The 60948-nt window shown below is 40.9% G+C and overlaps 1 protein-coding gene across 1 annotated transcript; it reads left to right on the top strand.

Annotated features, from left to right (window-relative positions):
* Window positions 1-6601: 6601 nt before the first annotated feature.
* Window positions 6602-42961, top strand: LOC127632769 (sodium-dependent noradrenaline transporter-like). The gene is made up of 15 exons (XM_052111567.1): window positions 6602-6766; window positions 7422-7847; window positions 9690-9821; window positions 10655-10892; window positions 25280-25418; window positions 25572-25706; window positions 28110-28213; window positions 32239-32363; window positions 32562-32674; window positions 32929-33057; window positions 33950-34049; window positions 36912-37012; window positions 37380-37547; window positions 38366-38437; window positions 41765-42961. The coding sequence occupies exons 2-15, from the start codon at window positions 7571-7573 to the stop codon at window positions 41786-41788; spliced, it is 1857 nt and encodes a 618-aa protein (XP_051967527.1). The 5' UTR covers window positions 6602-6766; window positions 7422-7570; the 3' UTR covers window positions 41789-42961.
* The last annotated feature ends 17987 nt before the right edge of the window (window positions 42962-60948 follow it).

The following is a 60948-nucleotide window of genomic DNA, read 5'->3' as shown; positions in this document are numbered from 1 at the left end:
AAAAACAACATATTAAGGATAAGATGAGCTCTGAATAATGACAAAATAACAAATAACTGCAAGTTTATTTATTTATTTTATTTAAAGTTTGGCAAGGCGGATATTGCAGCACAAAAAGAACAGAAACATAACATGTAATATTGCATCAACTAGACCATTCATAAAACATTTTAAATACCAATAAAATAAAAGACCAATTAACTTCTCTAGTGGCAAACACAACCTCCATCCATCCATCCATCCATCTTCAACCGCTTATCCGAAGTCGGGTCGCGGGGTCAGCTGCTCCAGCAGGGGGCCCCAAACTTCCTTATCCCGAGCCACATTAACCAGCTCTGACTGGGTGAACCCGAGGCGTTCCCGGGCCAGTGTGGAGATGTAATCTCTCCACCTAGTCCTGGGCCTTCCCCGAGGCCTCCTCCCAGCTGGACGTGCCTGAAACACCTCCCTAGGGAGGCGGCCAGTGGGCATCCTTACCAGATGCCCAAACCACCTCAACTGACTCCTTTCAACGCAAAGGAGCAGCGGCTCTACTCCGTGCTCCTCACGGATGACTGAGCTACTCACCCTATCTCTAAGGGAGAAGCCCGCCACCCTTCTGAGGAAGCCCATTTCGGCCGCTTGTACTCGCGACCTAGTTCTTTCGGTCATGACCCAACCTTCATGACCATAGGTGAGGGTAGGAACAAAAATTGACCGGTAGATCGAGAGCTTTGCCTTTCGGCTCAGCTCTCTTTTCGTGACAACGGTGCGATAGAGCGAGTGCAATACCGCCCCTGCTGCCCCGACCCTCCGGCCAACCTCCCGCTCCATTGTCCCCTCACTCGTGAACAAGACCCCGAGGTACTTGAACTCCTTCACTTGGGGCAAAACCTCATTCCCTACCTGGAGTACGCACTCCATCGGTTTCCTGCTGAGAACCATGGCCTCAGATTTAGAGGTGCTAATCCTCATCCCAGCTGCTTCACACTCGACTGCCAAGTGATCCTGTGAGAGCTGAAGGTCACGGACCGATGATGACATGAAGACAACATCATCTGCAAAAAGCAGCGATGAGATCCCCAGCCCACCGAACCGCACACCTTCCCCACCCCGACTACGCCTCGATATCCTGTCCATGAATATCACAAACAGGATTGGTGACAAAGCGCAGCCTTGGCGGAGACCAACCCCACATGGAATGAACTTCGACTTTGTGCCGAGGACCCGGACACAGCCCTCGCTTTGGACGTACAGGGATTGGATCGCCCTAAGAAGGGACCCCCCCACCCCGTACTCCCGCAGCACCTCCCACAGTCTCTCCCGGGGGACCCGGTCATACGCCTTCTCCAGATCCACAAAACCCATGTAGACCGGATGGGCATACTCCCAGGCCCCCTCCAGGATCCTTGCGAGAGTAAAGATCTGGTCCGTCGTTCCACAGCCAGGACGAAAACCGCATTGTTCCTCTTCAATCTGAGGTTCGATATCCGGCCGAACCCTCCTCTCCAGCACCTTGGAGTAAACTTTACCAGGGAGGCTAAGAAGTGTGATACCCCTGTAGTTGGCACACACTCTCTGATCCCCCTTTTTGAAGAGGGGAAGCACCACCCCGTTCTGCCACTCCTTAGGCACTGTCCCAGATTTCCACGCAATGTTGAAGAGGCGTGTCATCCATGACACCCCCTCCACATCCAGAGCTTTCAGCATTTCTGGTCGGATCTCATAAATCCCCGGGGCTTTGCCACTGCAGAGTTGTTTGACTACCTCAGTGACCTCCCCCAGGGAAATAGAATCTGATCCCCCATCATCCTCCAGCTCTGCCTCTACCATAGAGGGCGTGTTGGGATTTAGGAGTTCTTCAAAGTGTTCCTTCCACCGCCCAATAACCTCCTCGGTTGAGGTCAACAGCGTCCCATCTTTGCTGTATACAGCTTGAATGGTTCCCGTTTCCCCTCCTAAGGTGGCAGACGGTTTTCCAGAAGCACTTTGGTGCGGAACGAAAGTCCTTCTCCATGGCTTCTCCGAACTTTTCCCACACCCACTGCTTTGCCTCCCTCACGGCCGAGGCCGCAGCCCTTCGGGCCTGTCGGTACCTTGCAACTGCCTCCGGAGACCTCCGGGACAACAAATCCCGGAAGGCCTCTTTCTTCAGTCGGACAGCTTCCCTGACCACCAGTGTCCACCACGGTGTTCGAGGGTTACCACCCCTTGCGGCACCTAAAACCTTGAGGCCGCAGCTCTCCACCGCGGCTTCGGCAATGGAAGCTTTGAACATTGCCCACTCCGGTTCAATGTCCCCAACCTCCACAGGGATGCCTGAAAAGCTCCGTCGGAGGTGTGAGTTGAAGATCTCGCGGACAGGGACCTCCTCCAAACGTTCCCAGTTCACCCGCACTACTCGCTTGGGCTTCCCAGGTCTGTCCAGAGTTTTCCCCACCCCCTGACCCAACTCACCACCAGATGGTGATTGATTGACAGCTCTGCCCCTCTCTTTACCCGAGTGTCCAAAACATATGGCCTCAGATCCGACGACACGATTACAAAATCGATCATCGACCTTCGGCCTAGGGTGCTCTGGTACCACGTACACTTATGAGCATCCTTATGTTCGAACATGGTGTTTGTTATAGATAATCCATGACTAGCACAGAAATCCAATAACAAACATCCACTTGAGTTCAGATCAGGGAGGCCGTTCCTCCCAATCACGCCTTTCCCTGTCATTTCCCACGTGTGCGTTGAAGTCACCCAGCATCACTATGGAGTCCCCTACTGGGGCCCTATTCAGGACTCCATTCAGGGTCTCCAAGAAGGCCGAATACTCTGAACTGCTGTTCGGTGCATATGCACAGACAACAGTCAGAGTTTTCCCCCCCACAACCCGCAGAGTTTTCCCAAACACAACCTGAAATGCATTAAAACATCTCACAGTCATGTCATAAAATACCATATATATATATATATATATATATATATATATATATATATATATATATATATATATCATTTATAAAACATTTTTAGAGAACGAGGAATAACAGAAAGTTAATCTTTTTGTTTTACTCCTGGGCACAACATATTTCCTATGTCGACGAAGTGAATAATTGGATGTTGGGGCCACAGGCAGAAAATTATGTATGGTGGCCTCATCATGCCTGTCACTCAATGAAGGGAGAGAAGAAGTCGTGATACCTATTATTTGGCAACAGCATTTTGAAACCCTCTTTAACTCATCAGAGAGATCTTTAGGCAATATACCCCAAACTGGGCTGGCATACTCAAGAACTGGCCGATTGTGCTCAATTGCGTCAAAGGCTCCAGTAAAATCGACAAAAAATGCATGAATGTCCATTTTGGGTTTGCTGTTAAGTGCTTCATGCCAGTATTGTAGAATCTGAATCAAAGCAGTGACAGTTGATCTGTTCGCCATGAAGCCATGTTGCGATGGTGCAATCTTTGTAACTGTATCCTCCAGAATGGCATCTCTGAGAATTCCTTCATACACTTTCCCAACACAGCTGAAGTTACAAAAACACAATAACAGCAGCGTAATTAAAATTGTCAAACAGTAAAACTATGAACAATACATAGCAATTTACATAATTTATGCATACCGCAAAGAATTACTGGGCGCTGAAGTGCGGCTTGCTCAATAATTCTCACAACTGATAAAAATGCAGAAAATAAGTCATGAAAATATTATTTTGTTGCTGTTTGAGTGTTTGAGGCTTACTTTGTTTAAAGGACAGCAGAAATAGTGCTTTTTCTCATGAATAATCTGCAAAACATGAATAACACTGCAGATATAAAGATGCATCAAACTATTATAGAAGGGAAATATGAGCAATCGATCTGCAAAATATCTTCAAAGATCAACACTTTAAGAGGTATGTTTATTATTATTTCTTAAATGTATTTAATTTTTGTTATATTTATATACAGTATGTACATATTCTGGTCAACTTTGTTTTAATTGATTGATTTTTAAATAAACAATTACAAATAGTTATTTGCGTAATTGACATTTCATTTTAAGAATTTTCATCAGTGTCCTGCTGTATGACACTTCATCTATTCAAGAGTTGACTATTATAAACAACATTTGATGATATTGTATATATATATATATATATTATTATACTTGTTGTTTCAACAACCTCATATTTACTAAGACAATAGTTTATTTGCAGTTATAGAAAAAAGTTAAAAGGTGAATAAGATCTTTAAAAACTTTGAACAAATGCTGACTTGTCACAGCACCTAAAATGCAAACTTTCCCTTGTACTTTCATAAACCTTTTAACATAACATCTGTAAAGTTTTTGGACAAGTTCTTTGTCTGAACTATAAAGTGCTTATTTTAGCGCTTTCTCTAAAAAAATAATCCACTCATCACATTTATAGTGGTTTTATATGTTTTAAAGTTATGGCAGTTTTTGCACTGGTGGGGCCTGTTGTCATGACTAGCAGTCAATGGAAATGTATTTTTTTCAACACAAAAATCTGAAACTGAGCCAGAAAATTAAATCATTGAACTGTGTTATGGGGTGATGTGTTCCGGGCCAGGTTAGGCGGGCCGCTCTGGGCCAGAAAGTCCAGGGCCACTTTTTAGTCCCAGTCCGCCCTTGGGAGATATTGAATATTTACGGTAATGTAGGAATTCCTCGTCCAACTCTGTGGCTTCTATGCACAACAGTTTTCTGTTATTGAGATGTTTGTGGTGTAGAATGTTACGGTCTCCTACAATATCCAGATTATGTCATCATGTACATTGAGAAATTGAAAAACCAATGTAACAGCAATTATACAAGAGTTTTTTTTTATTTGATGATTCTCTCTTAGTAAATATATTTGTTTGATGGCCAATGTATATGAATATCTAACATAGCAGAGTAGATGTATTGATCTGTGATCACATTCAAATTACATGAAAATACATTGATTAGAAAGGGAAATCCTAGGTCATCACTTTTGTTCTGATTGACACACATGACCCCATGGTTGTTTATTGATCATTTAGGGAAATGGAAGCAGCATAAGAGGGGACATTCAAGAATACTAATGTCTTGATATCAGGGTCTTAATTTGATGTGAAGACACTAGTAAAAAAATAAAATTAACACTCTGATTGATGCCAAAACAAAAACAAAAACAACTTTTACTAACAATGTGTAGTGTGTTACAAATATTCTTTAATGTACCTATATTGGTATTGGAGTCTGACTCATCTTATCCATCAATTAAAGTAAGGGTAATTTGGTCTCAACTTCACAAAGCGTTGGGCTTGGTCTTCAATCAAAGGTGTTTTAAGGAAATAATGCTGATGAGCCAAAACACATTTTTAAAGGGCAAGCTAGTCATGTATGATCATTATATCCTGAAATGATGAGTAGCTGGACCATGCTATGTAATGATTGGATGGAAATAAGTCTAAGTGAGACTCCTCAGGTCAAAGGTTATCTCAAGGCATTATGGTAAAACCCAAGCTATGCAAATATACCCCTTCAGGCAGTAAGGCGGTAGATCGCACAGTCACAATCATGATCCATCATATACATTTATACGTAGTAAAGCAACCTCTATTTTTCTCAGTGGGATGGAATTTTGCATGAATCATGTACAGTAAAGTGATCAACTGAAAACTATTGAAAGGGATCCTACAACCTGACTGACTTGTTATAAGATACCAAAGAGTTATGGTAGTGGCCAGCTCTTACAACTGCCAAATGGAAAGTAATTGCAATATTGATGCAGAATATGCAAATTCCCTTAATTTTACATGGAACAAGCTGGCAACTTGCTTACTCTAAAGGTGACCTTTAGACCTTTAGCTTCCCCCTTGCCCATGACAACATCCTAGAATACTAAAAAGAGATCCCAGGTTCTTTGGAGGAAGAATGTGTGTTAACGAACAAATAAATCAGCATCTAAAACCTTGTTCCTTACTCTTGTTATCTAATCTGGATGAGAATATGTACAAAACTGCACAAAACAGGCCTGTGAAGGTTTCATAAAAGAAATGCTGGCTAGCTTTAAGGGGACATTCATTGACTTTAATGGGATGAACTGATTGCCCATATCTAATAGAAATTGTCGCCTATGGCTAAAGGGGGTGTGGAATTAGATTACAGGTGGAACACAATGCTTTTACGGCTTCTTAGAAAACATCTAATTTAATCTATGAAGAAGAAGAGAGAAGAGAGAAGAAACTGGCAAATCAAGGAAGAGGGAGGGGATGGGGTAAAAACAAACTTTTTAAAAACTAAATTCTAGTAGTGGCAGGATACAGATTAAAGGCAGTTGTATAATTCATGTTTTTGATTTGTAATTTAGCCTCTTAGAAAAGAATCTTATTGAAGTTTTTAAATGTCTAATTGAGAGCATCATTAATATTAAGTGGTTTCAAGCTTAACTGTAATTACAGTATTTTGTGTTTGTGTAGTAGGTTACGACCGGTTTACAATTGGGAGTGGGGTTGGGAGGACCGTGCATCTTGCAAGGTCCTTCCTTTCTTAAATCCAGCGGTGGCGCACTATGTATTTGTGGATGTGTGACATTCAGGGGGGGAGGGGAAAGCTTCAAAAAAAGATGAACAAGAAGGGGATGATGATAATCATATAGAAAATATCACGTGGAGAAACTGGATGTTGCTTTTAAATGTTCACAGTTTACTTCCACTAACTTCAAGGGAGGGGAGAGTAAAACTTCCACGAGAAGCTCCAGTGTCTCATTTTCTGGATCAAGCAGGAGGGACGGATCATGGAAGGACCCCCTCAGAATGACAAGTACTATGACAGACTTATTATCTCGAATTGAACAGCGACGCAACCTCTCTTTATACTGATGCACATTTATTCCATGAATTGTGGCGCGTTGAGACTCGACGATAAAGTGCCAAGAGGAAATGTCGAGTGAGTGTCATTTGTAAAGTTTAATTTTTTCTCTTTAACCGTGACACAATGATCTCGCGCATTTATTGTAGACCGTTTTGATTGCTTACAATAATGATTTAGCCTATTCAGGGTGTATGAAGATGCTTTAGGGGCCGTTCAGACCGAACGCGTAGGCTAATTGCGGTCAAAAGCCAGACGCAGCGCAGCGTATATAAAAGAACGCAGGTGCCTCGAGACACGCTTTTAAGGGTCGACGTTCCTTTATTTTACCTGAAACGGCTTCAAAAAACGCGGCACTCTGAAAAAAGAAAGAACAGGACGCGGCGCAACGGTCAAAGACGTCCGTCTAGCAAGTTTGCTAGTTTTGGGACTTGTAAAGTTTTCTTTTCCTCGTTAACCGTAAAAGAATGATCTATTGCAAGCCGTTTTTACCGTTAATACTAGTGACAGGCAAAAATACTTTTCATAATAAGGAAGCTTTACTGTCTTTCGTTTTGCAAGTCATCTATGATAACAGTAATCTTCTTATTTACCCTCTCTTTTACAGCTAATGAAAGCTGGGCAGAAACATCCACCTCACAGGGAGAGCAACTGTAGTGTTTCCTATTCACCATCAGCATCATCATTGTCAGTGCGAGCGGCGCGCGCCTCAATTTCTCCACATCCTCGGGGCCACGAGAGCGCCAGGGCGGGAAGATGAACATCCAAGTCCTGCCCGAGCACAAACTGTCTGCAGTGGCCCCGTTAAAACAGCTTAACGTGGAGAAAAAGGAAGTGGAGCTGATCCTGGTGAAGGAGCAGAACGGTGTCCAGTACACGAACTCCTCTGTCGTTGCCTCTCCGAGCTCCACTGAAGATGAGGAAAGGGAGACATGGGGCAAGAAACTGGACTTTCTGCTCTCTGTCATAGGCTTTGCTGTGGATCTGGCCAATGTGTGGAGGTTCCCCTACCTGTGTTACAAAAATGGAGGAGGTAAGATCAGTTCGTGTTCTCAAATAACATGCTTCTTTTGATGTTTTAAGGGTCTCCCATGACATTTCTGTGGTCTGTGTGTACATAAGTGAATGCTAATACCAATGACAAATATTGCACTTAATACAATGTGTTTACATATTATTTTGTGGAGCAGCTCACACATGTATTTTGTTCCTTTTTTTATTGAATGTAGATTTAAAACGCTAATGATGTGTAACATGCTGTAATGTGAAATGTAACTGTAACGCTTTTACAATAAGGATCCATTTGTTAACATAAGTCAATTCCTTCAGTATCATGACCTAACACAGAACAATATATTTGTATGCATAGTTTATAAATCTTTGTTAATGTTAGTTAATAAAAAATACAATTGTTCACTGTTAATTCTTAGAGCATTAACTAATGTTAACATATGCAATTTATTTTATTTTAGCAATGTAGTAGTAAAGTATGTTAAAATGAATATGAACCAAGATTAATTAATACTGTAAACTTATTGTTCATTGTTAGTTCATGTTAACTAATGTAGTTAACAAATGTTAACTAATGGAACCTAATCATATAGTTTACCAATGTATACTTACAGAAGAGTTCAGTCATTACTATTGACAAGTGAGTGTCAAGTGGTTCTTAAAATAACAGACTTGTTAGAAACATTGCTCTAGGTCAAGAGGTTTAAAAATAGCTTATTTCGCAATGTCATAAAAGTTGATGTTGTGAAAACTTCATTGCAATTATGACTTATTCAAACATTGTGAACCAGTTGTTTATCAGAACAACCTGTAATTTTTGTTGCAAACATTTTGTTTTGCTAGGCAACTAGTTAGGAACTATGATCAGGGTTGGGGAGTAAGGGAATACATGTAACGGGATTACGTATTTAAAATACAAAATATAAGTAACTGTATTCCACTACAGTTACAATTTAAATAATTGGTAATTAGAATACAGTTACAATAAAAAAGTATTTTGATTACTGAAGAGATTATTTTGCATTTTATTGTCATTTGTTTCATTTTATATTTAGTCCTTTCAGATGGAAACATTTATACATATAAATGATGAAACCCAAAGTGCATTTGAACGGCAGTGAAACACTTTCTTATGATGTGTTACATTCATACGAGCAGACGGAGAAGTAAGTTTGGAGCAGAAGAAATAGAAATAAACTTTGTGTAAATGGTCAGCTTTACGCTAAGATAAAATGCCATTTCTAGCCATTTTACATGCACATGTTACCAGACACGATCATATTTTTTTATCAAGAAAATTCACATTGAATCATAATTTCTTTCTTCTAGTAAAACCTTTGATATTAGGGCAAAAATCATATTCTTGATGATAATTTATTTATTGTCTTCCTGTAAAAATATATAAAAATCCTTAAAACAAGATACATTTCATTGATCTTGTTTTAGAAACAACACTGCATAAGATGTTTAGGTTTTTCAGAGAATGTATTTTTAACATGTGTATTTTGTTTTATTGTACTGACAGAGTTTTTATAGTCAAAACAAGTGAAAAAAAATCTACCAGTGCTGAAGAAGTAATCCAAAGTATTTAGAATAAGTTACTGACCTTGAGTAATCTAACAAAATATGTTACAAATTACATTTTACAGCATGTATTCTGTAATCTGTAGTGGAATAAATTTAACCCTCCCAAAAGTAACCCTCCCAACCCTGACTATAGTGCTGTAAGTCAGACTGACTCAAATTCTACAGTTAATTTACCATGCAGTACAATGGCAACTTTTGTTCAGCTATCAATTTTTTCTTGGCTTCCCTTAGGTATTTTTCAAGTACTGAGTGTAAAATTATGTAATGTATCCCCCAGGTGCCTTTTTGATCCCATACATTCTGTTCCTGTTTATTGCTGGGATGCCACTGTTTTACATGGAACTTGCCCTGGGTCAGTATAACAGAGAGGGAGCAGCTACTGTTTGGAAGATCTGCCCTGTATTTAAAGGTATGTTGAAAATTTGTATACATCCAAATCTGTTGACATGAAAGTTGCTGAGGTGGAATGTAACATGTTCTCAAAAACCTATGTGTCAAATTCACTAAACAGCTGTTTAGTTGTTGGTATTTCTGCACAAAAACCTTCATTGCATTCACTAACCACCTACAATCTAGTTTAAGCAGCTGCAATAAGCACTTAAATTGTGCTGTATCTTGAACCATTACATTTATTCATCGCCATTCCTTTTCATCCAAAAACGGCTCCTTTCTTTGTAAATTAGGCTCATTATAGATTGCGCTTCATTTACAAATAATTTCCGGCACATTTCACATTGCGCTATTACCGCCAGATGAAAACAGGCGGTAAAATTTATTATATTTAAAAGGGATGATTTATACATTATCTATCAATCAAATCAGCAGTAGTTCATCAAATAATGATCAAATAATGGAGAAGAGCTTTATAACCTGGTATATATCCAGATGCGCAGTGTAGTTAAGTGCACTCTCTGTACGTAAAAGAGTTGATTCAGGTGTCTAAATCACAGTATTGGATGATGCTGTACAGTCTGGCCAGAGTTTGCAGAGTCTGCTGCATCCTCTCAAAGCAGTAAGAATTGGCCGTAAGATCCGAATTGTGTGTGGAAATAACCAGCAATTTTACTGGGTGCAATGATTTCTTAGTGAATTTCCCCCATATGAGTTGCAACAGTACAGTAGCAATGATCAGGCTTAGTGATCATTACAATGCATACATTATATGTTACATCAAAAAGAAACCTAAAACAAATGAAGATGGCAACTTTTTGCATTTAATAACATTGTGACTTTGCTCCTCAGGTGTTGGCTACACTGTGATCATCATAGCATTATATGTGGGGTTTTACTACAACGTCATCATAGCGTGGTCACTGTATTACTTATTTGCCTCATTGACGAGTGAGCTGCCCTGGCTCAACTGTGGTAACTTGTGGAACAGCCCCAACTGCACAGATCCACAGCTCATTAATGGCACCTTCTTGGGTAATGGGACCTCCTATGCCAAGTACAAGAACACACCTGCTGCAGAGTTCTATGAGTAAGTTCTTTGAGTTCTAAATTACTTGTCTTTTTGTTTAAAAATAATTGTCTTTTTGCCTTGTGTCTTTGTCATTGTAATTGAGTGGTTTCCTTTTCCTTCCTTATATACTATTGTTTCACAAGTTTCTTTGAGTAGTTTATTTGAAACCTGTCTCTGTCTCTGTCAGGCCATGTTGAGGGGTTTTGATTTAGCTAACCATTGCTGACTGAGGAGACAGCCTTAAGGGAGGTTTTCTAGCCTAAATGAGTCAGGCATTTGCACAAGTTTAGTACCAGAAAATATAGCAGGTTGATTTCCAGCCATCTTTCTAGCTGTTATAATTTTTTTAATGGAAGGATGAAAGTTGCTGAAGCACCCAGATGTCTTATTTTTTTCAGTAATCTACCATTTCTGCAGATTTTTTAATTATTTAAAACCATACTGAAAATTAGAGTTGTTTTTTAAAGAAAAAAAAAAAAGTTAAATAATATGTAATTGGTTTTCTGTATATTAAAAAAGTAATAGTGTAATATTGCGGACATAGAATGGCAATTTAATTTTATTTATATATACTGTAACTCATCCAGGTATTTCTTCTGCCTGTTGCTGCTCTGGGGTAGAGCACAGGCACAATGATGAGCTTGTGGTATGGGAACACTTTTGCTTAACAAAATTAGGTCAATATCACTGAAACTTGTATGTGGCACCTGAAACTCCTTCCTACACTTGATATAGGGCTATGTAAGAAGCTCAGTTCCGTAGCTTTTGATGTTGACTGAAAAAAAAGGCACCCGTTTGCACTTCAAAGGAAACCAATCCTTTCCCGTGCAAGACAAAATTGGGCTCCCTGTGTTAGGGAACACCAGAGGAATGCCTTGAATAATGAAGAATTTTTTTTGTCTTGCTGACTTGTTAACAACCAGTTATGAACAAAAACAGAAAAATCAGAGAGACACTTGACATCGGTGTCTAGTGAGAGATCATTTTGTCTTTCATTTCCATTGAAATGTAAGCTTATGGGCACAAAACCATAGATGCATACCAAAGGCTAGATACGAATATGAATTTTATATAAATATGAATACTATGTATATACTGTATAATATACAATATTGCACAGAAGTTTTAGGAAGAATAATGCTATGAATAATTTTTATTCAATCAATTAACTATAATATTTGGTTTGACCACCCTATGCCTTTAAAACAGCAGTAATTCTCCCAGGTACACTTGTGCACAGTTTTTCAAGGTTGTTGGTAGATAGGTTGGTTCAAGCATATTGGAGAATTGTATGTATTTAGGCAGTCTCAGTTTCTTCCGTCTCTTCTTTACAGTAATCCCAGACTGACTCAATGATGGTGAGATCCGGGCTCTGTGGGGCCATGCCATCTGTTGTAGGGCTCCTCGTTCTAATTTGTTTCTATTCTATTTGCAAAAGGAATGCTTGGGAATCTAAAATGTATATTTTCTATTGACACTTAAAGCTGGAGATATAATATAACCATCTTCAGACAAATGTTTTTGTGAAACTACTAATGTGCCTTTTGACTTTTGCACAGTACTGTGTTTACATATATTTAAATGTTTATTGTTTACATGCGCAATTTGTACTATTTACATTGATATGTAGAACAAGTGCTATAACATACTGTCTTTAACCATGGGTGCTTTAAGGTACATCTCAAGTCTGCGAAGGCCGCCTTCAAGTCATTGGGCAGGGGTGGAGATACTTTGCGTTGAACATGCACTACACAGAAAAGTTTAATGGTTGCACAACATCTCCGTGTCAACAACTGTGTCTCCCGCTTAAAGTGTTTAGAAGCGCTCCTTCCGCAATCATGGATAGGGGAAAATGGGGGGGGCACAATGTGCTGGGCATCATGGGAGTTGAGGGTTCCTGGGCTTGAGTCTGTGTAAGCCCGTGTGTTAATGTGCCCCTGTATCCAACCAGAATTTCAGCATTTTGTTTTGGTTGAGCGCATATTAACAAGAATAGAGTTGCATGGGCTCTTTATTATAATTTTATGTTTTGTGTGTGTGTGTGTGTGTGTGTGTAGAAATGTACAAGAAGTACAAAAGAGGGCATAATCAAAATAATGCATGATATTGTCATTGTGTGAAGACTCGCTGGCCAATTAATTGATACAGTGCTCAGAATGCTCGTCAGAATGCTTAGTAAGTGTGCACCTATGTTTCTGAACCATGTATCTGCAAACTGTGTTTGGCGTGATTGGAGACGGCATTACCATTGCGTTTTTAAAATGCTGTGTTAAGTTGAAAATAGATTTGAAGACCCTGTGTTCTGTTACATTCAGCTGTGCTCCATCTAGATGTTTGATAGAATGATTTCGCCTTGAGTGTGTGTGCGTGCGTGCTTCTCCAGACTGTAGAGTGCTGTCTTTGGCCCGTACAGAAAACCACGCTGCACTCTGATGGAGTTTATTGCTTTGATGATTCCTCCCATTTAACTTAGAATTTTAATCTTCATACTTCAAACACTAGCATTGCAGCATCCTTTATCAGATTGCTTGCTATGAGACGTTTCTGTTGACAATCAAGTTACCATTCACAATCACAACATAATCAACATCAGAATTGAAAATAAGGCCCCCCTTTGTCAATTTTGTGTATAGTCAGGTAGATGTCACTGAATTTCGAATTCAGTGAAAAGTCACATCATGCATTTTCATTATTGATCATCGTTTTCATAATCGCTTTCACTACTGAGTACTCGTGCACATCCCTATACACAAATCAATCCAAACTTTTACTCTCAACATGCAGTGAAAAGATCTCGGTGCTGAACTCTCCATATTAAAAGATCGATCTTGGGATTTTAAGAATCCAAATTGGAATTTTTCAAATGAGTATCGCAATTAATTGGAAAATCTATATATTTATTCAGCCCTAATCCCAATTATTTTTAGTCGTGCATTCTGTTTTAAAGGTTTAGCAAAGCTAAATCCATACCCCCTGAGTTATAGTACTGCTTCACAGTGTGGTTGTGAAATTATACTGTATGTCTGCCTCTTTTAATTATTATTATAATTTTTTTAAATCTCTTTTTCTCTCACACTGTCTTGTAGACTCTGTTTTGTTCTCAGTCACTGTTCAGCTATTTCTCTCACTTTCTCTCTATCCTGTTCTCTTTCCCTGTGTTGGATTGGTTTCCCACCAGCAGTGCTTTGAAGTGTCATTTCCCCAGCTGTCTTATGTGTGTGAGGGGATGTGGAAAGCTGTCATTTCCTGCGCTCTTCCTCCCTCACGCTCTATTATAATAGTCTTCGGCCACCGGTAATCCTGCCATCTTGGGACAGCACACAGTGCAATAGAGAACATTCATTAGTCACACATACAGCATAGTTACACACTCTGCAGGTGTGCCATACACTGAATATTAGATTAAGCAGAGTGCTGCTCAGAATAGCTAAAAATGACAACGAGAGCCACAAATCCATCACAAAAAAAGGTGTTTAACCAGTAGCTGACAATCCTGAATCTTAATCAAACACACTAAGTTCATTGGCCTCACACAAAACCCTCATGCCACACATTTTTCGAAAAACAACCGACAACCAGACAAAAGCAAAAATATAGACATACGACAAGCTCAACAAAGTAAATTTCATCAGCTTGTGCACCACCGACATATCCTTTGACTACATTGTCTCTGCTAATCTTGTGAAGTTTTAGTCTATCACTGTTTGTTGAGAATAATGAACAGTTACTGCTCTGTTGTATTGTTTTACACAGTGGGTGTCCTAAATCTAATTATCTCATCATTACTAAAATCATGTTACATCATACGCAGTCTCAGATTTAATGCTGGGCTGATGTCATAAAGACAGAAATAGATTTTGAGGGAAAAAATTCTTACATTAGATTTTAACCATAATTTAACCTTACTTTTTAGCACTTCAGGAATCCTACCAAAACAACAACAACAACAACAAACAAAAAATCTAATAAATAAAAAACAGTAAATCCAATGAATGATTATCATGAAGTTTTAATAAATTACCGTAGGGTTGTGTTTCAGTAATTAACCTACTTCAAATCAGCAAATAACTACTGTGTTTAGCTACTACTAATGAGTAATGTGATATAAAGGTAAGAAGTCTCACAAATGCTATTGCCTGTAAAGGGATGGTCAGAAATTGCAAAAATCAAAACAAAATTTAATTTGAACTTGTGTCAGCAAGAAGGATCCATATCAACCACTAATGTGCGGCTTCACAAAAAACATTTTCGACATTCTGTTATTTGCTATGAAAACAAACATAATACTCTCCAGAGTTTAGAAAACTGTGAAGAGATCTCAAATGCCATCATACTTCTCTTCTGGTTTGTTTTCTGGCTGAGAGCACATGGCATAGGATATTATTGAAATCATATGAGTTTGGGTTTTGCTTGGCAAGGACAGGACCTGTGATGAATGGATAGCTCTTGAGGGAACACTTGCCAAGATACTTTCCAATCTAATGTAATTACTGAATTAGAGAGGTCTGTGCTCACATCTGTCCTGACCCAGCCGCTGTGAGAGAGTTTTAAGCTTAATTTATACAGCTGAAAATGACAAACTTTTTTCTCCTGGAAGAACTAAAGCACCCTAGTTGAACTAAGTTGGCGTTTATACTATGTACAGCATTAAAATAAAAAATGAGTTAATTTAGGGTGACGTCACTGTGTTTTACGTACTGTTACAGCCAATGAAGTAATGGCAATAATCCAGGTCTTTCTCTCTGTGGATTGCCGAGTGCTGTATTGTTTCTTTTCCATAATAAACTTCACGGAGCCACTTCCACTTTTGGCTGATTTCGTTTAGGTTAGTAATTTATCTTCATAAAGATAACTTCATAAAAAATGCTATCTTCACACATTTGCTGTCTTTATGGAGTTGTTGAACAGCTGTTTATAGGAAACAGTAAAACAAAATCGAACCCTGTTTTTAAAGTATGCAACAGTTAAGACTTGGATTAAAAAACACAACTCAAAAAGTCACACAACCCATATCTAAACACTTTTCTTGTATTCAAATGAATAGTTGTAATAATCATATGTAGCCTATATGAAACTGTAATTAGTCATTTTAAATGCAACTCATTTGGCCCATATTTTAATCCACATTTCTTAAAACACAGAAAGTTTCACAGATTATGGCAGTCCAAAATATATTGTGAAAAGTAAATAGACAAATTAGCCTGCAATTGCATTTTCTTACTATATTTATTCTAACTCACCCGTGCATGTGAAATCCATGATGCCTCCACTACACATCTTTGGCATTTTCTGCACCTTGGTTGATAACAGGGTATGAAACTAACTATTTTTACCCAATTTTACAGCCAACCTTATCCAGTTCACATAAACAGCTATTTACAATCCATGTACAGTAAAATGTGAACTGCTGGATTTAAAGTGATTTAAACTCAAAGCAGCCCCTGAGATGGCTTGAGATCATTTGCAGAACTCACATAAAGAAATAAACTGCCAAATGAACATTGGCACAGAGAAGATAGACTCTTCTTATGCGCATTCTGTGAGAATTTCTCGCACTGTGCTCATGAGCGGGAAGTCTCAACAAACCTCAAATCAGAGCACCATGGGAGCACCTTTCACCTTTACAATCAAATGTGTTCCTGCAAGCACCTTTGTGTCTCAAGCATCTCTTGTCAATTGTCAGTCTTGACCTGTTCAGACCTGGTATTAACATTCATCTCTGGTGCAAAACGTACAGATCATGAGCTAAATGACCTTCCACTGTTCAAAATGTACCCGTCTGTTGGTTAATTTCATTCTGTGTTTGAGAGTAAAAGATATGCACATTGCCTGCTTTATCATGACTTATGTACTTGTAGATGGTAGTTTGTAGTGTAACACAGTACTTTAGTTTTGCAGTATTTGGAAATTGCGTGAGTCACGTTTAACTCCCAACTGCAGAGTTTTCGCAATATGCACATATTTTAGGTTTTCCGCAGGTAGCAAGACTTTCTATTTATTTGTGGTTGTCTACTACTGCTCAGGTAATTAAAATAGCCAGCTAGCATTGCCTGATAGACATGATCCCTCAAACTTTCAATGTGTTGCATAATATTGATACTGATGCAGCTGCAAGGAGAACATGAAAAATGTCAGCAAACGAACACCTTGTCAGAACAAAAATGTCACTGCATTTTGTCATCATTGTCAGATCTGTTGCCATAGAATTTAAAGTGATGGTGTTTATGATGTTTTATGGTTAGAAAGATAATCCAGGATTATATTTTTGTCTATAAGTGCATGTTTGGACTATATATAATGGAAAGGACTTTTGGCATTGTGCAGCACCCAGTTTTGCACTATTTACCAATGATGTGTCAGTCTTGTCTTTTGTAGACACAGTAAACATCCAAGCTTTGGACTTCATTACTTAATTAATTACATAAATTACAAAAAATCTGATGATCCCATTATTATTATTTATAAAAGTCAATATCCAAAGCAAGGAATTAACCAGTTTGTTCCTGATTCTGCCACATCACTCTGTTACTTCTAAGGGGATTAGAAGTCTGCTGCACAGGCCTTAAAATGAAGCACGTCCCTAACAGGCCTGACCGCTACCGTGAGATTTCAAGCCTAAACCCCAAATTGCTCACTGTTTTTAGAATTTAATCTCCAAGTAAATAAATTTGTTGCAAAAGGCTGTAGTTTATGTCAGCATCATAGGCAATGTGAGTAGCAGTATAGTAACAGTAAACATACACAGTTTTTCAAGGAAAAAACGATTGTTTAACTGCAGCTTGTGTTTATCACAGGTGCACAAAGATTCAACGTTCTAAAGAAGTTCAGGCTGCAAAAAGGAATTCTTGTGACTGTTGCACTGTTACACATCATTTCAGATTGTTCTGCACCAAACTTTGCTTTACACTTTGTTTTATAGCAGCTTTGCAGACAATAATGCCTTAATTCCCCCAGTGAGCAAGCCATACGACAACTGTGGAAAGGAAAAACCCCAACTCACCACTCTCTCGTCATTTAAATCACAACTAAAAACTAATCTTTTCTCTCAGTGTTATCTCTCGGCTGCCTTCGTTGCCATATTTTGCACTTTATTATTCACCACACATTCTCAATTAGAGACAGGTCAGTACTTCAGGCGGGCCAATCTAGCACCTGTACTCTCTGCCTACACAGCCATGCACTTGTGATCCAGGCAGTGCAATATATGGTTTGGTGTTGTACTGATGGAAAACCACTTCTGAATGCACATGATCTCTGATCACTCAGACATCACTGTCTTAAAAACCATCATTTGTATGTAATGGATATCAGTGGCCCCTGCTGCTGTACGGCGGTATGCATTGTGCATACCATGAGCACTCCGACTGACCTGAGAAAAATTTACTCTCAGACTATGTCAGCAATCATGAAGTGTGTCCCATATTTCTTTTGGCTGCTTAGAAGAACTAACGATGCCCAATTTGTGAAGGAATAATTATTTTGAGTCGGTTCTTTTCAGTTAATTGGCCAAACAGGCTTGCAAAATGGTCTGAATCGATATGTGTTTTCTCACACAGTAAAACAATATCGGGATATTTACGAACACAGAGCAAACATCATTGGATAAAGTGGAAATTTACCTACAATCAACTGAAACAAAATGCTGCATTTTTGAGATGTCATTTTGATTTTGTACTGCACTATTCATTGCAGAGCGTTTTGCTTTTTTAACGCGAGGCGTTTGTTCTGAATGATTACTGGAAGAAATGCTTTTAGCCAATAGTTACATGAACACTACTCATACTCGAGAAAAGTTTACAGAATTTAATCCTTTGGTGTTGTTTTTGCAAAACAATTCTCCTGGGGGACCATGCCCCAGACCCCCTAGATATATGTTTGTATTAAGCAGATTTCTGTGTCCACCCTCAGATAAAATCCTGCAGGCAACCTTGATGGATATCATTGCATGGGCTCGGGAATACATCGGTAAACCATTGTCAATAAACTTAATTTGCTGCTACATCCATAGGTATAAGTTTAGGCTTTAACATGCAAAGCAGAAGCAATATGTGAACACTGATCAGAAGTACCGCTGGCTTCTTCGGGCTCTGTCTCATCTGAGATAGAGAGTAGGACAGTGGAATTGTGTTTTATGGTCTGACGAGTTCACATTTAAAATAGTTTTTGGAAAAGACAGCTGTTGTGTTCTATTGGCCAAAGAGGAAAAGGACCATCCAAGCTGTTATCAGTGTCAGGTCTGTCATGGTATGGGGTGTGTCAGTGCCCATGGAATGGGTAACTTACACATCTGTGAGGGCACCATTAATGCTGAAAAATATGTATACATTTGGAACTACAAATACTGCCATCCAGACGGCGTCTTTTCCAGGGACGTTCCTGCATTTTCCAACAGTACAATGCCAAACCACATACTGCCTGGATGACAAGTGCATGGCTGCATAAGCAGAGAGTTCAGGTGCTAGACTGGCCTGCCTGCAGTCCTGACCTGTCTCCAATTGAGAATATGTGGCGCATTATGAAGCGCACAATACCGCAATGAAGGCCCCTGCATAATGCTAAACTTAACAAATGTGAGTCTTCAGTGTCTAAATGCTTATTATTCGAAAAAATTATTATATTACACAGTTGTAAACACTCGACTCTCCCATCGTTTTTGGACCGTGTTGCAATCTTGATTTGAAATTATTTTATAATTAAAAAATAAAATAAATAAATATTCACAGTAAAACAACAAATAATGTGTTGCAGTGTGTTGCAGCACAGGGTGAGTACAATTTACAAATCACTTTTTTTTTTTTTTTTATTAGCATTTGCAATACTGTCCCAACTTTTTTGGAATTGTAAATAAGTTAACAGTTATAGGTAGTTGACCTGGCATGTCATACAGCAAGAAACATCTAAAAATATTTTAAACAGCATTTTGCTAATTCTTTTATTATCAAAATAAAACATGCAGCTTTCAAGACTTCTTATTAATTTAGAGACTACATGGAATATGTGAACTTTTAAACTATATTTCACCCCACAAGAAAAAGGCAAACTGGTGATTAAAAATGGTAAAAATAATGGTGACCAGTTACAAGACCTAAGCCATAGACTTTCCCTTATGCATTCATCAAAAAGTGTTGTCCGAAATTTTGAAGACCATGGACATGCTATCCATTAACTTCCCTTGTATAACCAAATGATGTATTATACATCTTAAAGTGTAAAGGAGTTTGCATTTGAAATGAATTATACTCATGTCAAACCATGACACCAAACATTGTTGTACTGGATTTTTATGTTAAATTGTGGTCAAATAAAGTGTCACTGAGAGTGTATTTAAGGTCAAGGTGTAGCAGGACAGACAAGTTCAAGTCAAGTGGTTTTTATTGTCGTTTCAACCATATACAGTTAGTACAGTACACAGCAAAACGAGACAACGTTCCTCCAGGACCATGGTGCTACATAAAAACAACAAAGGACCAACATAGGACCACATGAGACTACACAACGAAATAAAATACCTATATAAACTACCTATATATACCTATATAAAGTGCACGTGCAAACATGTGCAAAAAGTACAGGACAGTACAACAAATTACTGACAATGAACAGGACAATAGACAGTGCAGCGCCGACCAGTACTCAGTAGTGCAAAAAGATGACAGTTTCTAAAAATGTAAACATAACATACTATGAGATAATGTTCTATGCACATAGCAGTTATTGAGGTAGCAGACAGTTATAAAGTGACAGTTATTAAAGTGCAACTCAGGACACGTGTGTGTCAAACCAGTCTCTGAGTATTGAGAAGTCTGATGGCTTGGGGAAGAAGCTGTTACACAGTCTGGCCGTGAGGGCCCGAATGCTTCGGTACCTCTTGCCAGACGGGAGGAGGGTAAAGAGTTTGTGTGAGGGGTGTGTGGGGTCGTCCACAATGCTGGTTGCTTAGCGGATACAGTGTTTTTTGTAAATGTCTTTGATGGAGGGAAGAGAGACCCCAATGATCTTCTCAGCTGTCCTCACTATCCTCTGCAGGGCTTTGCGGTCCGAAACGATGCAAGTCCCAAACCAGGCAGTGATGCAGCTGCTCAGGATGCTCTCAATAGTCCTTCTATAGAATGTAGTGTGGATGGGGGTTGGGAGATGTGCTTTCCTCAGCCTTCGAAGAAAGTAGAGACGCTGCTGGGCTTTCTTGGTGATAGAGCTGGTGTTGAGGGACCAGGTGAGGTTCTCCGCCAGGTGAACACCAAGGAATTTGGTGCTCTTGACGATCTCCACAGAGGAGCCGTCGATGTTCAGCGGAGTGTGTTCACCTTGTGCTCTCCTAAAGTCAACAACCATCTCTTTTGTTTTGTCGACATTCAGGGACAGGTTGTTGGCTCTACACCAGTTCGTCAGCCGCTGCACCTCCTCTCTGTATGCTGACTCGTTGTTCTTGCTGATGAGACCCACCACGGTCGTGTCATCAGCGAACTTGATGATGTGATTCGAGCTGTGCATTGCTGCACAGTCGTGAGTCAGCAGAGTGAACAGCAGTGGACTGAGCACACAGCCCTGGGGGCCCCAGTGCTCAGTGTGGTGGTGGTGGAGATGCTGTTCCCGATCCGGACTGACTGAGGTCTCCCAGTCAGGAAGTCCAGGATCCAGTTGCAGAGGGAGGTGTCCAGGCCCAGCAGGTTCAGCTTTCCAATCAGGTGCTGGGGAATGATTGTGTTGAATGCTGAGCTGAAATCTATGAACAGCATTCGAACGTATGAGTCCTTATTGTCTAGGTGGGTGAGGGCCAGATGGAGGGTTGTGGTGATGGCATCGTCCGTTGAACGGTTTGAACGATACGCAAACTGCAGTGGGTCTAGTGAGGGGGGCAGCTGGGTCTTAATCTGCCTCATGACGAGCCTCTCGAAGCACTTCATGATGATGGGTGTAAGTGCGACGGGGCGGTAGTCGTTGAGGCAGGACACTGAAGACTTCTTTGGCATGGGGATGATGGTGGTGGCCTTGAAGCACGTTGGAACAACGGCGCTGCTCAGAGATATGTTGAAGATGTCGGTAAGAACATCTGCCAGCTGGTCTGCACATCCTCTGAGCACTCTGCCAGGAATGTTGTCTGGTCCAGCAGCCTTCCGTGGGTTGACTCTACGTAGAGTTTTCCTCACATCTGCCGTGGTAAGACAGAGCACCTGGTCGTTGGGAGGAGGGGTGGACTTCCTCGCCATCACGTCGTTCTGCACTTCAAACCGAGCGTAGAAGTCGTTCAGCGCATCTGGAAGGGAGGCATCTTTGTCACAGGCAACTGATGTTGTCCTGTAGTTGGTGATGGCCTGGATGCCCTGCCACATGCGCCGCGTGTCACCGCTGTCCTGGAAGTGACTGTGGATTCTCTGGGCGTGTGCGCGCTTTGCCTCTCTGATTGCCCGTGACAGTTGGCAGGTCCAGCATGATGACGCAAATTGGAGACTTCAAATGGCAGTTCCTTAATAAGCCGACTGGGATTGGGCCATGTCTTGAGCCCTGAGTGCAAATCTGGTTTTCTTTTTCCTCATTAGCTGAGACATAATAGCTTCATCACCCATCTATGGATTCATGAGAAGTTGAGCAAATCTCAAACTCTCCCCAGCTTGGATACAATTTTCCCCCATATGGACAAGTTTGGGAATGTTGCGAAACCAAACCTGCGTATCTGATCCACATTGAATCCTTTATTATTACTGTCGACATCATAAAATAACCTATGGCATATTACACAGAAAATCGTACATCTGGGAAATAAATCGGTGGGGTGGAGAGATGGTGACGAATTTCAAATATCAATCATTTAGGAATGACACATCACTTGACAACTGTGCTTAGGCTGAAATTCTAGGTCTTAAAGCTTGTTTTTTTTAAGTTAAAAAGAGATAGATCAAGTCTGCTTCATATTTGGAGAGAATATTCCATTCATGCAAAGGCTACTAAATCCTGAATCATGAACCAAGAGTGTTCCAAGAGCACAGCATTCCTTTTTTCCTCTGCAACATACCTCTGTATGAAGGAAAGACTACATAAAACTCTGGCAGAACTAGGGGTTTGTTTATAATTTAAGAACAATGGCCTTTACTGTTTCTCCTCTTTGAACCTCACTGGGAGGTTCAGTACAGGAATCATTTAGATCCCAGTCTACAGAGACTTTTTTCAGAGGGTGTATGCAGATATTTTGAAAGGAAGATTTTGTGCAAATTCCAGCAATAATATTCATCACTGGATAGTTGAGAAACCATTAGTCTCCACTATTATTCACTCTTTTTTATTTTTGCAGCCATAAACCTTATAAAGATATAGGGAATTATGGATAATTTATGTTCTGGAAATCTGTTCCAAGGATAGTGCATGACACATATTGAGCGTGTGTGTTTGTGCAGGAGAGAAGACACAGTCATAACATAAGAGTGTGCATAACCATATCATAAAAAGCACATGAAAGGGTGTAAGAATGTGGTGCAATAACAAGACATGGTTCCCTAGACAGTCTTGGTCTGGACTAAATTCTCTATTGTTGATGATATAAGGTTCTTTATAGGACCTTAAATTTTCTGGACAAGGTTTTATGATATCCTCATTTGAAAGAACATCCCCTACTTTTTAAGACATATAGAAATCCCTCTCATGTATTTAAGAGGTGTTTAATTCTTTTTAGATTTGTAATGTTTACATTTAAAAAGTTTAATCTGACAGTCTGCAGTGGGTGTGGTTTTAAAGGGATAGCACAACCAAAAATAAAAAATTCTGTCATAATTTACTTACCATCTTGTTATTCCACATCTGTATGACTTTATTTTCTCTCTTGAACACAAAATTAGATTTTAGGGGGCGTCCTCTATGCCATAGTTCCCAGACTTATGGACCTATATATGTAAATATCTACTGCTGATAATAAAAGGTCATGAGATATTTTATTATTATTATTTCTGTTTTAAATGTGTGCAGGAATGTAACCTTACTTTGGATATAAGTGAAAAAAATAAGACATTTAAATCAGGTATTGAATTTAATATAATTGGGAAATACACTCACCTAAAGGATTATTAGGAACACCATACTAATACTGTGTTTGACCCCCTTTCCCCTTCAGAACTGCCTTAATTCTACGTGGCATTGATTCAACAAGGTGCTGAAAGCATTCTTTAGAAATGTTGGCCCATATTGATAGGATAGCATCTTGCAGTTGATGGAGATTTGTGGGATGCACATCCAGGGCACGAAGCTCCCGTTCCACCACATCCCAAAGATGCTCTATTGGGTTGAGATCTGGTGACTGTGGGGGCCATTTTAGTACAGTGAACTCATTGTCATGTTCAAGAAATCAATTTGAAATTATTCGAGCTTTGTGACATGGTGCATTATCCTGCTGGAAGTAGCCATCAGAGGATGGGTACATGGTGGCCATAAAGGGATGGACATGGTCAGAAACAATGCTCAGGTAGGCCGTGGCATTTAAACGATGCCCAGTTGGCACTAAGGGGCCTAAAGTGTGCCAAGAAAACATCCCCCACACCATTACACCACCACCACCAGCCTGCACAGTGGTAACAAGGCATGATGGCTCCATGTTCTCATTCTGTTTACGCCAAATTCTGACTCTACCATCTGAATGTCTGAACAGAAATCGAGACTCATCAGACCAGGCAACATTTTTCCAGTCTTCAACTGTCCAATTTTGGTGAGCTCTTGCAAATTGTAGCCTCTTTTTCCTATTTGTAGTGGAGATGAGTGGTACCCGGTGGGGTCTTCTGCTGTTGTAGCCCCTCCGCCTCAAGGTTATGTGTGTTGTAGCTTCACAAATGCTTTGCTGCATACCTTGGTTGTAACAAGTGGTTATTTCAGGCAAAGTTGCTCTTCTATCAGCTTGAATCAGTCGGCCCATTCTCCTCTTACCTCTAGCATCAACAAGGCATTTTCGCCCACAGGACTGCCGCATACTGGATGTTTTTCCCTTTTCACACCATTCTTTGTAAACCCTAGAAATGGTTGTGCGTGAAAATCCCAGTAACTGAGCAGATTGTGAAACACTCAGTCCGGCCCGTCTGGCACCAACAACCATGCCACTCTCAAAATTGCTTAAATCACCTTTCTTTCCCATTCTGACATTCAGTTTGGAGTTCAGGAGATTGTTTTGACCAGGACCACACCCCTAAATGCATTGAAGCAACTGCCATGTGATTGGTTGATTAGATAATTGCATTAATGAGAAATTGAACAGGTGTTCCTAATAATCCTTTAGGTGAGTGTATATTCTAAATAAGTAAATGAAAAGCCCATAAAATTGCTGCCATCACATAACCTCTGTGTCAGACTGAGCAAATATAAACAGGAAAAATGACTGAATTAAAATTAAATGTTACTTTAATTATTGTACACTGACCAATTCTTCTCTATAGACGCGGAGTGCTGCACATTTATGAGAGTAAAGGCATCAATGACCTGGGTTTTCCTCGCTGGGATCTCACCCTCTGTCTTGTCGTGGTTGTCTTTATCCTCTACTTCAGCCTATGGAAAGGGGTCAAATCATCAGGAAAGGTAAAAAACTCCAGTGTAAAATGATAATTATGTATGTGTGTTGTAGGCCATTCTGTCAAAGATAATTTTATATTTTTGAAATGCTGTATGTATACAATATATATTGTATATCTGTTTTTGCAGAGTTTTATTTGTGCTTGTGTGTTTGTTTAGGTGGTGTATATTACAGCTACTATGCCCTACATAGTGTTGTTTGTGTTGCTGATTCGAGGCATCACACTCCCTGGTGCAATGAATGGAATTAGGGCGTATCTCCATATTGACCTAAAGAAGCTCAATAACCCTCAAGTAAGTTCATGCTCATGTTCGGCACATTTCTAGATATAAATCTAGAAAACCTTGATAAAATAAGTCACAAAGACATGTTTTATTTTTTTAACAGACCGATTATCACTCATTTGAAATGTGCTGATTACACAGTAGTGAGCCTGTTGGTGGGAAAGTAATCTTTTCTATAGAGCTTATATTTAATTTATTCTCACATTTTCATTGCTTTGTGGGTTTGCCTCAATAAAGGTGAAACAAACAAAAAAAAAACGCATTAATGTGGGTTGTCAACACCTGTAGCAAAATTATTGGAGTACAAATGGCGAGTTTGTCCAATTTATTTAATGCAAAGTTTTTAAGAAAAGACCATCATGTCCAACAGCACCCATCCTCTCTATCGATTGTTTCATACCTTGCCCAGGGGTACCCTTTATAGCAGGGGTGGGAAACTATTTTGGTAAAGGGGCCACATGAGGCTTTAAGTAGTGCATGGGGGGACACATTGTATACATTTTGAGATACAATGTTCTGCATTGATTTGGTTTTTGTAACTTTTAAGCCCAGAAATAGTTGTGTACTCAATTTTCTGAAGTGTATCTGTGACTAATGGGACTATTCTGCAATTGCCTAAAGTATTATATTGCTCTACAAAGGGAGATACTTTTCTATCAGGCATTAAAATACTGAATAAAGGCTGAGCTTATAAATTTATTTTACCATCTCTACTTCCCTGTTAATTTATTATTCAATTTAACACTCTCTACATCAGGGGCCTGTTTTAATAAAAAAAAAAATGAAATTTATAGAACTTTTAATGTTTGGGAAAAGCGGGCAAATATACTTATTTTTTCTAAAACATTACCCGTTTACATGCTAAAAGGTCATGATGAGGGTCTCCTCGATGGTTTGACTTTCAGCACACAACTGAATAACACAACTGCATGACTATGATAAACGATTACTGCAAGAGTTAGATTAACATACAAGTGTGAAGGGACTTCAACATTTCTAAATTGCACAAATAAAAAATACATATACATTCGTCTCTGGCTTGCTTTTGCTCACATGTCAATGATGCCGATATCTACTTTTATATTTAATTTAATCACTGAGAAGGTTTACCTGCAAAGTAGCACCAAACATCACAAGCAGCCTCAAGAATGGACACAAAGTAGCTGTATAACATATTTCCTTGAGCAGAATATTGCACTACAGATCGAAAGAAAAGCGAGATAGAAAAAGCACACTCGCATCCATGGTTGCCAGATTGCACAAATTAAGTATAACATTAGGCAGAATATTAAAATTTGCAAAACTCAAACTGGGGGTGTTGCGTAACAATAAACCACTCACTGCTCTTGGCTGGAAACATTTTGTAGCTTTAAAAGCATTAATGCAATATAAACTAATAGATGACCAGTAGTGTTATGCTACATTTAATTTAATTCTGAATGATTAAATGAAAACATGACAGGCTACTGCTGTTAATTTTTTTAAGCTTTTAATAAAGCACTGTTTTCATATTTTGTTTTTCTATTGTTTTTAATTGGTTTGTTTGGTCTATTTATTGCTTTTTTATAGTTTTTTTTATTATTATTTGATTACAGACTGTTGACTTGTCTTGAATAATTACTTGAGAACTTGACAAAAGCTTACATAATAATAAAAAAAATACTGTACCTACTATGTATATATTGTGTGGTAGATCTTGCTACAATAACATTATGAAAAAGTATATCTCCTTCCATGCATAGAAGTGTGAGCACCCCTGTTGTACAAACATTTAACATAAAATATTAAACAGAGAAACATAGCAAATTCAATGGGAGAGCAGCAAAGCATCAAGTGTTCCGTTAAACCGTCTAGAACGCAGGTGAGACAGGCAGATTAAAAACACTGTGGTACGAAGGCAGCTACTGGAGGAAACTTCCTCTGTAGGATTTCACCACTAAACACCATAGTACTGAAACAATGGCAGACAAAATGAAAGAGAGTTCACAGAAAGAATGTTGTTATTCCTAAAAAGAACATAAGACACAAATGGTCCTTATTTCTATTATTCTAATTCATTACATACAGCCCATTCACACTACCAAATTCTTATGAATAGGCTGTCTTCATTTATATCGACGGTGCTTGACAGAAAACTGGATATATAAGCAGATGGTGCAATAACTGGAGAAAAAGTTCAGATTTAAATTGCATTGCAGACTTAGCGCATGCTTGCATGAAAATGTCAAAACTTTGGCAAAACCTGCCCACTGACTTTGTGTGTATTACGGATCCTCATTTCGTCATGTTGTGCCTATGGCATAGCACTCTTAAAATAGGGCACAATACCTTCTTTTATGTCATTGCTTCAGAACAATTGACCTTCAGGGGCAAATAAAGTTAAGTTATCAAAAAAATTTTGTTTTCTTGTAGGTATGGATTGAAGCAGCTACTCAGATTTTCTATTCTCTAGGAGCGGGCTTTGGGGTCCTTATTGCCTTTGCGAGCTACAATAAATTTAACAATAACTGCTACAGGTAAGACAAATCTTTATTATACATTTTAAAGACTTTTGTCTCTACGTTGTGTCGATGAAGTGACACAAGGGGTCTCTCTTGTGAGCCTCGGTTACCTCTATCTTTGAGGAAAGGCCAATGAGATTTGGCGAACATTATTGCATTATACGGGTATAAAAGGAGGGATGCATCTGTTCAGATCCACTGCTGTTCCACTCACCTCTACAAGAGGGTATGCTGTTGGAGATACGGCGCAAATCAGCTGCATTTCTCTTCTCTGCACCCCAGTGCATACTACGCCCCTGGGCGCTTCGACAGCCACATAAAAGATTTTGTTTCTCTAAAAGAGTATATTTCTCTAAAAGAGCAACACTTGGATGTTGAACGTCCGTCCTTGTGTTATTCCTGGATGTGGTTGTTACCTCTCTGCTTCAGAAGGCCACGGGCACTTCCTCACGAGTCTGGGCAGAGAACACACTGAGGGAGCGTTTGTGGATGATTCATGTTCTCATTGTGAGAACATGACTATGGCAACGTTGCGGTCTCTGCCTCTCTAGCCGCCAGCCCCTCTGCAAGTCCACCAGGCCAAGGTGCTAAGAGATCTGCACTTGGGTAGTCCTGATCCTGATGTGCTGCAGGAACTGCGTTTGGCGACCGACCTCGACCTCCGGGCCACCAAGGTCACGGCGCATGCACTTGGACTGGCAATGTCACCTTCGTGGTGCAGGAACGTCATCTGTGGCTGAATCTGGTCAAGATGCGGGACCCCAACAAGGCTCGCTTTCTCAACACCCCATCTCCCAGATTGGCCTATTCGGCAACACCGTAGAGGACTTTGCCCAGCGGTTCTCGGCGGTAAAGATGGAAGCTCAGCGGAATTTGGAGACTCCATACTCAGGTGGTCCAGCTAATTTGTGCTCGGTTCAGAAGAGCACAGGTAGATTTGTTCGCCTCCCAAGATTCCACGCACTGCCCACTCTGGTAATCTCTGGCGGAAGCCCCCCTCGACAAAGACGCGCTGGCACACAGCTGGCCCCGGGGGCTGCGCAAGTATGCATTTCTCCCAGTGAGCCTACCTGCACAAGTCCTGTGCAAGGTCAGGGAGGACGAGGAACAAGTCATTCTCGTGGCCCCCTACTGGCTCACTCGGACTTGGTTCTCAAATCTCACGCTCCTTGCGACAGCACCTCCCTGGAAAATTCCCCTAAGGAAAGAACCCTTCATTCTCAGGGACAGGGCACCCTCTGGTATACACCTCCAGACCTCTGGAACCTCCACTTCTGGCCCTTCGACGGGTTGCGGAAGATCGAAATGGTCTACCACCAAGCCATCGTAGACATGATCACTCAAGCCAGAGCTTCCTCTATCAGGCTTTATGCCCCAAAGTGGCACTTATATGCAAATTGGTGTTCTTCCCGATCTGATGTCCCACAGAGGTGCGTATTCAGGTCAGTGCTCCCTTTCCCGCAGGAGAGGCAGCTGTCCCCCTCCACCTTGAAGGTCTATGTAACCACCGTAGTGGCTCATAACGATGCAGTGGATGGTAAGTCGTTTGGGAAGCACGACCTGATCATCAGGTTCTTTAGAGGCACCCGGAGGCTGAACCCTACTAGCCCATGCCTTTTCCCCTCATGGGATCTCTCTGTTGTCCTCTCCGAGCCTTCGGGGAGCCCTGTTTGAGCCGCTAGAATCAGTCGAACTAAATACCCTCTCCTTGAAGATGGCCCTCCTGATTGCGCTCACTACCATCAAGCGGGTTGGGACCTGCAAGCGTTCTCTTTTAGTGACCCTTGCCTGGAGTCCGGTCCGACAGACTCTCACGTCATCCTGAGACCCCGACCGAGCTATGTGCCCAAGGTTCCTACGACCCCTTTTTTTAGGGTTCAGGTAGTGAACCCGCAAGTGCTGCCCCAGGAGGAGGCAGACCCAGCTTTAGAGTTGCTGTGTCCGGTGTGTACTTTTACGCACCTTACTCTCGGGTCTTAAGCTCAAAACTTGTCTGAACAAACGCACGCTTCCGTCCTTTTATATCCGTATTTCCGGGGGAAGGGCATGCCATTTCTGTTTGCCAATTCTCATTGGCCTTTTCTCAAAGATAGAGATAACCGATGCCCTCAAGAGAGACCCCTAGTGACACTACATTGACACAACATCTCATTTCCTCCATCAGGGAATGGAGGTTACCACAGTAACCGAGACCTTGTTTTAAGGTCTGCTTTGACTTATTATCGCTATCATTAAAAATATGTCCAGTTCTTAGCATCCAGATTATGGGCAGATAGAAACTGACTTTTTACTTGACAATAAAAACATGTTCAATTGTGCACACAATATTATCTCATAGCATATATTGATTTTTGCTTGATCTGTTAGCCTAAAGTCATTCCATGCTGCAGTTTAACGCTGGAAGTCCACTGAGACTAAGAAGTTGTTGCTGTGTTTGCTCTTGGATCAGAGTTCTCCTGGGAAAACCAGCATGGTGTTCTGGTGATAATAGTTTGGAAATGTTGTTGGTGGGACCAGCAGGGTGGCAGTCACCTTGTGGACTGCATGGATAAGCAATTGGCTATATGGGCTGTGGCTCTAAAGAAATATATCATATAGCCTATTGATAATTTACAATACTGTCTCATATCTCACACTCTATAAACTGTTTAATCAGTCTCAAAATGCTGGTGGAAAAGATGCTTTGTCCAGTAACCTACAATGTGCCTCATGTGGTAGCATTGTACAAATGAACTTTAATATGAAAATGTATTTAAGTAAAAAAATATTTTAAAAAAATGACTAAATTAATCTAATTACATTAGGGTACACATATGAAAGTCATTTGTAATGGTTGGAACAAGTAAGAATAGATCCTTAAGGCAACAGATGCATGTTACTACTTTTTGTAGTATACTGTTGTGTGTTTTCAAAGTTTGGAAGAGCAAAACACAGACAAATCTTTTCATCCAAAATTCAATGTCCACTTTGGTTAGCTTGTCTATAACTAGATTCATATTCAAACACACTTGCAATCATGCTTCTGATGCCCTGTAAATGTACATATATAAAGTATGTTAATGACTTACAGCAATCAAAATTGATTTCACAAAGCTGGACCTGTTTTTTTTCTCTCTTTTACACTGTTGTCCAACAAAGGCCTAGCATCTACAGTCATGTCAAAAGGTTTTCAAAAGTTTCTTACAAGAAAATAACTGTTGAAAAAAACCTTTTGTATGTTCACATGTTTTACATTTAAATAAATCAATACATACAGTAATATTCAGCAGTCCAACTCTTTAGCATTTTGCTATGATGATAATACTTTATGTTGCAACTTAGAAGCAGCCAAGATTTGGCCCCAGTTGAAATAGCTGTTCTGATTTATGTGCTTCTTTACATGCTGCAGTAAATGATTCCACTCTGGATTACACACTTTTAAATTATTAAAATAAAGCATTATTTGTTATATTCTTTCTTCTTTGTTTAAAACATTCTCAGTTATGGTGATTGTTTAAATTGTTTGGTGATGAGTCAGGCTATTGCAAAGTCTAGGTTTTTAATCCTTTAGGTATGAGAGATATTATTTTGTTACATTACTTGTTGGAAATGGTGTGTTTGTAGGGGATTGATAGTTTCAGTAATTTGTTAAAAGGTTAAAAGAGCAATCTAGAGTCTTTGTAACTGCCAAACACTTTGGGACCATTACAAAAGGATTTATAAAACAATGTCAAATGTCAGTGTTTGTGCAAGTGCTTTCGAGTTGACAACTGGAACAGCATTTTCCTCCACCGAACAGATACATTTGATAACGCTCTCTAGTACCAGCATAATTTGGAAATCTATTGGTTCAAAAACTGAAACTGAGTTTTCAAATGAAAATATTAGTATGGGCTTGGTCTGAGCCTTGATATGAACTTCAAACTGATCCACACTAGGGCTAAGCCACAGCTTTAGCATTGCCTCACTGTGGCTTTTAAATATTCGTATGGTAGATCCTGTTCAGTTGTTTTAAGGCTTATGATGCTTAATGCATACATTTATCTTGTACTCTGTTGCAGGGATGCTCTCCTGACCAGCACAATAAACTGCATTACCAGTTTCTTCTCAGGGTTTGCCATCTTCTCAGTACTGGGGTATATGGCTAATCGGCATGGTGTCAACATAAAGGATGTGGCCACTGAGGGTCTGTGGCTCCCACAACTTCACAGTCCTTTAATTTTATATTTGTATCATCTATTAGTCATGTGTATTTCAGTTTAGCACTATGCATTCTGGCTCATTCCAGAGAATAAATACAGACAATCATTAATTTCAGCTTTATATGATTTTGCTGGAGTTTTACAGTGTCCATATGTGTAGTGATTGTGTATTCTATGTGCAGGGGCTGGACTTGTGTTTATCATCTACCCAGAAGCGATCTCAACTCTACCTGGATCTACATTCTTTGCGATAGTCTTTTTCATTATGCTACTGACACTTGGGATTGACAGCTCTGTGAGTACCATGAAATCTTGGTATTGTCTTGGTTTATAGGTAAACAGTTTGTATTGTTTTTAAATGCTATATAAAGATGTTGAGGTCTTTTTCATCTCAAATGAAATTGAATAGGCATAACTGACTTGTTTACATTTAAGTTATTTAAGCTTCACAACAATTACACCAATAATATAAACTTCAACTAAAAATAGTATGGCTCTAAAATATACTCCCCAGCATGCATACAATGCTTGATTTCATATCCTGTTTAGATGGGCGGCATGGAGGCAGTAATCACAGGGCTCTCAGATGACTTCAAAATCCTCAAGAGGAATAGAAAGGTCTTTACATTCGCTACAGCATTTGGGACATTCCTAGTAGCCCTCGTTTGCGTCACAAATGTAAGTCTTGTTTGGACGGTAACAAGTGAACATTATCAAAAAATAGATGTACTTCACATCCCAATGTTAAGACTTTGGCCACACCAACACAAATCTGTTTAAGTTAAAAAACGTTGTTTTCAGTTTGCTAGTGTCGTCATTTTTCAAAGTATGCAGTTATGGAGGCCTTTTCAAATTCTTCGTTTTAGAGGAAAACTCATCCACACATAGTGTGGATGAGAGGTCCATCAATGCATTTTTTTTATTAAATTGATTAGTGTGTATGTGACCTTTGCTAACACCATAAGGGATGTTCACTCAGTGTAAAATCCAACAGTTGCCTCTGTGTAGGCAGCATCACAATATGAAAATAGCAAAAACTCTTGTTTATTTATTTCACATTATTTCACCACCCATTCATAGGAATGCCTAAAGTTCATTAACAATTGAGAGAAATGTATAATGTATGTAATACTAAACGTATATATTTTTATAGCCATGCAGACTATGCAGTCTTCTGAACAGCCAAAATGATGGTACATGTTAATTTTGTGAAAGAGGAACAGGGCAAATGTCTTTAGATTAACATGGTGCAACCCATTAATTGCATTAATTGGAGCTATTAACATTGTAGAAAATGCCAACATGTATTGGTTGACATGCATAAAAAGAGTTTAGCAGATAAATTAGTGTTTATTAAATCAGTTGTTATTTGATTACTTGCATCATTAGGCAAAATAGTTCTCAGTGATGAATCTTCTCAATACAAAATTCCATTCACAGCCTTTGTAACATCGATCAATCAAACAAGCAAGCAAACAAACACTATATTAATGAATTAACCATGTAGAAGACCTTTATTCAGCAGCTCTCAAAATCTTAATTTTATGTCCTTGCATATCGGCCATGCCAGGGAGGGATCTATGTGTTGACCTTGTTGGACAAGTATGCTGCAGGGACATCCATTCTATTTGGGGTACTGATTGAAGCCATTGGAGTGTCTTGGTTCTACGGTGAGTAAAATGATAAGTATTCCTGTTATCACTACTCATTTGAAATATTTATGCCACAAAGTCCTCACCATGAGTTATATGAGTATAAACAACATTTATGTTAATGTATCTTCTGCTTTATACTGAAAATAGTGGTAAACTTATTGGCCCTTCACTAAAATCTTTGTTTATTCATGAATGTTTGTTTATCCAACTTCTGGACACAACTTTTTGCTTCTACATGCATATAAATAATTGTGGTTGGTTTGTTATCTGGTTTCTGGTGATTTGTGCTATAGCCTTGCGGTATTGGTTTAGTGTCCAATAAGTCACCCCACAGCACTGCAAATTTTATATTTTGGATATAATGCCTGATTCAACATTGCATTAGTAGAGTTTACATGAGTTAAATTAAGTGTGTTAGATTACTGAGCCCTAAAATACACTGTGTGAGGGCCCCCAGGAGCAGGATTGTTACCAGCATTGATGCTCAACACACAAATGCATTACAGTATAAGCCTTTTATCTAACATTAACTTAACAAATCAAGGTTGTTACCTGTACAATGATGTAACTCACTGCTTAACCACCAGAATACTATGCATTATTCGAGAAATTGACTAGCTGTTTCCCGAAACTGTTGTAACTATGTCGCACATCCATCATTCAAACCACATTGGTTCAACAATATAGAGCAGTCGTTAATGACGTTATGCTTGGGGTGGAGTAATAACTTCAGAGAATATTAAACTATAAAAGCTCATTTACACACACAGTAATTAGTTTGATGCAAGAAAGCTGCTTAAGACAGGAAAGCTACATGCACTGTGTAATGTGACTGATGCATTTGCTGCAATAGTGGAGTTCCCCAATACATCAGACTTCAGAGTTCCCCCGACGCACTTGAGCACATATGTACACGCTTCAAAAAGCATATCAACGGCACTTATGCATTAACATAAGACATATTTTCAGACAGAAACCATGTGTGATAAAGTGCTTTCTTTTAAAAGTCTTTAATCCTCTAAACGGCTGCATTTGCATTTCAATTATGTTTCAGAACATCGCTTTCAGCAAAACCCTGGAATAAGTGGCTTTATTAAATCCATGTAAACATGGTCAAAGTGTTGAGAGAATAAAATATATATACTTTATGGAATGAAAGATATAGAAGCCTCAGCGAAGTCAAATGATGTCAACAGCAAAATAACAAGGAACTATGGTTCTAACCTCAGGTAAAGAGCTGTAGTTCCAACTAGTGTTGTCACGGTACCAAAATTTCAGTATTCGGTACCAATACCATTGAAATTTCATGGTTCTCGATACCATTTTCAGCACCAACCACACAGAGAAATGCCAGTTTCTGAGTTTATAGTTATTAACATGAGCTGCTTCTGTATTACTTGAACTTTAATAAAGCTATAACACATTAAATATAACTGCATTTGTAACGCCGGGATGTTTCCTTTAAAGAGATCCGGCTCTGCTTATTCCACAAGGAGACTGCTTCTGAATTTACTTTTTTTTTTATAATTCCTTAATACTTTGGGATCTACATAAAATGAAGCTGTGAAAGTCTTATATGAATTGTGCGAATGTCCCGATCTAAGGGGGAGAGATTGAAACTGGACACGGCTGAGAGAGACTCTGCCTCGGGGACGCTCATCCCTCGAGCGCAGACGCTTAATGCAGCTAGATTAGAACTTACTCTTGACTTATTTAATCATAATGTTTGTCACTGTGCATTTCTTATCATGAAGAAAAATGGCAATATGCAGCTTTATTAATATGAGAGGACTTTGCACATTAGTTTGGAATTGTTTTTTTTTTATTCATTCTATTGTATGCTTGTTTATTTCGTTTTTTTAGCACTTGGTAAAAACTTAAAGTAAAAGTTACAAAAGTTGAAGCAAATCTTATTATATATAAGTGTTCAAAAATACTTTAAGCATACATTGTACAGTTTTGTTATAATTCAAAAATAATATATTTAAATTAAAGTTTTGCTCAATGGCATATTTTTGTTCTTTGTTCTGCTGCTAATGTTTTGTAGACTTTGTTATTAAAAGAGTGTTGTTTAGTAACCTGTTTTTGCTTTGGTACTGAAAATGGTATCGAGTACAGTGAAATTTCACTGGTATTGGTACCGACTACTGAAATTTTGGTACCGTGACAACACTAGACCATGGCATGTGCAGTTCTTGCATTAAAAGGGAGGAAATTCATACTTCAGTGGCCATATTAATGTGTATAATAGAAATTTCCTATCTTTCATCATAAGAAAAGGTAAAGAGAACATATCTACTGTAGATCCTAAGTGACATTGCCATGGTAACTAACAGATAAGATTACATTCTAGAGTTAGGATGTCTCTGTAAAACAACCCGGGGTGTCATAGAGGTTGCATTCATGACTGAAAGTAATCTCTGACAATCTAAAAGTCTAAAATTGTTTGTTTACATTCAGTACATTGTTAGCGCAGTCGTGTTAATTCCAAAATATTATTACACAATATTTTAAGAAAGATAATAAGCTATATTATATCATGACTTTGTATGCCATATCAAGCATTATATCTCATGACTATAAAGATCAGTAACTCATCCCAGAGCAAACAAGTACAAAACTGTTTGTCAGAAAATTTAAGATTAGCTGCATTCCTTGACATTGCTTCCTGACTTCCAACACTTCTCATATCTCCTTCTAATTTTATTGTATAACATTTAAAAACATTTCTGTCTGAGAGTACAGTACAAATGGTTCAGATCATCCCTGATATTGTATGAAGAGATGCCACAATTCAGAGAAAGGCCTTGGGTGTCTTTTTCTTGAAATTATATCCAGATGCTGATAATGTAATTGTACATACTGTATGTCCCTTAGGTGTGGACAGATTTAGCGAGGATATTGAACGCATGATGGGCTTCAAACCAGGTATCTACTGGAGGCTTTGCTGGAAGTTTGTCAGTCCAGCATTTTTACTGGTAAGTGAAAATGAAGAGAAGGTATCACAGATTTTAATATATGCACATAACACCTAATGCAAGAAATTTTGTTTATTTTGATACAAGTAGAGTTGACTGACATGCTCTACTTTGTAGCTTACTCTTCCACAGCAGTTCTTACAATATGGGGATCTTGCTTTTACACCCTGAGTTTAATGTCTTAGTCATTGTTCAGATAAAACAGGCAGCAGTATGCACTAGTGGAACAGATAAAAATAGCTAATTTGAAATCTAGAAATGCAACTGATACAAATAGTTTCAATCAATAAAAATGACTTGCTTATTTTCTGTTATGCTGACAAATATTTTTAGGTTATGTTTATGTAATTTCTGAATTTCGGTGCAGTTTGTGGTGATCGCCAGCATTGTTACCTCCAGTGACCTGAAATACGATGACTATATTTTCCCTTACTGGTCGAATGTGGTGGGCTGGTCCATAGCCTTGTCCTCCATGCTGGCTGTACCCATCTATGCCATCTACAAGTTCCTGAGTGTGCCAGGTACCTTCAAGGAGGTTAGTAACAACATAAAAATATAGAGGACCCCAAAAGTATTTACATGTATTCATTTTAACAAATGTGTAGTATATACATTTAATTGTATTAGATAACAAAATATCATAATTAGTGTCAGCAAATAAATTATGCTAGACTTTTACTGGGAACTTCTCTGAGCCATTTTTGCCATTTATTTTTAACAAACTGGTCCCAGTGGATGTATCAGTTCCCATCAAGTTCAGTAGCCTCTGCTGTATAGTTTACAATAATTATGAACATAGTTCTACTACATTTGTTTATTAATCTTGAAAATTGTCTTAACTGTATTATATATATATTTTTCAACCTAACAAACTTAATTCTCTGACATGTTATGCTTGTAAAGTGTGCTTGTGCTATTTTATTTTTTGCATTAAATATCACTTGGTTACAATTTTAAGTATGCCATAAATATCAATACACCTTTTGGGTCCACTTTATATATTTATGGTAATTTAAATTCAGATTGCACAGTTCCATATCTAGTTGATAGCTTCATGACTTTTGTGTGGTCCTATATTTTAAATATCAGTTTCAATTTTAAATGTTACTTGCTGAAGCCACAAACGTGCTACTGACATCTGGCTCAGTGTATACATACACTCACATTTCCACAAACATCAAATGTCTTAAATGGTTTCAGAGATAATCTAATATTTGACTAATGAAATGCCTCAATTCCCTGCTGACGTCTGTTTCTAAGCAGATGATTAAGATTTAGTTTGGACCAGTGCATCATTATTGCTATGTTTATACTTGCATGTTCACATTGTTTTCTCAATGTCTTCCATTTCAGAGGATAGCATACTGCATTACTCCAGAACATGAACATCACATGGTGGCCGAGGGTAATGTCAGGCAGTTCAAGGTCAGACCTGAGCACAACACAATGCTAATGGTACCATTGCAAATAACTGTTACCAGCTCCGAACGATCTGATGAATTTTTTCACATTGTCTGCACTGATTTTGAAGGAAAATTGCAAGTAACTTGCAAGAAACACTTACTTCTTTCTTACGTCAATTGTGCTTTTGCATTCCTCTTCTGCGCTCATGGTTTAAGCTTACCTGTGTTCACCAAATCATCTCAGAGATCACCCGCAGAGCCGGAGTCATGATGTGCCATTTTAACATTAATATTTTGTTATTCGATTAAACAACTTGCTTTATTACTTGCTTTGATGAAGATAATACTCTTATTTTTCATATTTTAATATTCTATTTTTAATATAATGTGTCTCATCCAACACACATTAATGTTTGTATCGTAAAACACTTAAATTATCCCAAATTTAAGAGGCGAAACCACTGAAATAGCTGATACAAGTTTACAATTTTCAGCCTCAGTGAATAATGCAACTAAACCGTAATATAGTATGCACACAAAACTAACTAAAAATATGGATTCAATATTGATGGGTTTGAAATGTACAGTACTTTATTAAACATGAAAATAGTCAGTCACAATAATAAGCTGTTTCCTTATTAATTTCTTTATGAGTAAAGTTATAATGAAAAACAAAATTTGGGCTAACAATCCATATTAGGGCTGAAAATTTGTATGTGTTAATTTCCGCGATTAATAGTTGACTGTTTAACGCTTAAGAAAGCAATTTACGCAAGTAATGCAGTATCCATTGTTTCCACTTACTGAAGCTTCAATAAAGCTTTTCCCCACTTAACTGTGGCAAAAAATGGAGGAACATGCTCAACTTGCTGCACATTCTAGCACAGAAACTGATTGTATGGAGCAGCGTACGCTTCTTCATTACAAGCTGTATAAAGATTCTTTACACACATAATATACATGGGCAGCGGATTAAAGCCTGCTGCATGGAGAATGTTAACTTCACATTCAGCCTGATGAGTCAGGTGTGGAGAGTTACGGGCAAGCTGCCGTATCTTTTTTCATATCCTCTGAACCAGTGTCAAAAGCGAACCCGCTCGAGAGATACTTGGCGTGTGCGCGTCAGAAACTGAATGGCAGCCAGAGAAAATAATAGTTCACTATCTGTCACTCACTCGATACTGATCTTTGATAAAAGGCCAATGGGAATTGGTGAGTGGTATTTGCATGCCCCTCCCCCGGACATACAGGTATAAAGTAGGGGGCGTGAATCCCGCTCATTCAGATTTTCTCTTCGGAGCCGAGCGGTTGCTATTTCATTGACAAATAAGCAAGCTGAATTCCCACGGTTTCCATTCACCACTGTTGGATCCTTATGGTGCATTATAGTGGCTTTCTCCCCTCTCTGCATGGATGCACTGCAGAGATCGCCCCTGGGCGCTTCAGCAGATCACTTCTGATAATTCTAAAAGAGTATTTTCCCTCCTAAAAGAGTATATTCTAAAAGAGTGGCACACATTGGAACGTCTTTTTAAAGACGCCCTTCTGGTTGTGTGTTATTCCTGGATGCGGTTAATATCTCTCGCCTTCAGGCGGCCACGATCGCTGTCTTTTGTGCCTAGGTGCTGCGCAAGCCGAGACATCTTTCGTGGATGTGTCATATCCTCATTACGAGGACATGACCATGGCAAAGTTGCGGTCGCAGATCGCCTTCATAAGAAAGCAAGCCACCCCAGTGGCGAGCACTGGGGGCGATTCGGGGACCACAATGGGACCACCTCCTCTGCGGACCTCCCATTCCCCGGCATGCTTGTTTGCTCCGGTTAGGCTTCTGGATGAGTGCATTGTAGTCTAACAACAAACATCCACTCTGGTTCAGATCAGGGAGGCCGTTCCTCCCAATCACATCTTTCCAGGTGTCCTTGTAATTTCCCACATGTGCGTTGAATTCACCCAGCATCACTATGGAGTCCCCTACTGGGACCCTATTCAGGACTCCATTCTGGGTCTCCAAGAAGGCTGAATACTCCGAACTGCTGTATGCACAGAAAACAGTTTTCCCCCCACAACCCGTAGGCGTAGGGAGGCAACCCTCTTGTCCACCGGAGTAAACTCCAAAGCAGCGGCACTCAGCCGGGGACTCGTGAGTATCCCCACACCCGTCCATTGCCTCACACCCTGGGCAACTCCAGAGAAGTATAGAGTCCATCCTCTATCCAGGAGTACGGTGAGTCGAAGTAAGCTCCACCTCCCTTACATGTTTCCGGCTCCTTCCCCCCCAGCGAGGTGATGTTCCGCATCCCCAGAGCTAGCCTTTTCCGCCCGGGTCTGGTTTTTTAACCATTCTTAGTCTGGCCCCTTATCTGAGACCACTTTTCCTTGGGAGACCCTACCAGGACCACCTGGCTCCAGACAACTCAGACAACTCTGACAAAATAGCAGGTCACACAAACCTCTCCACCCCGATAAGGTGATGGTTCCCAGAGAGGCCATCAGCCACTATTTTCAAAATAAATAATTTAAAGAAAGATTTGTTGTTTTCCCTGCTGTACTGAAATGAACTATGACCCCAAAACCAAGGTACATACCGAACTGTGAATTGTGTGTACCATTGCTGCCTTAACAAACTTACAGTACACACAAATACTTCAAAAACAACATTGTTACAAAATACACGGCACTCATAAGTATTGATAAAAGTGACCAGAAAACCTATAAACATGTATCGAATTAAACACAATACCACAAAAGTAATGTTGGATTCATTAAAACATTACAATAAAATAAAGTTTTAAAAGCCCTATCAGAAAACATCCCTAAACTTTGCCAAACAGTTAATCAACCAACGGATGATTGCTGACACACCAGAAGCCACCTAGCCAGTCCTTCTTTTCTGTACTAATGGAAATTATATAAATTATTTTTCCTCCAAATCCGAACCAACAGCTCAAAATATAATCATTATTGTAGGCTTACAATTTTAATTGTAAGTTTTTATGTACTCTCTCAATAATGGAATTTTGTTAATTTTTACCCCCCAAAAATAACCTAGTGCAGCTTTAAATAGAGCTAAGAGTAACATATTCTTATTGGTAGCAAAAAGCATACTTTAATTAGCTTTAATATTTAATTAAAAAAAACATTCAAGGGGTGGGGAATGTGCATTACTTTTGTAAATCACAAAGGCTGCAATTCTGTGGAATTCTGTGGCGTTCAATGTGTGCAGATTCCGTTTGGGCCTGCACCTTACCAACATTGTGAGAGATGACCTGTGGTGAGCATGGCCTTTTCACAAAGAATGTTAAGTGTCTCACATTATTTCCATTGTATTTTTGTCTTGTTTTTACAGCTCAGGCATTGGTTATCCATCTGATGAAGGGGCCAGGTGGGAGTGCCCTCTTAAATGCTGCTTGAATTCTGTAATGATACAGTGTGTGTGAGAGAGAAAGGTTTCTTCAAAGCTATCTTACCAAATTAAATTTTTCCCCTCAGAAAAGGACAAAACGAAGCAATGGCTATGTGCTTTTCTCCATACCACACACACTGTACTGTCCGGACTGCTCCATTTGTGTTCAATTGTGGACTTTACTTTTTTATATTGTAGGGCAAAATTAAAGTTGTGTCTGTATTTTTTTTTTAATCATACCATAAGGATTTAGTCACAACACATCTCAAAAACTATATTTATGGAAAATAATGGTATATTCCACTTTTTCATTATAAAAATAATTATTAGGCTGTACCAGTTTACTTTCATGATGGTTATGGATCATTGTTTGTAACAATGTATACAGAAAAACTACATTAAACAGGATGGCTGGGAAGTTTAGTGTGTTATATGGAAAATGTTAAGTGGGTGAAACAGGTTAACCTACACTAGGGATGTGTCCGAAGCCTAATAATTCGGAAAGGCACGAATAATGACTTCAAAATGAATAACAGATTCATCCGAATAATATAAAAAATATTTGTATGACTGAATATCAAAGAGACAAAAGGATAAAGCGACATATTAAATAAACATATACAAAAAATAATTTATGAATCTGTGCAGCCAATATTTGTAGAGTGTAACACTTATGAATGAAAATGTACATGTTGTGATTTCAAATCGGACGGGAGCGTTCTTGACTCTGTTTTCAGTCTCTTTTAATTGTGCGCATCTGGAGCTTATCAAGTGACATTAAGATACAATATCATATACACTTTCCACTTATTGAAATGTCTTTGTTAATGTATCACATGCGATTCCCATGCATTTATTTATAGCCTAAACCTGAGCGCGATGTTAAATTCCTGACCTGAAGAGATGATTTCACGTAGGAGCCCATCTATCCATCTTTTAAAGTTGACCTCATTTATGTTCACATCAGCGATTAATTTAATTATCTAGTTAAGACATTGTTCTGAAAAAAAGTTAAAATGCTCCATAAAGGTTTAAATGCTCCATAGAGTATTCATCTATTAGGAATATTGCATCTTATGTAAAACAAAGAAACTGAACTATTTCTTTCTTTTTCTTCTTTAAACTATGCTACCTCTGGTAAGGCGCTATATGAATTTTACATTATTATTATTATTATTTAACTAAATAATGTTGTCTTATAAAAATTACTGATAGATTTATGGGGCTTTCACCTGTTTGTAGGCTATATAATTTTATTTATATTTCTTTTTAATGTTTCAATTTGTATTTATTATTCACTGCAAAATGTGTGTTTGAAATTTCATATTTAGCTTGTTATACATGCACAGACAAACAAAAATTCTGTTTCAGGCAGATATTAATATCAGAAATACCTGGAGAAACCACAATTAACAACATATTCCACAGTTAATGCAGCTCCATCTGGTAAGAAAACAATATATATATATATATATATATATATATATATATATATATATATATATATATATATATATATTGTTTTCTTACCAGATGGAGCTAATTGTAACTGGATATAATTGTTGTATAATAATAATATTAATACTTAGTGTTATTATTATTAGGCTATTATTATGAAAAGGCATATACAATGCATATTATATTAATAGAAACTATAAATGTAAGAGTAACATTTAAAAATGGGCATTTCATTTAGTTTTGACACACCACCAGTTTAAGCCCTGCCCACTCCCAGTTCTATCCAAATACAGGGACAGATACAGATTATTTTGTCATAAAATCAGATACCGATACAAATACAAATACAGATAATTGATTTTCTGCACACCCCTTACCTGCACTGTATTTCATAGCAAAAGATGTTGAGTTTTAGGTAATAATACTTAAAAATGGAAACTCTCTTGATATTCTAGGAGATCATTCATTCGATATAGCAGGTTTGAAGGGGTTTTGAGTCATTGCTCTGTTTTGAGGTGCAGCTGTGTGAGTTTATCATGTTACCTTGTTTTTCGGAGAATGGTTTGGTTTTTCAGCAGCTGGCTTTCATCAAGGGCTGACTGAGGATTATCTTGAGCACATCTTTTCCTTTTTGACACACCTTACAGAGCAGACATACACCACTGTGTCAGTGCCTTATCTAGCCATAAACGTCCTGCCGTTAAATCAGTCAACCTCATGAAGAGAATGCAGGGATGTTCACTGAGGAGAGAGAGCTTCAAATATCTCCATGCCAAGGGAACTTTATACTAAGCTTTCAAAATAATCTGAGGCTTGTTCCATTGAGCTGCCTCAAGTAGAACTTTCATTTGTTTTATTTCATTGTTTTATTAAGTAAAAGGGATTTTTTTAATTTATTTTTTATTCTAGTCAATGGATCAACATTTAGCCTTTGCTCAGATCAACAAATATTATTATGCTAACAAATATTATTACTGGACAGATTTGCTACCTAGGGGTTTTATACCCTTTGAAAAGAATAATGTTTGTATTGATTCAAAATCAATAGAAAAAACACATATAACTTTATATTTTGAAATCAAAGACTCTATGAAACCGGTTGTTGAAAGTTACATTAAAAGTGTTCTGAAACACTAGACAGTGGTTTAGCTTATTTAGTTTGAATTCTGTTTGATATGACAAAAGTTCCTTTCAAAATCTTCGATTCCAAGAAATACAGTTATTTTATTGTAATGCATTCCATTTCCACTGACACTGTTAACTGCTTTTGAATTAATTGAGCTCTTGTGGTAGTTCCATTTATCATGTGGTCATTTGAAAATGTCAAGCCTTTTCTATGTTTTTTTGTGTGTGTCACGTGTTTGCATTTAGGTAACAGATTAGGTCTAGTTCCAGGTCTAGTCTAGGTCCAGATTAGGTTGTTTTTCAAACCCCTCTAAATCAATGATCTAATCTATGGTCTTTTGTCTTGAGATGTTGCATACATTCAAATGTAATTCACATTAGCTTTCTTGTTCTAAGGAAATGTTTCACTTACATTTTCAAGTTAAAAGATTTACTTCCATTATGGCATCTCTGTTCATTTGTGTTATATTTATTCCTTTCAATATACAAAAATAAATATATTAATTAAACATGGGCACTGGTAGACTGCAAACAACATTGTGGATCATGAAATATAAAGAGATACAAATATATTCTTTTGTTATATATCTAATATTGTATGTATCAAATTCTTTATGAAACGTGAATGTAAAACATTTAAAAACAAAGTGTCTAATGTTATATCATGCTGTGTGATGTTGGTAAAGATATAAATATTCAGAGATGTATAATATAACTGGAGGTGACGTAGCCACATGAATGTAAACAGAGCAGCTCTGGCATTTCTGAGCGATGCTTACAGAATACTGTGTACAATTACAAATTTGTCCTTTTGATTGTGAGTGACAATTATATATTAAAAGTCAAAATATGCACATTATAACAATAAAATCCTTTCCAGTACACACACAGATTGAAATGTGTTTTTTGTCTGCTCTTAATTGAGCTTTTTTGTGTGTTTTTTTTTCTTTTTCATATACACAAGGAATTTCATTCATAGTCCTCTTTTCAAAAGTTTTGTGTTCTGTTGAGCAGTGGCTGACAGAGCAGTTTTTGTGTCTTACTTTATAGCATTCTGCTTTTGTGTGTGCTCTGTTCAATCGTCTCTCTGCCGGATGCACTCTGAGGTTATACAGAAGCCAAATGCGTTTCCCCACTCTGTCCCATGCTGTTTAAATAATAATATGCGCCTTGGTCATTTCATCACCTGGAAGATTCTCCTCTAGTTCAGTACATTCAATAAAGGTTAGTGTTACATGGATAGAATGAACCATTGTGGGACTCATAATATATAAAGACCACCCAACAGTCTGCTACTGTTGAACAAATAGAAATTTCAATACAGAAACTAAACCAAGATTTTTCTTCTTAACAAATCTTGCATATTTGCAAATGAGATTTTATTGCAGATCTAAAATCATATTTAGACTCTGTTCCAATAGCTAATAAGATGCCTTGCTGTCTACTGTACTTTCTAGCATACTAAAGAAATAGAATCTCAGCAGGCCCATATGGAATTTGCAAGTTTTTTCACATGTTCTCTACTGATAGTGGGGAGGCCTGAGGAATTCTGTGAAACTGATTTAAGTATTATAATATGTGTTAATAGTTGCGAGTTCCCCGTCTGTCGCTCTCTCGAGGTTGTGTCGAAGAAGCGACACTAGGGGTCTCTCTTGAGCGCCGAATATGCATCTCATCTATGAAAAAATACCAATGAGAAGTTGGCAGACAGTATTTGCATACCCCGCCCCCGGACATACGGGTATAAAGGCGAGGAAATACGTCGAGTTCATTCAGAAATTTTCTTCGGAGCTGATGGTCGTGTATGCAGTCAGCTGCGAGTTACACACCCGTTCCTGTTCCTCTGACGCTGCCTGCTGTTGGATTCTACGGCGCATTACAGCGGCTTTCTCCTTCTCTGCACGGCAGTGCAGTTTGCCCCTGGGCGCTTCGACAGCGCAGCACAGTCGAGCATCTTTTTAAAGATGTCTTTTCGCCTCTGCAAACTTCAACGTGATTGAGGCAGGCGCCGCGGCTGATGGAGGCGATTTGGGGAAAATGACAGGCTCCGTTCGCCGGGTAAATCCCCTCGAACCACCCGCCTCCGTGGCACGCTTGCTTGCTTCCGTCCGAGCTCGGGATGAGTTCCCTCTTCCCTTGAGCTCCCGGAACTGGATGACGACATCGCCGCTGCATCGAAGAGTGTTACAGCGGCGTCTGATGCTGATGACTCGCCTGGGCCGCCACCTTCGGGTCTGCTCTCCCAGTCTGGGCCTGACGCACAGAGGTCCGCTATGCTTTACCGCGAGCACGAGGCTGGACCGGGATATCCTTGCCCCCCCCACGGCTACTTGATTGGTTCCGCGGGCATGTGCGCTGCCCACAGCCGCGCCCCCCTCGGTTCCTTTCTTCCCGGACGTGCATGACGAGTTGAGTAAGCCGTAAAAGGGCACCTTTTACTCCCCGGAACCGGCTTCCTCGCTCCTCCGCTCTCACTACCCTCGATGGTGGAACGGTCCCAGACCAACACCAGGCCAAGGCACTTCAAATTGCACTTGTCCTGTTCTTGATGTGCTGCAGGAAATGCGCTCAATGACCGATTGCCCCCCGGGCCACGAAGGTCAGAAGCGCTGGCACTCGAAGGGGCGATGGCCACCCCTGTGGTCCAGAAACTCAATCTATGGACTGGACCTGGTCAAAATACTGGAGGTAGACAAAGCACGCTTTCTCGAACGCCCCCATCTCCCATTTCCGTCCATTCGGTGGCAACGTTGACGACTCTGCCCAGCAGTCCTCAGCGGTGAAGAAGCAGACGGAGGCCATTTCACACATCCTGCCCCGCCGCAAACCTGCCGCCATGGGCCATGCCCCGTCTGCTCGCCGAGGGCGTCCTCCTGCGGCTTAAAAAATTAAAAAACGTGCTGCTCCGCCTCAACCAAGAGTGGGCCAAGCTCTCAGCCCCAGCGTCAAGCACCCCGCAGGAAGCACACGCCCCCCCCGTCTCACAGACCCCTTCGAGGACCTGGAAGGCTCCCATGCACTCCAGAAATGGACAACCCAGAAATTGCAACGTTTGATCCGGATTTGATAAACAGACCACTCCATCCCCCGGTGGAGGGCCGGCAAGAGAACCTTCAGTTAAAAGTATTTTTTGTACGTTTTTCACTAATAGAGCAATTTCCTCTTTCTGGGTCACCTGGCCCACAAATGCCGTTCTCACGGCACTCTGACGCCACACCTCAAAAGTCCCAGCATGTGGACCCTCTGCCCTCAGCCCCACGACTGTTCCCCGACCGGCCGGTTCTGACGAGTCCAGAGGACGCTGCTACAGGACCTCATCCTCAGTCACTAACCCGCCCCCTGTCAGGTGTGCGGAGCAAGGTAAGTGCTTTGAGTAATTTGTCAGCACTAGAACCTCGGGACACGTCCTCGCCTCCTGACGCCCTACTAGTTGCTCCGCCCCTCTGCTCTGCCCCGCCGGGTACGTCAAAAGTAATCGTCCCCCTAGGATCACGTGACCCATCGACAGCGATGCCAGCATAGTTTTCAGCTCTGCTCGCATAATCGTATTTTTTCAATTATCCTATCACATACTTTAAATACTTCGACACCTATCTCATCATGAATCCTTCCCCAACCAAAGAAGCACGGAAAAGGGAAAATGAACAATCGCCTATGAAGAAAAAATTTAAGGATTCTGCCATTTCCAAGGAAGAACTCGATGCAGCTATTGCTAATGGCATAAAGCTAGCCCTCCAAGAACAACAACGTGGTCTAGATGTGGTCGTAGCTTCCGCTGTCAGGGAAGCTGTGGACTCTATCCTGGTCCCAGCACTACGTGATTTACGAACCGAAATCCAAAAGACTAATGAAACCGTAAAGGAGATCAGCAGTGAACTTGAGAATGTAGCCAAATCCACTAAACGGATTCAAGACCGAGTGGACTCTGTTCATACGGCTGCACGAGAGGACAGGCGATCGGTTATCGAACTAAAGACCCAGCTGGACCAGCTCACCACAAAGTTGACAGACCTGGAGGACAGGGGACGAAGGAATGGAGGGTTCGGATGCAATCGGCTACCTGAAAGAAAATCTTCCCAGGTGGATCCCCTCATTGGTGGGCCGAGACATTGACATCGAACAGGCACATCGTGTGTATGATGGAGGAGAGGCTAAATCCAACAAGCCGCGCACCCTTATCTTCAGATTACTGCGTTGGCAAGACAGAACGGCTATCCTGAACGGTGCACGTCAAGTTTATCCAGTGAAATACGCAGCCAATGGAGCCACTCGCTCACGCGCATCCGCTCACCTGCTCACGCCTCCTGCTCATACTTCGGCGTCAACAGCCGGCACTATTCTGTTCTTTCCCGACTACAGTCCAGCGACAACAGCAAAGAGAAAGAGCTTCAGTTCTACCATGAAGAAGGCTAAAGACATGGGCCTGGAGCCATTCCTCATTTATCCTGTGCGGATTAAACTGCAGTATAAAGGCGTGAGGATGATGTTCGACTTCCCCCAGGCCGCCGAAGATTTTATCAACTCTCTTCCACGGAGGTCCACTTCTACACCGGTACGGCGTGACGGTGGTGTTACTGACGCAGCCTCAAACCCGACCAAAGAAAAGAACGATGGGGATCCTCCTCGCGCTAGAGAAGGCAATTTAGTGGACATGGAGGAATGAACTCAGATCACCTAACAAGTTATCTTGCATGGTCAATCTTAGGATCCTCACCTCAAGGCATTTTGGAATGTAAGTGTAGTTAGACTACGTCTTCTGACAATATTGTTTTTTAGAAATGATCTAAAGTTAGTATGCTAATTTAACCTTGCTTTACCAGTTCGAGAGGTGACGAATGTATTCATTTAATGTGTTACGATTGTGTGGGTTTATCTGATACTATAGCGTTGGGCTGGATTGGTCACGTATCAGACAATGTTTATGTTCTTACAGACTCTACGGCTTTTTGCCCGTGCGGTCTGTGTTTGTTTTGTATATAGCCCCCACAGACATATTCCTACTCTTTGACAGAACATCAGCAGTGGGACATCTGTACGATAATTGGCAGGATGTTTACACGCTTCTGTTATATACTAACACGCTCATATTTTAAGACAGATCTTAGCGTATATAATATGTCGATGCAGTCATTGAATGTATTATCACTCAATGTGAATGGCCTAAACTCCCTATCAAACGCACTCGTGTTCTTGAGTATCTATATCGTAAAAAGGTAGACATCGCCCTTATTCAAGAAACACACCTAAAACAATGTGACGTGGCACGATTTCAAAATAAACATTATAGATTAATTGCATCATCGTATGCTCTAAATAAAACCAAGGGAGTATGCATCCTTCTTAACCGGAAAATATCATGCAATGTAAATGTTACTGGAAATGATGAGAATGGAAGACTTGCTTTTGCCCGGTCTGTATACTCAATCATAAATTAGCTTTCACGTCCATATACTGCCCAAATGAGCCTGACAGAGTTTTTTTTCTTACATAGGAAACACATTGTTAGAACAAAATGATTGTTCTTTAGTGGTGGGAGGTGACTTCAATGCAGTCCTTAATCCGTCTCTTGATAAATCTAATTCAGATGTAATGGCCAATCCTTCATCTACCTTATTGAATACACTTCTCAAAGATTTAAATCTTGTGGATGTTTGGCGTATACAGAACATTACTTCTAGAGATTACACATTTTTCTCCAATAGACATAAATCATTTTCCCGGATAGATTATATTTTTCTTAGCCCAACCCTAATTGCAGGACATACGTCCATTACTATTTTACCAATTCTACTATCTGATCACTCCAGCACTTATATGCAACATCGATCTGCCCAACATCAAGTCCAAGGCCCCCAGGTGGCGTTTAAACACATCTTTACTAACTAATGCTGGATTTCTTAGTTCACTCAAAGCACAATTAAAAGATTTTTTAGATATTAACACAAAGGATTGTCCTAATCCACAAGTTCTATGGGAGGTTACAAAGTGTTTTTTACGTGGTTTCTGTATTTCATTCTCCTCAACTTTAGCTAAAACAAAGGTTTCCCAGATCACAAATCTTGAAAACAAAATAGAATCATTAGAGAATTTGCAAAAACTTAGCTTCTCAGATGATCAGTCTAAATTGCTGGCATCTTTGAAAGATGAATACAAGACACTGGCCGTATCAAAGGTGGAATTTATCTTGCATAGAACCAGACAAAAGTACTATTTTGAAGCAGAGAGGCCCAGTCACCTACTCGCTCTTATGCTTAAGGAATGTGAAACAAAAGCTCACATCCCAGCAATAAATACACCTGAGGGCAAAATTACTACCAATCTGCAAGCCATTAATAATACATTCTTAAAATTTTATGAAAACTTATACAAATCAGAGATTTCTTATGACGATGCTACCAGTAAACATTTTCTTGACAAACTAGAGCTTCCCTGCCTCAAGCAAACTGATCATGATGATCTGGAAGCTGTATTAGAGCTGGACGAACTACATAAAGCTGCGAAATGTCTCAACAAAGGCAAATCGCCTGGCTTGGATGGCCTCCTCCAGAGCTTTATTTAGAACTATGGGACATGGTGGGCACACTCATTCTGGATTCGTTTAATTTTGCAATCCAAAGTGGGACCTTCCATAGAGACCAAAAACAGCACTCATCACCTTACTCTTGAAAAGGGAAAAGATCCTTTTGAGTGTTCTAGCTTTAGACCAATATCTTTACTTACAAGTGATCTGAAGATATATGCCAAAGTACTCGCTCTATGCCTGGAAAAAGTTATTCAATCTCTAGTCAATGAAGACCAAACAGGCTTTATCAAGGGACGCTATGCATCTGATAACATGAGAAGGCTGCTACACATTATAGAGGTGGCAGAGACACACCCAAATCCTTGTGCTGTGTTTTCATTGGACCTAGAGAAAGCCTTCGATAGGATAGAGTGGAAATATATGTGGGCAGTCCTACAACGTTTCGGTTTCAGGAATAATTTCATAGCAATGATCAAGGTGCTATACCACTCACCTTTAGCAAGTGTTCTAACAGGTGACATAATCTCTTCTTCTTTTACCCTGCAGCGTGGTACAAGACAGGGGTGTCCACTCTCGCCACTTTTATTTTGTCTTTCTCTTGAACCTCTAGCACAAGCCATCAGGCAATCTACAGCTTCCCCTATGGAAATTGGTCATCATAATCATATTATATCTCTGTAAGCGGATGATATAATTGTGTTCTTAGATAACTTTGACACCTCTATTCACCCAGTTATTAAAGAATTTGATAATTTTAGCAGCCTGTCAGGCTACAAAATTAATTGGACAAAATCGGCACTCATGCCTCTAAATAATATACACACAAGTGTTCCTATTCCCAGCTATATTCAGACCAAAAGCTCTTTTACATATCTGGGCATTACGATCTATAAAAACATACATAAAATTACCAGAGATAGCTTCAACACTATGTTAAGCAAAATAAAATCAGACATTCATAGATGGAGGAATCTAAAAACGTCTCTTCAAGGTAGAATTAATACAGTCAAAATGAACATATTGCCCCGTTTTAATTTCCTTTTCTTTATGTTACCACTCTGCCCCCCTCCAAATTACTTTAAAGACATTCACTCTATGATTTCCAGTTTTATTTGGGATGGTAGAAGGCCCAGGGTTCGTTTGAATACACTGCAACGACCCAAACTGCTGGGTGATCTGGCAGTACCAAACGTTGAACTTTATTATTGGTCATTTCAGATCAGAGCACTCAGCTCATGGGTAGACCCACAGTCTACCACGGCATGGAGATTGATTGAATCTGCTAAAATATTACCACACAAACTGCAAGACATCCTATTCTCTAGTGTAACAAACAAAACAATAAAAGAGAATTTTGGGCCCATCATTGCTAACTCTATACAAGTGTGGAAGAAAGCAGAAAGGTGGATGGGCGGCCCACCTAAATTCTGTCGGAACACGCCACTATGGCATAACCAGAGATTATTATGTGGCAACAAACCATTTAATCAGCCATCTTGGTCATCCCTTGGGGTGAATACATTAGGCGATATATATGATACTCAAGGTCTCTGCTCCATTCAAGATTTAAGATCACACTTTTATCTTCCTGGGTCCTCTTATTTTGTTTACTTTCAGCTAAGATCAGCATTAAAAACGTATGGAGTTCCCTGGAATTCTCCTCTCCCTCACATCCCATGTTGCAATGGATTGCACCATTACTGGGCAGACCTTCTGTCTCTTTAATATATAGTGCACTGATTCAGCATAGTGCCAAGGCTTTACCAATTGAGTCCATATGGAACAGGGAGTTGGGGAGTTTAAATATAAACCTAGATTGGGAGAGAATATGGTACAATCTAAGTAGGACCTCTAAGAACTTAGCTCACCAACTAATTCACTTCAAAACAATACATAGAGCCTACATCACACCTTATAAGAGATTCCAGATGAAATTACAACCTACTCACAATTGTCATATATGTAACACTGCTTCACCTGGAACGTTTTTACACATGTTTTGGGATTGTCCAGTTATCTCTAAGTTCTGGTTGCATGTAAACTCATCTTTAGCGGGTATACTTGACATTTTTTATGTGCCTAATCCTGGTTTCTGTCTCCTTAATGATAATTCTGATATAAATCTTAAGCAAATTCAGTTCAAAATGTTATTCGTGAGGGTTTACCTCTGCAAAGAAAACAATTTCGAAAAACTGGTTCTTTCCGGATATGTGTATGGAATCATTCTGGATCCATAGCCTTGTCAACATTGTCAACCTTGAATATACAACTGCACGACTCAATAAGGCGCGACCAGCGACTGTACAAGCTTGGAACTCTTTCTCATCTAGGATAATCTCTTGGTCCAGGGACAACAGCTAGGCAATCTTTGTTGTGAACTATACCTGCCGTACATATTTCTGTTGTTTTATGTATTGTCTTATCATAATGTATTGTCTCATTCATCCATTCATTACCACTGTGATGTTTTTCTTTTTCTTTTCTTATCCTTTAGTTATTTATTTATTTATTTTTTCTCCTTATATAGTCACATATGATTTTGGAGATGTCTGTAAACCCCCCCCAGAAAACAATAAAAATGTTGATCACAAAAAAAAGTAATCGTCCCCTTAGTGCCCCTAGCATGGAGCTTGGATGCGTGTCTTTCACTTCCCAATCCGTCTCGCTGGCTGGCCAGGTCGATCCGACTTGGTTACGCAATTCAGTTTGCCAGGCCTCCGCTTCTACCGCAGTACACAGCAAATATGCCAAATACCTGCGTGTGAAAATTGTCTCTTTTCTCGGCATGGAGTTAGACTCAGTCTCAATGTCAGCGCATCTCGCCAACGAGCGCGCGCAGTCAGTGCTAAAATGCCTCACTCAGGTCGCTGCGTGCCACTCACATCCCCGGCAACCTCAATGTGATAGCGCGCTGTCACAACAACGCTTGCCCAGTGGAGAGTGAAGTGGAGGCTTCACCCCCAGTCGATCCAGCTGATTTGGGAATTGTTCGGCAAGGTCCAGGTAGACCTGTTTGCCTCCCGAGAGACCTCCCACTGCCCGCTCTAGTATGCCCGAACAGAGGCTCTCCTCGGGGCAGATGCACTGGCACACAAGTACGCATTTCCCCCAGTGAGCCTTCTTGCACAGTTGCTGTGCAAAGTCAGGGAGGACGAGGAACAAGTCACACTAGTGGCTCCCTATTGGCCCACCCGGGCCGGGTTCTCGGACCTCGTGCTCCTCGCGACAGCCCCTCGCTGGCGAATTCCCCTGAGGAAAGACCTTCCTCAAGGACAGGGCATGCTCTGGCATCTGCACCCAGACCTTTGGAACCTCCACGTCTGGCCCCTGGACAGGACGTGGAAGATCTAGCTGGTCTACCACCTTCCGTCGTAGACATGATCAACCAAGCCAGAGCCCCTTCTACCAGGCATCTTTACGCGCTTGTTTGCAAATAGGTGTTCTTCCTGGGCCGAAGACCCACAGAGGTGCGCAGTTAGGTCAGTGCTCTTATTTATGCAAGAGAGGCTGGAGGGGAGGCTGTCCCCTTCCACCCTAAAGGTGTATGTTGCTGCCATCGCGCCCCACCACGATGCAGTAGACGGCAAGTCTTTGGGTAAGCATGACTTAATCATCAGGTTCCTAAGAGGTGCCCCGAAGGTTGAATAGCCCTCCCGGCCAAGCCTGTTCCCCTCCTGGGGTCTCTCGGTGGTCCTCGCGGGCCTCCAGAGACCTCCCTTCGAGCTGCTAGAATCAGTTGGACTCAGGGCCTTAAGACTGCCCTGCTGATCACGCTCGCCTCCATCAAGGGTGTCACTAATCTCTGTTAACGATACTTGCCTGGAGTTCGGTCCGGCAGCCACATATGTGATCCTAAGACCGCGATCGGGCTACGTGCTCAAGGTTCCTACCACGCCTTTTAGAGACCAGGTAGTGAACCTGCAAGTGCTGCCCCAGGAGGAGGCAGACCCAGCCCCTTCGTTGCTGTGTACGTTCTTTGCGTACCTATTTGGACCGCACGCAGAGCTCTAGATGTTCTGAGCAGCTCTTTGTCTGCTTTGGTGGACAGCGGAATGGGAACGCTGTCTCCAAACAGAGGCTTTCCCACTGGGTCGTGGATGCCATTTCATTGGCCTATCACACCCAGGCCAACAAGGAGTGTTGCGTCCTCTTGGGCACCGGCCAGGGGCAACTCCCTAGCAGATATATGTAGAGCAGCGGGTTGGGCAACACCTAAAACCCTTGAAAGATTTTTACAATCTCAGGGTTGAGTCTGTTTCACATGGGTTAACTTTCTACAGGGAGAAGTTGTCCTATTAACTGTAAGTTTGTTAAATCAGTTCATGATTCACCGTTCTGCACACATTAGTGTGAAGTTGAAAATGGCAAATTGAGAAAACAAGCTGCAAGATAGAAGCCACTGCGTCATTCAAGTCTGCTGTCTGGGAACTTTCATTTTGTGGTCAATCATAACAGTGACGGTCAAAAAACCTTTACAAAACAGGCACTGTTTGCAGACATTGCTTGACGCGAGTACCGTATACTGGTAATACATCAATGTTTGATTATTTATTTACGCTGACATCACATGGGAATATATCAGTGAGCCCGAAATTACACAGACACAATCCCTTCCATCTTTAAACAGGCACTCGCTGCTAGTTCAGACAGACATGAAACAAATACAAATGTGCTTGGGGTGTTGATTGCCAATGTTATGTTGGCCTTACTCTGTTGATGAAGATTTGGGATTTTCACGTATTTTTAAAACACTCATGTTTCATCACGACATCTCTTCTAGCATAATTTTTTTCAGGAAGGTTATTCATTCTATAGTGATGTACAACTTCTGAATATATGTTGAGTTGAATATGAAATGCACATTATGTTGATGCATAAATGCAGGTATTAAGTTGTTTAGTTAGTAATTAGAGCATTTTTTGTGAGTTAAGGGCACTAACGAAAATGAACCATGGTTACATTCAGTAATACGGTAGTAGCCATGAGTAAGTAGTCAAGTAACAATGACTGCTATCACCATTGTTTCTTGGCAGAAATCATAGTTTTGATACAATTAACCATTGTTTTTCAATAGTAACTGTAATATCCATATAGTAACCTTGATTTTTGTCAGCATTCGGCCTGGGCTTTTCTGGTTTTGGCCACTAGAGGCCCCCATCATGCCTTTTGTCTGATCCGGTTATTATTTGCACCTGTGTCTCATTTCCCTTGTATGTATTTAAACCCTTAGTTTTCCTTAGTTCCTTGCTCTGTGTTTGAATGTTAGCACCCAGCCTCAGTGAAGCTCTGAACTTTTGTGCCTGCAGTTGGATTCTCATGTGGTACTCTGTTTTGTTACTCATTTATTTTTGGATTATCTTTTGAGGCCTTTTTCCTGTACCTTCTTACTTTGTGGATTTACCTTTTTGGGTGTATTACCTTTTTTTCCCTGGAATGACTTTTTGACGTTGTGGAGTAATATATTTTTGCCTGAAGTTCTTTACTTTTTACCTTATTAAAAACAACGTCTCCAGTACGGCTGTGTCTGCCTCCTCTTCTGGGTTCTGCCAACCACTAGTGGCTCAGTTTGATAAGAGACTGTTTCCCACACCGGAGACCTGGGTTTGAGACCGGGTCCTGATAGAAACACAGAGCCAAAGATGAACCCAGAGGCAGTCAATCCCCAGGAGCTTTTTGCCATGCTGTCCCAACACGAGGGGACTGTCCAACGTCACGAGGCCGCTCTGGTTCAGCAAGAGGCCTTGATGGTTAGACATTCTCAACTCCTATCGGAGATGCTGACTTCCATAAAGCAGATATCTGATCGACTTCCCCCCGGCAACTGCTCCCGCCCCAGTACCAAATATTCAAGTGCCCGTAGCAGTTAACCCCCTGGCTGAACCTCGTCTTCCACCTCCGCAACGGTTTTCAGGTGATACGGGTGCTTGTAAGGGTTTCCTTACCCAATGCTCTCTCTCCTTCGAGCTGCAACCCTCATCATTTCCCACTGACCGGTCCAAGATCGCATACATCATCACCCTGCTGTCTGAAAAGGCCCTGGCCTGGGCCACTGCTGTGTGGGATGCCCAAAGTTCCTGCTGTGCCAGCTACTCTGCCTTTACTGAGGAATTCAAGTGAGTATTCCAAGGTCCTACCAGCGGCCCTGACTCAGCCAAACAGCTCCTGACTCTCCGCCAAGGTCAACGCAGTGTGACGGACTATGCCATCCAGTTCCGCACGGTAGCAGCAGTGAGTGGCTGGAACGACGAGGCGCTCACGGTTTGCTTTCTGAAGGGTCTCTCCGACACCATCCAAGACGAACTGGCCACTCTGGAACCACCGGATGATCTCGAGTCCCTGATCAAGTTGGCTTCACGTATAGACCAGCGCCTGAGAGAAAGAGAACTCAACCGAAGACCTCTCGCCCTAGCTCCTATCGGCCCCAGCTCCGAGTCCCCACCTTTATCCCCGTTGGCTCCACCGGAATCCATGCAGATTGGACGCATCTCCCAGGCTGAAAGAGACCACCGGATGAGGGAGTGATGCTGTCTATATTGCGGCAAACCGGGCCATTTCCGCTCTGTGTGTCCCGGGCTCCAGGGAAACGCACTGTCCCGTGCAGGCCTGGGGGGACTGTAACAGGAAACATAACCTCCTCCCATCCGTCCAACTCCCATCTGCTCATCCCAGTCACCCTTTCCTGGGACAACCACAAGCTGCCCCTTCAAGCCTTGGTAGACTCTGGAGCCGCAGGAAACTTCATGGACGGAACCTGGGCTAAGGAGAATGGTGTTCCCTCTGAACCTCTCACAGACCCCATGAGGGTTACTACATTGGATGGAAGCCCCCTGGGATGTGGACTTGTCACTTGTGTCACTGCTCCCTTGCGACTTTCAGTTTCCCTACACCAGGAAGTGATAAACTTTCATTTGATCCCCTGCTCAGAGTTCCCTCTTGTCCTAGGCTACCCCTGGCTGCACAGCCATAACCCTTACATCGATTGGTCCGTGGGCACTGTCAAGCAGTGGGGTCCTACGTGCCAAGCCACTTGCATCTTCCAGAGTTCCCCAAGTTCTCCTCCCGAGTCTCTAGAATCCATCGACTTGTCCCGAGTTCCCGAGTGTTACCATGACCTCAAGCTGGTATTTAGCAAACAGAGGGCCACCACGCTACCACCCCATAGACCATACGATTGCCCCATCGACCTGTTTCCGGGCTCTTCCCCCAGGGGTCGGATTTTTTCCCTATCTCCTCCTGAACGAGTTGCTATGGATACCTACATCAAGGACGCTTTGGCAGCAGGCCTCATTCGATCCATCCACGTCGCCCGCAGGAGCAGGTTTTTTCTTTGTGGCCAAAAAGGCGGTGGATTACGTCCATGCATCGACTACCGGGGACTCAATGCCATAACCGTCCGCAACCGCTACCCCCTACCCCTTATGGCCACAGCGTTTGAGCTGCTCCAGGAAGCAGCCGTCTTCACTAAGCTTGACCTGCGGAACGCATACCATCTTGTCGCGGATCAGACACGGTGACGAGTGGAAGACCGCTTTCAACACGCCTACTGGTCACTATGAATACTTAGTGATGCCCTTCGGCCTGACCAATGCCCGGCTGTGTTCCAAGCACTCATAAACGATGTACTTAGGGATATGCTTAACATCTTTGTGTTTGTTTACTTAGATGATATCCTCATCTTCTCAAGCTCCCTTCAAGAACACACTAAACATGTCAGACAAGTACTCAAACGCCTCCTAGATAGCCATTTGTATGTTAAGCCGGAAAAATGCGAATTCCATTCCTCCCAAGTACAATTCCTGGGATTTGTAGTGGAACCCGGTCAAATCCAAATGGACTCCAGGAAGGTAGAGGCGGTAGCGGATTGGCCCACCCCAAAGTCTGTTAAGGAAGTCCAACGTTTTCTGGGCTTCACAAACTTTTATCACAAGTTCATCAAGAACTTCAGCTCAGTGGCAGCTCCTCTCTCGGCTTTAACCAAGGGTGGCAATGCAAGGTTTCGGTGGGGAAAAGAAGCTGAGACGGCCTTCCAAGGACTCAAGCAGCGCATCCTCTCTGCTCCCATCCTGACACTACCTATAGCGGGTAAACCTTTTGTGGTGGAGGTTGATGCCTCAGAGGTTGGTGTCGGAGCTGTCCTGTCTCAGAGGGGTGAAGACAAGAAGCTCCACCCTTGCGCTTTCTTCTCACACCGGCTTACACCGGCCGAGAGGAACTACGATGTGGGGATCGTGAACTCCTAGCGGTTAAGATGGCATTGGAGGAATGGAGACACTGGCTCGAGGGGCTTCTCAACCGTTTCAAGTGCTTACGGACCACAAAAATCTGGAGTATATCCAGCAGGCTAAGCGGTTGAACTCCAGACAAGCTCGATGGTCGCTTTTTTTTAATCGATTTCAGTTTATCCTCACCTATCGGCCCGGGTCGAAGAATATGAAACCGGATGCCTTGTCCCGAGTCTACGCTCCTGCCGTTCGAGAAGATACTGACATGCCTGTCCTTCCTACCGCTAAGATCGTAGCCCCGATCTCGTGGCAAGTTGAGGACACCGTGAGACGAGCTCAAGCTACAGAACCAAGTCCTAAAGGAGGTCCTGCCAATCGGTTGTTTGTCCCCAAGGCAGTGAGGTCCCAGGTCCTTCTCTGGGGACACTCCTCTCGCCTCACCTGTCACCCAGGCATAGGTCGCACCTTGGAGTTCATTCAGCGAAAGTTCTGGTGGCCCACCATTAAAGAAGATGTTGGCACCTTTGTCAAGGCCTGTCCTGTGTGCTGCCAGGGCAAATCTTCTCATCTCCGCCCTCAAGGACTCCTTCACCCTTTATCAATTCCCCACCGACCCTGGTCCCATATCTCGTTGGACTTTATCACAGGCCTTCCTCCGTCCCATGGTAATACTACTATCCTAGTCATCATCGACAGGTTTTCTAAGGCGGCCAGGTTCGTCCCTTTGACTAAGTTACCTTCTGCAAAGGAAACAGCTGAGCTTGTAATTAATCATGTGTTCCGAGTCTTCGGCTTCCCTCAGGATATGGTTTCCGACAGAGGTCCCCAGTTCGCCTCGAGGTTTTGGAAGGCCTTCTGCCAGCTCATAGGGGCCACTGCCAGTCTCTCTTCAGGGTACCACCCAGAGTCCAACGGCCAAACCGAGAGGGTGAATCAAGAGCTGGAAACAGCCCTCAGATGTATGGTCTCCAACAACCCGTCCACATGGTCATCCTTCATCGTTTGGGTCGAGTACGCGCACAACACCTTGCGCTCCTCCTCCACTGGTATGTCCCTCACGACGAGTCAGTTTGGCTATGCCCCCTTTGTTCCCTGACCAGGAGGCAGAAGTCGAAGTGCCTTCAGCCCTGAAGTTCATCAGACGCTGTTGGCTTACGTGGAGGAAGGCCCGTCGCAATCTTCTACGTTCCTCACAACGGTACCAACTTCAAGCCAACAGACGTCGCCGTCCCGGCCCCACCCTGTCCCCCGGCCAGAGAGTCTGGCTCTCCACAAAAGACTTACCTCTACGGGTGGAGTCTCGCAAGCTGTCCCAGAAGTACATTGGTCCCTTTAAGGTTGCCAGGAGAGTTAACCCTGTTACATATCGCCTACACTTACCCAGATCCCTTAAGATTAATCCCACGTTTCACATCTCCTTATTAAAACCTGTTGTCTTTTCTCCCCTTGTCCCAGCAGGCAGACCTCCCCCTCCACCCTGTGTCATTGGAGGCCAGCCGGCTTATACCGTCCACCGGATACTAGACTCTCGCCGGGTGCAGCGGTCCTGGCAGTATCTGGTGGACTGGGAAGGCTACGGTCCCGAGGAGCGCTCCTGGGTTCCTGCCAAGGACATACTGGACCCTGACCTCATTCGACAGTTCAGGGCCCTCCACCCTGAGAAGCTGGTAGGAACGTCAGGAGCCGTTCCTAGAGGGGGGATTCTGTCAGCATTCGGCCTGGGCTTTTCTGGTTTTGGCCACTAGAGGCCCCCATCATGCCTTTTGTCTGATCCGGTTATTATTTGCACCTGTGTCTCA

The sequence above is a fragment of the Xyrauchen texanus genome, chromosome 1 (genome assembly GCF_025860055.1).
Source record: "Xyrauchen texanus isolate HMW12.3.18 chromosome 1, RBS_HiC_50CHRs, whole genome shotgun sequence".
Taxonomy (NCBI): domain Eukaryota; kingdom Metazoa; phylum Chordata; class Actinopteri; order Cypriniformes; family Catostomidae; genus Xyrauchen; species Xyrauchen texanus.
The sequence above is the reverse complement of the archived record's forward strand: the minus strand, read 5'-3'. Positions and strand labels throughout refer to the sequence as shown.

Excerpts from the sequence above, each read along its gene's own strand:
- LOC127632769 (XM_052111567.1), top strand. The coding sequence starts at position 7,571 with ATGAACATCCAAGTCCTGCCCGAGCACAAACTGTCTGCAGTGGCCCCG. Across the intron at positions 10,893-25,279 it reads CCTGCTGCAGAGTTCTATGA|ACGCGGAGTGCTGCACATTT; the intron begins GTAAGTTCTTTG and ends TCTTCTCTATAG. Across the intron at positions 32,675-32,928 it reads CACTTGGGATTGACAGCTCT|ATGGGCGGCATGGAGGCAGT; the intron begins GTGAGTACCATG and ends TATCCTGTTTAG.